The sequence below is a fragment of the Pipistrellus hanaki genome (genome assembly GCF_964339955.1).
Source record: "Pipistrellus hanaki genome assembly, chromosome: 3".
Classification (NCBI taxonomy): domain Eukaryota; kingdom Metazoa; phylum Chordata; class Mammalia; order Chiroptera; family Vespertilionidae; genus Pipistrellus; species Pipistrellus hanaki.
Genome location: NC_140505.1, coordinates 65,039,157 through 65,111,245, shown reverse-complemented (window position 1 = coordinate 65,111,245; position 72,089 = coordinate 65,039,157). Strand labels below are relative to the sequence as shown.

At 39.7% G+C, this 72,089-nt stretch overlaps 1 protein-coding gene across 1 annotated transcript; it reads right to left on the bottom strand.

Annotated features, from left to right (window-relative positions):
• Positions 1 to 36,352: 36,352 nt before the first annotated feature.
• Positions 36,353 to 66,561, bottom strand: LOC311619648 (maestro heat-like repeat-containing protein family member 7; the record flags this gene model as incomplete). Its single annotated transcript, XM_084878229.1, has 15 exons — positions 36,353 to 36,615; positions 40,101 to 40,166; positions 42,650 to 42,755; positions 43,648 to 43,770; positions 44,128 to 44,286; positions 54,830 to 55,003; positions 55,318 to 55,602; positions 57,983 to 58,115; positions 58,370 to 58,524; positions 59,536 to 59,685; positions 60,238 to 60,335; positions 60,771 to 60,906; positions 61,655 to 61,759; positions 64,869 to 64,958; positions 66,427 to 66,561. The coding sequence occupies 15 exons, from the start codon at positions 66,559 to 66,561 to the stop codon at positions 36,353 to 36,355; spliced, it is 2,178 nt and encodes a 725-aa protein (XP_084734355.1).
• Between the last annotated feature and the right edge of the window lie 5,528 nt (positions 66,562 to 72,089).

Genomic DNA, 72,089 nt, shown 5'->3' with positions numbered 1-72,089 from the left:
TCTATCTTCCATTCTCACAACCAAACATGCATTTTTTGTTATTCTTACTTCCCAATTTCAAAGATATCTTTGGTCAAATCTAATCAAGAGTGATTAAACTTATTTGTCCTATGACAGTTCTTAAACTTCTTTCATCTTCTTTGTCTAAAAACAATCTGCCCTTAATAATGATAAACTCTACCTGAATCCTGTGCCCCCAGTGAACCATGGTGGTTAACTACCCACCCCCCTCCAACACATACATGTTTTGTGTGAAATATCCTAACTTTCTGTGTTCTGGGAAATGGCTTACTGCAAAGAAACATCTTTCCCCATATGACCTAGATGAGATCATGGATTACCACCTGTTTACTTATGAAAAGACTAAACAAAGATCCTACAAATCCCCATTCTTTGTCTCATAAATGATTAGCTGAACTGCTTGTTTCCCCTTGCCCAAACTAGCTAGACACTGAGTGAATGCATGAAACAGGCAATGGCCAGACCACTTATAAAATGGATCTCTGACCAACAACCTGCAGCAATGAGCCCAGGAAACCAATCTGCTACCCGCACTAACTAGCCAGGAAGCCAACCCACTGGCTACAAGCCAAACAACAGCCCCTGTAACAATCGTTCACTCATAGCCTAATTTCTGCTCCTACTTCCAGCTTAGGACCAACCAGTGAAGGCCAAGTGTGCACCTTGCCAATCCCATGGGAGGCCTCACTTCTAGGCAGCCTGCTCCCAGCATTCCCAGGACAACAGCCTCCACCAGGACCCACTGAAGCCTTCTCCTGCATCCACAGCAGAGCTTTAGCATTACTGTATCTACCTTTGTCAACCTGCCAAATGCAAGTCAGAGCGGCCAAATGGGAAGGGCAAGACTTTTAATTGCTCTTATTTGGGTATCTTCCTTAATTTCTATAACATAAATATTTTCTGACTCAAATCCTCCATTTATAAAAATAATCAATTATAAAATCCATATGTTACTACTTCTTATAAAAAGTCTAAAGCAAGCCACCAGATACACTGACCTTATCGACACCTGAGCATCTGGGTATGTTCCCTATTGTCACAGCCCAAATAATTTTCCACTTTCTCATCAATCACAAAACCTTTGTACAACCTAAATACTACATACATATATGCAAAATTATTTAGAAAAGACCTCTGTCTTTAAAAATAAATCATGCCAACTTTATGTAAATATATGAAAACACAAAGGGGATGAAAGCATAAGGGCATGGAAAAGGAATGTGGGGGAGGGAAAAATTTGGAGACATAGCAGGAAAATTAGGTTTAATTTTTTAAAACAAAGATTTCTTCTGTTTAAATAAAAAATACAAAAGAAGATTAGATTTATAAATATTAATGATATACTCTGTGGGGATTCTGTCTTCCTCTGAATCAAATTTTCTCTATCATTTAAAGAATGTATAGTCAATAGCTTCTATTTTCATTTTATCTTTGTACCACTAATGAAAGTTGAATGTCTCCTTCAATAAACTATAAATTTAGGTTAATAAATGAATTCAGAATAGTTAGGTAGTTAACTGTCTGCTTTTTGTGTCTGGGTATTGCTCATTTCTCAAGTGTAAAGGAGAAAATTGAGGCTATCAATGTCCACATTTACCGCTGATATATTCAACTTACCCAATAAAACTTTTTTACGCAACCACTATGCTTCAGGCACTGTGGTTAGAGCTAGAAAATCAAAGATGAGTAAGATTTAGTTGTGCCCCCAAAGAACTCAAACTTCAATTCCAGAGACAATCTTGGGGAAAGGTAAATAAAAATTTCATGTATATATCATTGTTTCTCATTTTAGAGTATTTTACCCAATTTTGATGTTAATTTAATTTTATTACTGATGACTATTTTTATCATTTATATAAATTTAAAATCAGAACATATTTCTATATGTATAACCCTACACTCACATTTCATAAAGATCACCAAAAGAGAAACATTTTATACTAAAGAGAAAACTAAGATTTTACAAAAAAATTTTGAAAGAATAAAATTCAAAAATTTATAAACTCATCATGTTTTTCATCCAGAAACAACACTGTCTTTTCAAAATTGTTAACATTCTTGGGACAATACTGGTACATAATCCTCAAATACATGGATATTTCCAATGTTTGAAAAACTACTCTACTAGTAGTCATGACCTTCAAAAATTCAGCTTAGGTTTGATAAACTTACTATAAATAAAAATGAACCTTTGTGCACTGCTGGTGGGAATGCAGACTGGTGCATCCACTGTGGAGAACAGTATGGAGTTTCCTCAAAAAACTTAAAAATGGAACTCCCATTTGACCCAGTGTTCCCACATCCAGGAATATATCCCAAGAAACTATAAACACCAATCAGTAAGGATATGTGCACCCCTATGTTCATAGCAGCACAATTTAGCATACTCAGGATTTGGATTAGCTTAAGTGCTCATCAGCAGATGAGTGGATGGAAAATGGTGGTGCATCTACATAATGGAATACTACGCTGCAGTAAAAAGGAAGGAACTCTTACCATTTGCAATAGCCTGGATGGACCTGAAGAGCATTATGCTAAGCAAAATATGGCAGTCAGAGAAAGATAAGTATTACATGATCTCACTCATTTGTAGAATATAATGTACAACATAAACTGATGAATAAAAACATATCCAGAGACAGAGAAGAATCCATCAGACTGTCAAACCTCAGAGGGAAGAGATCAACCAAAGGACTAGTATGCGTGCATATAAGCCTAACCAATGGCCACAAACACCAGGGGGCGGACGGTGAGTGCATGAGTGTGGGGGGTGGGGATCAAGGGGCAATGGGGGAATAAGGACACATATGTAATACCTTAATCAATAAAGAGGAAAAAAAATAAAAAGAAGAGATGCTGCCCTTTCCTTCTGTGGGTTCATATTAAATTCTCAACTATATCTCTTTCAAGGCTATAACATCACCCTTAGTTGATTCTTTCACAGCTGTATGATTATAATTAGCAGATGACTGAAACTGTTGTTTGCTCTTGAACGATTAATTTCTTAAGCAAGAATGCATCATTTGAGGCAAGTTTTATAAATGAATGATGGGCTAGTTATCAATAACAATGAAATTCTTAAGTAGCATGCCTGATAAATAGAGTCTTGATTATGAGAAACATAATATCCTAATTTTTTACAGCCTACTGAGAAAATGATTATTAGATGTGGCGAAAATCCCTACCAAGTACACAGCCAGAGCCATGAAAATCTATATTCCAGCAGTGAATATGTTCCATTTAATATTTCCCTCCCCTCCATTTCCCTTAATCAAAAGGAGAAACACTTTTAAAAGCCGTCCACAATCTGTGTGAAGCTTCCCGAGGAAAGTTTATTGAGTTGTTTTCTGTTCAGCTGCTCTCAGACAACCATGGGCACCTACTACTCCCAGTTGGAGTAACATCATAATGACATCCCCTGCCCTTCTTGATGCCTTGGTTTGTACGTCTCCAACCTTCTTGTGAAAAAAAGAAAAAGAAAAAGAAAAAGAAAACTCTAATAATTGGCAAATGGCAAAAGGGAGACTCAATTAACTCAGATTATTAGCAGAGACATGCTACATCTGGTCCTGGCTGAGCCTGTTTGTCTGGAAATATCTATCAAATAAAGGATTAAAATCAAGACCCGGCAGATGTGCATCTCTGCACACATGACCCTGTTTCTCTAATGTATAAAAACACATTTAGTTTCATCCGAGAATCGTTCCCATTAATTATACAACTTAAAGTCAAATTTTGGAAAAGAGAAAATAACCTGTAAAAAGACAGCTTGTACATGTTTATTTAAGTTTCCCCTCCTGAATCTTGCCTCTGTGGCATTAGAATGAAATAGAATGAGAAACAATCAGTATTCTTGCCTTTTGCTCATGGCCCTGAAGGAAAGCCTGCTGGGATTGGCTGCAGATGGTTTCATTGCGAGAGAAGAATGCTCCTGCTCTTGGCTGCCTGCTCTGTATGCATGATCAAGCCCCAGTCAATGCTTCATGTGCCTCATTAACTGTGGGACAGGAAGAAGTATGATGCTCCCAAAATACATGCCCTTTTTCTCGCTAAGGCCGCAATTATGAAAAGCAAACACTTAAAAATTAGAAGTGCTGTTAAAAAAAAATCTTTTACTACCAAACTCACTTCCTTTTATAAACTTTACAGTGAATAGCTGACAAACTGTAATTAAAGAGGCACAGTCGCTCACGACTGACTTGTTTACTTCAGAGTGGATAATACTGGAAGGAAAAGTGAATCATAATTTCGTAGGATCCTGAGCATGAAATACATAAGATACTGGTAGTGCATGATGATAAGTCAGAAAGAACAATTATAAGAGGGAACCAGGGAGTTCAATTTTCTTAAAGCTTCTATTTGCCCATGGCGTTGGAAGGTTTACTAAGTATGATTTCTGCCACTGTCAGAGTCAGACACAATTTTGCATCTGCTTAGAGTTTCTCAATGCAATTAAAACCTTTCTAAATGATTTCCATGAAAATAATTAACATTAAACTCAGTACAACTAGGTACTTTACATTTATATATAATTTTGTATTTCTAACAATAGTGCAAAGTAGTTGTAATCATCTCATTTGATAGGCAAAGCTAAAGGATGTTAAGTGCCTTGCTTAAGATTCTTTGAAAAAAGAAAATGGGGTTGGGTAAGCCAAGGCCAATGAAAACCATGAACCTCCCCTGCTTAGCACAGGCTGCCTGAGGATGGTGATGAAAGCAAACAAGAGCAATCATAGGATTCCTAAACAATGCACTCCCACTTTGTAGTAACATGCAGGGGTCTTCAAACTACGGCCCGCGGGCCACATGCAGCCCCCAGGGGAGTCTGATCCTGCCCGCCAGGTTTTTTGGGCAGTGAGTGCAGCCAAGGTGTTACAGTAGGGATTAGTAGTTCATATAGTCCGGCCCTCCAGCTCTCTGAGGGACCGTGATCTGGCCCCCACTTTAAAAAGTTTGAGGACCCCTGAGTATTTAGAATAACAATTTGCCCAAGTAGTAAGCCATCATTAGGGATTAGATGCTATGTTGTTTGATGAAGTAATGTGCATGTGTTTTTATTATTTTTATTGCTTTTTTATTTTTAAAAAATATATTTTATTGATTATTTTACAGAGAGGAAGAGAGAGGGATAGAGAGTCAGAAACATCAATGAGAGAGAAACATCAACCAGCTGCCTCTTGCAAACCCCCTACCCGGGATGTGCCCACAACCAATGTACATGCCCTTGACCGGAATCGAACCTGGGACCTTTCAATCCGCAGACCGACGCTCTACTGCTGAGCCAAAACCGGCTTCAACTTTATTGCTTTTAAAAAATATATATATTTTATTGATTATTTTACAGAGAGGAAATGAGAGGGATAGAGAGTTAGAAACAGCGATGAGGGAGAAACATTGATCAGCTGCCTCTTGCACAACCCCCCACTGGGGATGTGCCTGCAACCAAGGTACATGCCCTTGACCAGAATTGAACCTGGGACCCTTCTGTCCACAGGCCGACACTCTATCCACTGAGCCAAACCAGTTAAGGCATATTTTTATTGATTTTTTAATCAAAAGAATGTGATGATGATAATACAAAATAAAAGAGATGAGCTAAATGGAATGCAGTAGTCTACAACCCAGCCCAATCCCCCGAGGCAACTACCCATAACTCATTCTCATGCTGTAGTTCCCTTCAGCTATTTAATTATGTTTGTTAATGTTATCTACTGATTTATTACTTGAGATAATCTCTATAGTCTTCTTACTAAAAGCCATGATACTTTATATAACATAAATCTCTCTTCTGCTTCCTACCAAATGTCAATAGCTATATTATAATCTGTTCTGCCGTAACCTATGTTTCTACAACATTAATTGTTTCATCAGTTATTGGTGCATAGATGAATAATGTTAGTATTAATATAGAACTTGATCACACTTTCCCCCTAGGAAAAGGGAAGCAGAATAGCAGGACTAGAAATATAACTTCAGAGACAAAAACAACAACAACAAAAAAACCCACTTTGTTTTCCACTATATAAGGAATAAACCCTTTGAGTTCTATTTTACAAAAAAAAAAAAAATAATAATAATAATAATTTTGAGCACCTGCAGGTAGAACTCTGCCAGCTTCCTCAAATCTTGGCAGGTTGTTCTTGTCTTGTCTAAAATTCCACCTCCATCTTCAAGTGTCTTCACCATGAACTAGGTATTACCTAAATCTATTGTTTTTGCTTATTTTTAATAGCCCTTGAGGAAGCCTGGGTTATCTCCCAAGGTATGAAAATTGTTTTTGGTCAGTATTCAGTTTAGACATTTTCATGACTTTGATTTCCCTTTTACTATCTCCTCTCCCCCTCCCTTCCATCCGGTACACCTTGTCATTTTTAAAGAGTGACATCTTGCAGAACAAAAGTTTTTCTTCCATTTTTTTTAGGAACACATATGGTTAGGCATAAGTGCGGCCTCTTTTTAGTTATGTTTTGTTTGGCTTTGTAAACCTGATATTATATACAAGTCTCTTTTTTATTCCAACAAGTACTCCCAATGTTATCTAATACCTTCTTCCTTTGGTCATTTGAGTATATAGCTCCCTTTCCCATACTTTTTTAAACTTTTCTACTTCTTTTATTTTATTTTGCTTAAGTCTTACCTTTCTCTCTATATAACTTAATTGTATTTACTTCTCCATTTCTGCCTATAAGGAGGTCCTAACTTTTGAAAACATTAATAGATTTGCATTATTATAGAACCAACTTTTGCCTCAACCTATGTTTAGGCTGTGATTATATGTCCTTCTTTCTGTTCCAAAATCATGACTGCTTTAACACCAAAATGAGAATGTTTTCTGGTGTAAAGGTCAAATGTATTCTCCTTTTTATATTCTACACACTCCTCAAGTCATGACTGTTTATGGACTTTCTCATATTTTCAACATGGATATTTTTTAGTTTTAGTTTTGTTTTCCTTATGTTTTTTTGAAAGTATACATTTCCTCTAATATCCAAACATTTTTAACCTTTAAGGAGGGTTATTATAATATTTTATTAGCCATTTTTGGAATCCTTTTTGTTGTTATTGAAGACATTCATCTGGCATCCCATTTGCTACCTCTCCTCATTTGGGCTGATTTCTTGACTTATGAAATATCTCTCTCTCTCTCTCTCTCTCTCTCTCTCTCTCTCTCTCTCTCTCTCTCTCTCTCTCTCTCTCTCTTTTTTTTTCTCTCTTTGTCATGCTCTATTATCAACCATAGAATCGTGTTTATTATACATATTGCTTTTGTTATACAGCATTTTCTGTGAGAATCCAATCTTGTGAGTTTTATATGTTTTTCCATTGCTTTTATATATTTTTTAAAATTTTACTTGATATATTGTTCTCTCATTTTACAAGTATTTGCTCTTAAAATTGTGATACATTTTTCCACCAATACAGCTTTCCCCTTATACAACTCTGCGGATATGTTTCAGTCCTCAAATTCTTGTCTTCCTATCAGAATCTGACACTGATTTAAAAACTTTCCTTATTGAAACACTACCTTCTGTCACTGTCCAAGAGTGACATTTTCCTAGATTTCCTCATAGCCATCTGCCAATTTCATCTATATCTGCTTTGTGACTCTGGTACTTGGTTACCTGCTATAAATCAAAGTCTGCTCCACTGATGACTAGCCCACATTTTGGTCCTTCCTAATGGCCAGATAATCTCTCCATACCCATAGATATAATTATCATCTGTCTATATAATAATTACAGTCAAATTTTTAGCTTCAACACAGATCTGAGCTCCAGGCTCACATTTCTTTGCTTAAGCTATATCTCCTCTTGGACATATCAAAATAATCTCATCCTCTACATGCCTAAAACTTGAAATACATTTGTACACACACACACACACACACACACACACACACACACACACGCACAGAGGCACTCACTGTATCACCCACAGTCTCCCATATTCTGGATATTTTGTCTTAGAGAATGATACTAATAAACACAGAATTTCTCAGTCCAGAAACTTAGAAAACATTCTTGACTCCTGCTTCCTCACCTTTAATAGCTAAAAAGATCCTGTTAATTTTACTTTAAAAATATCACTCAAGTAATCCACATTTTTTCTCACTTATACCACTCTGGTTTAAGCTATTATTGTTTTCCTTGTACCATTATAATAGCCGCTGACCAATTTTCCTCTCTCTACTTTTTTCTTCAGCTGATACCCAGAATTTATTTTTGAAACATAATAAATATAATCATGTCAAATGATCAACTTACTATCTATCAATGGCTTCCTACATTGTTAGGGGAAAAAAGCTACTTAATAACGTTCCTACCATTGTTAGGAATAAAACAACTCCACTGTCTGTTCTGGTCCTCCGGACATTCCCAGCCCATACCTCAATTTCCCTAATTTATCTAGTTTACAATATCTTGGCTTTCTTTCTGTTCCCTGTTTATACCAAATTTCTTCCTAATAAGAAACCTTTTATTCTTGCTTATCCATTTGTAAGCAATAAACTTTCCTCACATTTTATATTTTATGAGAGTTCATGGTTCATTTCCTAGAGAGAAATTATCTTTTCTATTCCTACTTCCCAGGCAAGGTTAGATTATTATTTAATATAAACTAATAAAATAGTTTATATTTTTAGGTCAGTTAAATTATTTTTAATTATGAATGATTTCATTTTTAATTGTGAATATGCTGTTGTGAATATACTAATTATCTGTCTTCTGTAGTAGAATCTATGATCTGTAAGAACAGGAATTCATCTATTTTTGCTCATTGCATACATTTATCACATAATCTGAAAAACAAGAAACACCTAAAGTCTGTAAAGTTAGTCAATAAATGAATAAATAGTGAACTAGAGACTGAATCCAGGAATTCTGAAAGATGAGATTTTTAAGCCATTTTTACATTGATGTAAAGTTCAAAAACTATTTTTATATACAGTATCTGAGTAGTATTTTTTGTTCTTAAATAAACAAACCTTGTTTTCTTTATTTTTCTGTATTATTACTGAAACCCTGAAGAACAAAACTGTCCAATTTCTCCTTTGTTATTTTTTTTCTTAAAAGATTTTCCTATAGTGGACATCTATTATCTTCAACTTTCTCTTGCAACATTCCTCCAAATTGTTGTCAGACAATTTCCCTTTCAAACATTATTGAAGTCACTACCAACTATCTATAAAATATAGTTCAGCCATTTTTTTTTTTTTTTTTTTTTTTTTTTACTATTTGGACAAAAAATAAAATATATAGCTTTTTTTTGCCTACAATAATATTTCCCATGTGAGACTGGTATACCCAAGGGAGTTAGATGGTGATTCATTGGGTTCAAGAAATAAATTGTTAGAGTTTTTATTTACATCAATTATAAATCTGACATACAAAATAAGCTGTAATAGCGCACGCTTACACACATACACACACACACACACACACACACACACACACACACATATATATATATAATTTAATAAATTGATTGGGATGACATTGGTCAACATGAACATCTTGGTTTCATATGTGGGTTTTTATGTTACAAGATCTATATATTGTACTATGTGCTCACCACCCAAAGTTAAATCTCCTGTCACTTTATATTAAACCCTTTTCTTCTCCCACCCCCTTCCCTCTGGCAACTCCCATGAGTTTGTATTCATGAGTTTCAGTTTTATATCCTACATATAAGTGAAATCATATGGTTCTTAGTTTTTTTCTAACTGATTTATTTCACTTGGCTAATGTTTTCAAGTTCCATCTATGTTGTTGCAAATGGCACCATTTCATCCTTTCTTATGGCTGGGTAGTATTCCATTGTGTATCACTGGATCTTCTTATCCAGTCCTCTATCATTGGACACTTTGGTTGTTTCCATGCCTTGGCCACTGTGAATAATGCTGCAATGAATATAGGGGTGCATATTTCTTTGTGAAAACAAGATTTTGAGTTTTTCAGGTATATATTATACCCAGGAGTGGAATTGCAGGGTCATATATAACTCTATTCTTACATTTTTTGAGGAATCATCAGTGATTGTATCAGTCTATATTCCCACCAGCAGTGAATGAGGGTTCCATTTTTTCCATTATGTCTCTACCAATTGTCATTGCTTGTGTTGTTGATAATGGCCATTCTAACAGGTGTAAGGTGGAATCTCATTGTAATTTTGATTTGCATTTTACTAATTGCCTGTGAGGTTGAACATCATTTCATATATCTATTAGCTGTTGATATGTATTCTTGGGAAAGGTATATTTTCAAGTCCTCTGCTCACTTTTTATTGGATTGTTAGTTCTGTGTTGAGTTTTACAAGTTCATTTTATATTTTAGAAATTAGACCTGTGTTGGAGCTACTGTTACAAATGTAATATCCTATCTGGTTGGCTGCCTCTTCGTTGTGTTCTCAGTTTATTTTGCTGTGCAGAAGCATTTTAGTTTGATATAGTCCCATTTTTTTGTCTTTACCTCCCTTGCCTTTGTGGTCAAGTTCATAAAATGTTCTCTACCACCCCAGTCCATAAGTTTGGTATCTATATTTCTTCTATGTAACTTATTCTTTTTGGTCTTATATTTAGGTCTTTGATCCATTTTGAATTAATTTTTGTACATGGGGACAAACTAATCCATTTTCATTCTTTTGCATGTGGCTTTATAGTTTTCCCAGCACCATTTATTGAAAAGTCTATCTTTACTCCAATGTGTATTCCTTTGTTAAAAATTATCTGTCCATATACACATGGCTTTATGGCTAGCTCTCTATTCTGTTCCATTGATCAGTGTGTCTATTTCTCTGCAAATCCATGCTATTTTGATTATTGCAGATCTGTAGTATAATTTGAAGTCAGGTAGTGTGATATCTCCAGATTCTTTCTTTTTTACTGACTTTAGAGAAAGAGGAAGGGAGAGGGAAAGAAAGAGATATCTGTGTGAGTGAGTAACATTAATCAGTTGCCTCCTGCACATGCCAACATAGATTGAACTGGTAACCTGGGTATGTCCCCTGACTAGGAATCAATCCCCCAATCCTTTGGGATGATGCTCCAACAAACTTAGCCACATCAGCCTGGAATTATGGGCATCCAAGGTTAATTTTCTAATGCCTATCATAAATACATCTTTTTGTCAAATAGAGTCATTATATGAGTAAAATTACTTGTCTCTCTCTAAGGTATCATAAACATTTCATCATAACATTCAATATTTTTGAAAGCTATAATTCATACTATTACATGAATAGTCTATTTATACTTATGAAACTACATGTAAATATTTAACTGCACCATATTTTATAATCGGCTCATTTTAAAAATACTTATTATTAAAGACTACTGCTAGCTATTAAATATTACACAAGTGTAATCACTGCCATTTTAGAGATAAGGTAGTTAAGATACACAATTTAAATGACTCAATAAGTACCCTATTGTTTTCAGAACTTATACCCTTGTTTTAATACTTAAATAATGATATTTTCTTATTACAATCCTCCTCATGCTATTAATAAATGTTAGAAAATTTATAAACATATTTTAATATATATAAAAATGTGATCCTTTTTTATCTCTTTGCATCAAATTATTGTAAGATTTTAGTATTTTCTTTGTGCATTATATATTTGTATTAATGATTTCCTTAGGATATATTAATAGAGATAGAATGAGTGGTATAAATAATATGAGCTTTTTCTAACTTTCTAAATGTTTTCATATTACCATTTTTGACTTTGAATCATCTTTAACTTATATCTACAATGTAGGAAAATATTGCCTTTACAAAGAGCTGATATAACACTGCCATTTTAAAATTTAGATTGTTTAGAACTAACAAATAGTAACACTTAATAGATAAAAATAATATGTTATTAATTTTTAATCTTCATTTTCTTTATTACTAACTAATGAAGTTGGGCCATTGTTCCTGATAATTAGTAATTTTTGCCTCTCTGATGAAGACTGTCTTTAGCCCATTCCCTGGCAGGTTTGTTTTTGTGAACATTGTGAATGAGCTTTTCATACCTCTGTCAAAATTAATACAGTTTCTCCGGTTTTCAAAACGTTTGTTTTGTTTTAATAATTAAACACTAATTGACATTTTCAACAAATACCATGAAATACATATAATAAATAGGTTTTTATAATGATGTTTATCTCCCCTGTTCTTCACTTTTATAATACATCTTATAGTTTTTGTTTTTATTCATCCTTGGTGATAAGTTGTATAACCCATTGTTTTCTTATAAAGTATATAGAGGTTGTCCTTGAAACTGTCTTTTTTCCATTTGCATGGTGGTCTCACCTCCCCCCCCCTTTTTTTTTAATAATCAGAGTAGGATGAGAAGTTATGAGTAAAGGCCCTTCTCTCTTCCCAAATGTCATCATTAGACACATGGAAGTACTGTATCAACTTAACAAAATTCAAGTTCCCATGATTGGCCCACTAGTGTTCATTTTTTACAGAGCAGTAAGCAGGAACTATAATCTTACCTCTGCTTTGCTAGGAATTTAGAATGCAGTCACACTTTTACAGGGCCCTGTACAAACTTTCCCATGCCACCTCTCTGACTTCATTTCTACCTTTAAACTCAACTTAATTATCCATGCTCTTGATAAACTGTGCCAAGAGAAATATGTCAGTGATTAAAAAAAAAAAAAAAAGATGATGATTTTACTTATATGTGGAATCTAAAACACAAACCAGTAACAATCTTATAAATATAGAAAATAAATTTATGGTTGCCTGGTAGAAGGCAACCAATTTTAAAAGGAGGTTTAGCTTGAAATTGTCAAGATAATAGAAGCAGCATCTATCAACTAAGAGTGGACAAGTTCCCAGACACCATTAAGAAAATCATTCAGAAGGAAGGTGGTGAGGGAATGGGTGAGAAAAGGTTTAAATAGGTTAGGAAGTACAAAATCTAGCTATGAAATAAGTTATGGGGATATAATGAACAGCATATGGAATATAGTCAATGATCCTTTATAATAAAAGGCTAATATGCAAATCGACCAAACAGAACCACTGGTTGCTATGACACACACTGACCACCAGGGGGCAAACACTCAATGCAGGAGCTGCCCCTTGGTGGTTAGTGCACTCCCACAGGGGGAGCACCACCAGAAGCTAGGCTCATGGCTGGCAAGCACAGTTGTGGTGGAGAGTGCCTTTCCTGCCTCCACAGCAGGGCTAAGGATGTCCAACTGCCGGCTTAGGCCTGCTCCCTGTTCAGACATTCCTTGAAGGCTCCCAGGCTGTGAGAGGGCACAGGCCAGGCTGAGGGACCCCCTTCCAAAGCATAAATTTCATGCACCGGGCCTCTAGTACTGTGATAACACTGCATAATGACAGATTGTATGAGACTTAGCATAGTGATCACTTATAAAGAATATAAATGTCTAATGAGTCATTGTTCTCTATTGTACACCTGAAACTAATACATAATATTATATATATATATATATATATATATATATATATATATATATATATATATAATATTATGCATATATAACTATACTTCAAAAATAAAACTAAATAAATAAAAGACAGGTTAGCCAGGTTCTGGGTGTTTGTGTGTATGTGTGTTCCATTTTTATTAATTTGGGACCATAATAGTGTTTAGGAAGAAAAATTCATTTATTCCAATTAAACAGAGTGCTTAGTTTTGCTCCAGTTAGACTAGCACAAATTATCAAATAGTTTAATAAGATTTGTATTACTTGAATTTTTTTCTGAGATTATGGCTACTTATTATAACCATATATTATAGGAGTAGAGAGACTCTGAATATTTTAATGCTTTTATGTTTTTATATGTAGGTCAATGAGAGGTTAGGAGACTAAAAATCATGGTTGTTTGCTATCAGAGCATCTCTTAAATAAAGCAAACCTAGTCTTTTCTTCATGCTTCATATTTCAAATACTTAATCTTTCTTCATATTGCCATCATAAGTGATATCATTGTTGAAGATAAATGTATATTATAGTATTCATAAATGTATAAGACTCTAAGTCTGATGGGTATTCTTGCCCATTGCAACCAACTACCAACTAAGAAGTTAAGAATGGAGACATCTGTCCTGGCCAGTGTGCTCATTTGTTTGGGTGTTGTCCCTTGCAGTGAGAGGTTGCTGGTTCAATTCCAGGTCAGGACACATGCCCTGGTTGTGGGCTTGATCACCGATAGGGGACATGCAAGAGGCAGCTGATCAATGTTTTTCTGTCACATTGATGTTTCTCTCTCAATATCTCCCTCTTATTTCTCTAAAAACTAGAGGCTCAGTGCACAAAATTTGTGTTGTCCCTCAGGCCAGCCTGCACCCTCTCCAATCTGGGACCCATTGAGGGATGTCTGACTGCCCGTTGAGGCCTGACTCTAATGGGATCGGACCTCAACAGGCAGTCTGACATCCCTCTCACAATCGAGGACTCCTGACTCCCAACTGCTCACCTACTTGACTTCCTGATTGTCCCTGACCACTTGTGACTGCCAACATTATTACCCCCTAACCACTCCCATGCCTGCCTGATTTATGCCTAACTGCTCCCCTGCCAGCCCGTTTGCCCCCAATTTCCCTCCTCTGCCAGCCTGGTAACCCCTAACTGCCCTCCCTTGCAGGGTTGATCACCTGAAACTGCCCTCCCTTGTAGGCCTGGTGCTTTCCAGCTGCCCTCCCCTGCTGGCCATCTTGTCGTGGACATCTTGTGTCCACATGGGGGCAGGATCTTTGACCACATGGGGGCAGCTATCTTGTGTGTTGGAGTGATGGTCAATCTGCATATTGCTCTTTTATTAGATCGGATAGAGGCCTGCTGCATGGGTGGGCTAAGCTGGTTTGCCCTGAAGGGTGTCCCAGATTAGGGTGGGGGTTCCCTTTGGGCATGGGGTGGCCTGGGCGAGGGGCTGTGGTGGTTTACAGGACAGCCTCACCCCCTGGTGACCCAAGCAGAGGCCCAGGTATCTGGAATTTATTTACCTTCTACAATTGAAACTTTTTAACTTGGAGCAGAGCCAAGCCTTCTGCTAGTTATTTTAGTTTGGATTTGTTTATCTTCTATAATTGAAATGAAACTTTGTAGCCTTGAGTGGAGGCCTAGGCCGGCAAGGACAGGTGGAAAGCTTGGCTTCCTCCATTGCCTGGGAAACCCAAGCCTCCCTCCTGCTCTCTGTGGCCGTAGCCATCTTGGTTGGGTTTATTTGCATACTCGCTCTGATTGGCTGGTTCGTGTGGCTGGTGGAAATAGTAGAGTGATGGTTAATTTGGATATTTTATTAGGTAGGATGAATTAAAATATTTAAAAACAAATGTGCTGGGGGTTGAGAGTAGTTGGGGAGAGTCAATGGAGGAAAAATGAGACATGTAATACTATATGTAATTCTTTAAACAATAAAGAATTTTTTTAAAAAGAGCATTTACAAACATTTTTGTAGTAAGCCATAAAAGACACTTCAATAAATTCCTAAGAAGTAACACATGAAGGAATGTGTTCTCTGACTAAAATGCAATGTAATCAATAACAATATAAAATTATTATAAATTACTAGATATTAACATGAATTATTCTACATTATTATACAGTAATGTGCTTGGAAACTATTAACACTATATATTAAATGACTTTTTAAAGAAGTAAAGAAAAACTTGGTACTACATAACCAAGCCCTAAGTTCAAAAATTTTGAGATACAACTAAAGCAGTGTTTTGTAGTAAAAAACCATTGAGCTAGGTATTCTATTCAAGACCACAAAGGCATAACAGAACATTCAAAGAATAACATAAAAACACAAAGCTGGCACTTTGAAAAATCTGAGAAGCTAGACACACCATAGGAGAAAGTCTTTATGGGGAAAAAAATTAGGTCACATATAAAACCTCCAAATGAAGAAATGTTAGAAATATTAGATTAAAAACAATAAAAGAAAAATGTGAGCAACTTTCTCTTCCAGTCCTATCCACTGATCTAGAATAAGGAAAAATCCTCAGGCAAAAGCTTATTTAATTAAGATCATGAGAAGAAATCTCATTGAGATAGCTAAATTCATCATAAAGCAATGAAATATTCAAAGAGCTAAGACAATAATAGGGGAAACAAGAGACATTTGAAAGACTTTTTCAATGATTTACATAAGAATTAAGCATAACGATGAGGCTCCCTTGCCCTAGCTCAGCTGGTAAGAGCATCATCCCCATACACCAAGTTTGTGGGTTCAATTCTCCATAAGAGCATATATAAGAGTCAACCAATGAATGCATAAATAAGTGGAATAACAAACTCATGTCTCTCTCTCTCTCTCTCTCTCTCTCTCTCTCTCTCTCTCTCTCTCTCTCCTTTCCACTCTATAAAATAAATTGAAAATTTAAAAGAATGGAGACATGCTAATAATAAACTGAAAACCACTCATATTATTTAAATATATAGAACCTCAAAAAAAGCAATGCAAGCCAACATAAACCCTTATTCAAGAGTCTAATTTTATTATCCTAAGTTTCCATTATATCAGGGATAAGTTCATAACTAGTGTTCTATCACCCAAACTTTAAAGTTAATTGTCTTGGCAGAGAGCCATAGTAAAAAAAAAAAAATTGTTACAACTGAATATGCACAAGACATGCACTTCAATGGAATGAATAACATAAAAGAAGATTTTGTTCAATACACACTCTCAACAGGCAAGGCTATTAGAAGACAAAGAAGAAAGTCACTCAAATGATCGTATCCTTACAGGCAAAGAATGTAGATATTGCTCCTGAAAGGAGTGTTTGTTCGCACTTTATTTTTTATTTTCTATAGACATTGATGAAAGAAGGCTCACAGATGTGAGAAATCTTCTTCAGAAAAGTGTGTTCTATATATATTTGAGACACATAACTGCAAACATCCAATAGCACAACCACAATGAACTAAACAAATATATCTTGGAAAGGAAAAAGACATTAAATATATTCAATAAAGAATTAGTAATGAACTTCCTCTGCTTCATTCACATGCTATCAGGAGTAAATGTAACAAATTGGAAAGACATCAGGATGGGCAACAATAATAGTTGTATAAATCATAGCCAACATCAGCTGCTAATTGTGTGAGAGCGGTTGTCTCTCCAGCAAATTGCACATCACACCCAAAGGTTATCTCTTGCAGTTTCCTCGTGTGCAGTGTAATGCTGCAGACATTGAATAACACCATGTAACCCATGCACAGTGCCACTCGTGACCCCGAGGTGCTCCCAAGAAGCAGAGAAAAGCTGTGACATTACAAGAAAAAGCTGAATTGCTTGATACATACCATAGATTGAGGTAGGCAGCTGCAGTCGCCCGCCGTGGGGAGATAAATGAACCCAGCATAATAACTATGGTACAAAAAGGAAAGGGAATCCGTGAAGCTTCCCTTGCAGCTTCATCAGCAGGCATGAAAACCTTGTGCTTTTTGAGAAGTACCTTTCTATCTCATATTGAAAATGAACCTTTTTATGTGGGTGTTAGATTGCTATGAGAAAGACATACCCATGGATTCTAATATAGGCTGTCATTATATAAGAACTCAAAGCAAAAGGAAGGTGGAAGTTCTCAAATGCAGATTTCAATGCCAACAAAAGATGGTTTGATAATTTCAGAAGGAGGTTTGGCTTGAAAATGTCAACACAATGAAAACAATCTCTATCAGCTAAGAGAAGATGACAAGTTTCCAGACATCGTTAAGAGAATCAGAGAAAGGAGATCTGCAGACAAAAGTGTGCCCATTTCTAGAAAAACAAAAAACAAACAAACAACATCAATGCCACAAAGGACATTTATTAGTAGGGAAGAGAAGCACAGGGATTTAAGGCAGGGAAGGATAAGTTAACTCTGCTATGTGTAAATATAGTTGGGCTCATGATCAGGACTGTCCTTATCTATATAGGTGCTAACCCTTGGGTCTTAAAGAGAAAATATAAACACCAACTGTTAGTCTTGTGCTCATCCAACAAGAAAGCTTACATGAGAACCTTTTTTTTTATTTTTCTGGATTAGTTCAATTAATACTTTGTCCCTGATGTAGGAAGTACATTGCCAATAAGAGGCTGAATAGCCATACATAGGCTTAAGATGAGCAATATTTAATTTAAAATTAATGTGTTAGTTTTCTTACTGTTTTATTACTAAATGAATAGCTTAAAGATAAAGTGAAAAACATTAAATTGCATCAATTCAAAATTATAATAACAAAACCACAAATTCAAAGAATTACATTACCATAGAGTATGCCTTTCTCATAACTAGAGAAATTGCATATCTCACTGGTTAGTGGGTTATTTTTAGAGTGTAAGGCACATGTGTCAAACACAAGGCCCGTGGGCCAAATCCAGCCCGCCAGGCCTTGAAATGTGGCCCGCACCGCGCTGTCATCACTGCACTCCGCTGTCAGTTTATGACATTGTCAGTTTATGACTGTTCAGTAAACCATTCGGCCCGCAATTTAGGCTGGATTTTAGATTTTGGCCCCTTCTCTGATTGAGTTCGACACCCCTAGAAGGGGTAAAGGGGGTCAAATACTTGGTGACAAAGGATTATTTGACTTTGGTTGATGGACACACAATGCAATTTGCAGATCATATATCATAGAAATATATTCTTGAAACATATTATCCAATGTCAGCAAATAAATTTAATTTAAAAGTAACAATGTTTCTGATTCTTTATTATTTATTTATTTCTAAAATATATTTTATTGATTTTTTTTTTTACCGAGAGGAAAGGAGAGAGATAGAGAGCTAGAAACATGGATGAGAAACATTGATCAGCTGCCTCCTGCACAACCCCTACTGGCCCGCAACCAAGGTACATGCCCTTGACTGGAATTGAACCCGGGACCCTTCAGTCTGCAGGCCAATGCTCCATCTATTGAACCAAACCAGTCACAGATGATACTTTATTATTAATATGATTGTAATGTTGTACACATAAAGATGTTATAATGATTCATTGATTATAGTTTAGTCTAGGCTACTGTGAAGCGTTTGTATTGATTACACTACAGTACCATAAAACAATCATATCGCTGCTTCCTCATTGTCAAGACATGAATCACTGACCTGTAAATAAATATACATTTATGTCTTACATTATATCTTTTATATCTAGTGTTTGTATGAAATAAGACAATGTTAATGAAGGTACTGACAATGTATCTCAGAAACCAAAGATAAACTTTATGATATTAATAAACACAGTGCAGTATTATAAATATCTTTTCTCTTCCTTAATCTTTCCCTAATAACTTTTTTTCCCCTCCAGCTTACTTCATTAAAAAAAACACACACACAATATAAAAAACAGCATGTAATACAGGAAACATAGAGAGCATATGCTGATTGTTTAAGTTATCTGTAAGTCAACAATAGGCTATTAGTAGTTCAGCTTTTGGGGAGAAAAAGAAGGTGTGTGTAGAGGGATTTTCAACTGTGTGTTGAGGGATCAGCACCCCTAACCTACACATTGTTGAAGGGTCAACTGTAGTCACTAACATACCGAGTTATTAATAATTTAAGTCAAAGCAATTCTGTTACTATCTCTGAATTGAATGCTGTCTCCCTTTTGTAACTCACCCACAAAAAAAAATCCATTTATCATTTATATTTCAGGTTTATGTGACAATATCCTGAACATTCTTTCTAATAATCACAATTTCTTTTTTTCTTTCTTCTGATATGTATGTCACTTATTATTGGTGGCATTCAACATAGCATCTAACATTTGATGCTTTGTTCATTAACTTTTATACACCATCATTAGATTATAAACTCATGGAGGAAAACAGCACATTTTGTTTTGTGTGTAGTACCTTCTGAAGTGCTACAGACTTGATACATAATTGTTGAGCAAATTATAACAGTTGCTTTTAATCAGCTTTCTAAGATGCCAGAAAAGGAGCCCATTGTGATACTGAATTAGAAACATACACAAAAGATACAGAGCGGCTTCTACAGATCAGAGTCTCTAGTTGAAGCCCCCATAGGGACCAGGTTCTTTGAAGGCAGAAAAAGCCCATTATCAGGAAAACAGGGCAGGATCCAAAGTGTACTAATATGCACTTAGCTATGAGACAATTTTATAGTGTTGCAATTTGAGAATTCATCATTAAAATTTTGAATTGATGCTCTTTTACACTTTACTTTGAAGCTATTTATTTAGTTCATACTAATTTAAGGCTCAGAGTTCATTAGAAAATATAAATATGAAATATTGATCTTTTCCCTTAATGATTTAAAAATTTACAAAATGTAGACACAGTAGAAAAGCAACATAAACAGTTAAAAAAATATACCCATTTGGTGCATATTAATTAGCACCCCCCCCCAAAAAAAATGGCCTCTAGAGGTAAAACCCCACCATAGAAAATATATGATGTACATAAAATAATTGTTGTAGACCACTAGTACTTAAATTCTCAGGACAATAGATAACTTCTTACCGAAAACCTTCAAATAAAGTTTCCTTTTGAGTAATACACTAAATAATTGGAAGAGAGGATGAATGCAACTTTTTGCCAAGTGCAATTCACAGTTTTGCAGTGTTTACAATAATAATTTGTAAAAGAAAATTACTTCCTGGGAAGAAGCTAGAATTATTTGTTTGATGGGGATTTTCATTTTAAGAAACATCAACAGACTGATGCATGATACAGTTATTTATATGAGCTTTTCTCATTGATCAGAAACTGCATTATGTTCTTTTTCATTGTTAAACATGCTGTCAAGGCAGTCTCATGTAAAGGTTTCATGTTTTAGTGTCAGCATTTTTGTAAATTTCACCAGGCTCCTTTTCTAATGTGGTTAGATGGTTGTAAATAAAATGCACTGAAGCGGACACAATCAGATAATACCAATGCGGAGCAACTGGAAAGATTCTATACTAATAGCAGTATGATTCTTCGGAAGGGGGGATAGACATGCATTGCATTTGAATTATCAATACCAGAGCAGCACCGAAACCATCTCCAAAATGTCATAATGAACAGCCTGTGTGTAGAGACTCATTTCCGATTTTCATGAATCGGCTTCCATTTACTCCTCCAAACAAGCAGACTGTACTTTGGAAAAGCCATGCAATACTTAATCCATTTCGACAGAATCTTTATTAGCGCATTCTGGTCATTCTGGTGACATGCGTATTCAAATGGCTGTGGTGCCCAATGAAACAGAGCCTAATTATCATATTAAAGAGCCTAGGAAGCTGTGTTTATTTACCAGTGTGAGGTGTGAAAGAGGGAAAAAAGGAAAGTTATTTGGAGGAAGGTTATGAAATGTGCAGTTTAAAATCACTACAAAAACAAAATGTGTGTGGGAGTCTGGTTTAGAAATAAATGTGTTGCCCATTTTTACCTTTAAAAATGTAACGGGAGTTACACTGCATTTTAACCTTCTATTTTTTTTTATTTATTTATTTATTTATTTATTTATTTATTTTTACATTTTAATGTGTTTTTTTTCTGTGCATGTAAAAAATTAATCACTTTAATTTCTACTTAAATGTTATTTTAAATTATATTTTCAGCAAACTTTATGAAGACATTTTTCAATGTGATAATGTGGTTCATCATCAACAAAATACCTTACTGAAATAAAAATCATACTAACACATATTTTCTATGGCTAGCATCTTTTGTAGCTTTATCCTTTATATACTATAAAAAAGGTAATGGATATAAAGAAGAAAAAAAAAATATATATATATATATATATATAGTCACCACTAAACATCATTGAAAAAGACATATGGAAACATAATATTGTTCACCACCTTTCAGTGCAGCTGAATGTTATTTTATTTATATAAATATGGGCTTCTAAGCTGATTTCAGAAGATAAAATATTTAATTTGATTATTAATAAAATGATAATTTAATATCTAAATTAGTTTTATGTTCACAAAATTGTGTCAATCAAATTTCATTTCAGTCTTTATGAAGTTACTAGAGGCCCAGTGCACAAGATGTTGTCAGCCTGAGGCCCAGTGCACAAGATGTTGTCAGCCTGTTGTCTCCCAGACTGGGACCCCTTAGGGAATGCCCACCTGTGGGCCTAAGCCAGCAGTTAGACATCCCTCTTAGAGTCCTGGGCTCTTGCAGTCTGATCCTCTCTAACTCCTTATGGACTGCCAGCAGAAGAGGCAGGAGAGGTTCCCACCACCACTGCTGCACTTGCCAGCCACGAGCCTGGCTTCTGGCTGAGTGGTACTCCCCATGTGGGAGCACACTGACCACCACGGGGCAGCTCCTGTGTTGAACGTCTCCCCCCTGGTGCTCAGTGCACATCATAGCAACCAGTCATTCTGCAGGTCAGTAGATTTGCATATTACACTTTTATTATATAAGACTAGAGGCCTGGTGCACAGAATTCATGAATGTGGGGGTGGGGGGGTTCCTTAACCCAGGCTGCACCTCTCCAATTTGGGGTCCCTCAGGGAATGTCTAACTGCTGGTTCAGGCTGATCCCTCTCATCTCCTCTACCATCCTGCTGTGGCCAATGCCCACCATGATCCGTACATGCCACCTGGTTGTCAGAACCATCATAGGGACCAGTTGTTTAGCTGGTTGTTCAGTTGTTCCACCATTCGGTCTATTTGCATATTAGCCTTTTATTATATAGGGTATTTTAAGAGCTAACAAATAGAATACTTTATATGTCAGATATTATTCTAAGCACTTTACATGGAAGATCTTTTTATTTTTTCAATCCTTGCCTGATTAAATATTTTTCCATTGAATTTAGAGAGAGTAGAAGAAAGGAGAGACTGAGAGAAACATCAAAGTGATAGAAACACATTGAATGGTTGCCTCCTGCATGCTCTGACCAGGACCTGGGCCGGGAAGGAGCCTGCAACTGAGGTACATGCCCTTGACTGGAATCGAAACCAGGATCCACTGAGCCAAAGGGACTAGGGCTGGAAGACCTTTTTGAATCACCACAATCGGAAATAAGTGCTTTTTAGAATCACTCAATATTTTATAAAATATAAGATGCAATATGTCCTTGAAATTCTGTATCTCTTAATTGTTCATGTGTGCACACACATACACAAACCCAATTGCTCTGACCTCAGGCAAGAGAAAGTAATCACAAAGGTTAAAGAAATCATTGGTTTGTGACAATTATCAACAATGCCAATTGTGCATTTATCTGAGGACTAGTAAGAAATAAAGAGAATATTCTATAAATCCCAGAATTATTACTCTAATTAACTTTACTTAAATGCCTAGTGCCTGATAAGTAAAAAATGATCTAAGTTCAGTGTTATGCACCATTTGGCAATTAATACACATTTGTCCAGTTAATTGACCAAATTTAGTCAAACAGAATGAAGTTGACAATTCTCTGGGCACTAGTTGAATTTTTCACTCTAAAATTTAGGCTCTAATGAAAAGATGATGAAAACTTAATTCCTAACCTAGCCTAGAGTATAATCTATATTAAAAGGTTTGTTCATTTTTATTTACAGCATGACACAGCAACCTAATATGCTAATCTGAATATTTAACATTATTCAAATATATGTGGAGGTTTCAGTGAAGTATGAAGAAATACAAACTTGTGTAATCATGTCAAGATTTAGATACTAGAGTTTTATAATATTAATTCAAAACGTTGATCATTAAATATTCTTTAGTTCAGAATTTTTACTTTGGCAGGGTTCTAAATTCACATATGGTTTATAATAAAATATGTATTTCAAAAGATCTAGTAGAAAACTGTTCACAGTAGTCTATTTCAAGCAGTTTTGTTTGGCAGTGTCATGCAGGAAAACACTTCTTGACAAAAAATCTTTTTTGAGGTTCTTATGGGGGAAGACAGTGCACTCACAACATGCAAATTTCAGTATTGATAATAAACTCATTATATATGTACATGTAGAGTGTGTGATTTTTGTGGGCATTCTAATACGTAATTTCCAGAATTTGCCCAACAAGTTTGAGCAAGTCGTAAAATATTTAGTCTAAAGTAACAAATAATTCTTTGTGTGTGAACATTTATTAAGGCAATGTGAAATTAAGCATTGACTGGCAGTAAATGGAAGAAAGAAAATATTCATAGGAGGGAAAGTATTAATAAAAGTAGCAGCCAAGACAAATCAGAAATAGGACAGAGACTGACAACTTTGTGGGAATGTTGACATTTATTGAGAAGCTGCATCTCAAATGATTCAGACACATGGGACAATGCATGAAAATAGAATCTCCTGAAGGATTTTTCATTATCATTGTGTAAAGAAACTCTCAGAGTCCAAGTCAGAATAAGGCGCAGGCATTTCTGAGAGGATTAACTTAAGAAACTATTGAAAAAAATAGGACAAAAACAAATATAGTGGAGATAACTAGGCAAGAAAGAAAAAGAGGAAAGCCAATTTTCTGACTCAGTGCAAAAATGAATGTGATAATTTTATTATGGAGATAAATGTAAACTCTAACCTAGAAAAATACATTTTACAATGAATGGCCAGCATGGCTTTAATCTATAGGATTGAAGGATTATACAGTGTGTACTGGGGATCTGATTTCTTGATTTACCTCCCACCACTTATTCTTCTGAAAAAATTTAAAAGCTAAAACATAAAGTAAGACTAATTAATTTTATATTATCCCCTAAACATATCTAATAAACAAAGATTTAGAAAACACACCATGAAGCATTTCATATATTTATTAATGCAGTAGTCACACTTAATAGCATCAATTTAAAATTTAAACAAATGAATAATCTCAATAGGAAGATTTCAAATCATAAAGAAATGGATCTGAGTAATACTTATGGGTTTATGTCTCCATTTATAACTACTAAGCTATTTCTATAACATTGAATAACAAGTCAATACTTTCAGGTTGTGGTAAAACTATGTTAAGTATATCAAAATTTATAAAAAAAAATTTGTATTCATATACATTCTTTTTAATAGAAAATATATAATTAGAGAATCTAACAAAAGGGAAAATAAAAGCTGGTCAGCCTTTAGGGCCAGAACAACAGTCTACTGCCTGTTCTGAGATATGAATGGAATTTAAAGTACCACATCCCACCTAAATATCCCTATCCCATCATGTTCTATCCTCATTTAAATAATGCTATATGAATCACGCAAAATGTCTAGCATATAAAGTCACTGAAGGTATACTTCTTCATAATCTCAAGATCACCTTTCTATAAAGCAACCCTACAATCACATAGCTTTCAGATGAATCTTTTTACACATTCAAACCAAATTTCTGTCACTAAATTACTTCTGCCAGACCTTAAACATTTCTCACACTGTAGCATACCCAGAAAACAATAATCTTGAAATGAGCACCCATACCTTGGTTGAGTCCTACTGAACTGCCCAAAATGGAGGATTTCTCACTTTCCATATATCACCTAGCAAAGGCACACTAGTAAACTTGGAATTCTGGTTCACAGATACTATAAAGCCAATACAGTTTGTATAACCCAAGAAGCTGCCAACTTTCATTATCACCTCACATTAATTCCTGCTTTAACAGTTTCATATATTTACATAAACTCATACCTTTGTTTAATTACAAAAATACAACAAAACTACCTGCACTTATTAAGATACTATATTTTAGGCACTATGATCAACATTTGAATTATTTTATAATTATGATCTTCACAATTACTCTATGTGGGATGAGTTAGGATACTAGTTCTTAGCTGAGGATACTACAGCACAGGCATGGCCTCAGGGTATGCAGAAAGTAAGAATCAGCTCTAGAAATCAAACTCAGGTCTTCCTGATGCAAAAAAAAATCTTTTTTTTTTTTCCTGTGTGAAGAAAAGCCAAAATCTCCTACTCTCCCTTCATCTGTATCAGCACTCAGTGTAAGTTTTTATACATAGTAGAAATACAAATAATACCTTTTATATAAATAAAAGACCACGAGAAGAGTTTGTTTATGCTATACTGGTATGTCAGAGAATAATAAATATAGCAGAACAGACCTAGGTAGTTCAATTCTCAAAATGAGTTGACTGTGCCATTATATTTATGAATATATGGTCTGGCTTTTAGAATTTTGTTTTAATTTTTGTTAAACTTCTTCACTCAATAGTTCAGTGGTACAGTTTTATAAGACCTCAAAGAACTAGCTAATTATGTTTAACTCTCTAAGAGTAATGACTATAGCCATAAAAAGCCCTAAGTAGAAACTGATCATAAACCATTAGACCTGAACTTTTTAATCACTATTATAATTATTCTTATTATATAGAATGAGTTTAAGACCATCATTTTTTATATTATAATATCTTTAATCTACCTGCTTTTGAAATGGTCACTGCCAGTTTTAGTCCCAGACAATATGTGCTAATTTTGTCGCTAGAACTACTCTTGCTTTGATCTCTGTTCCAGTGCACATAATGACCAACTTAGGGAATCTTTAGCTCAAACTTAACTAGTTGCTTCATGACAAATTTAGCATCCAACTAGCAACATCAGAAAAAATATTGTTATAGTGTTGAATTTCTAGCATGAAACAAATTCACTATCTAAAAAGATTTTAGTAATATTATATTTAATTTTTACAAATATTTTTATTGATTTCAGAGAGGGAGAGAAACTTCCTATATAATGAAAGCCTAATATGCTAAGTGTCCAGTTGTCCAGTCAGCTGTTCAAACAATCAAACAATCATATGCTAATGATATGCTGAGGCTGCTCAACTGCTTGCTATGACATGCACTGACCACCAGGTGGCAGACAGTCAACCAGCATGGGGCAGATGCTCCGATTTGCAGATTAGCTTGCTGCTGGGGTTCTGCTGATCAGGACTGAGTGAGATGGGCCAGACATGCCCTGGAGCCCTCCCACAGTCCCTCCCTGGATGGCCAACCTTCCGTAATACTTCCTGGCCCTGACACCTAGGCCTGGCCTGTGCCCTCTCACAATCTGGGACCCCTTGGGGGATATCAGAGAGTCCGCTTCAGCCTGATCCTGCAGGCTAAGTCAAGGGACCACATTAGTGAACAAATTCATGCCTCTTTTATGAGAGAGAATTATTGATTATTCATGCCTCCTGTACATCCCACATTGAGTTTCTAGCCTACAGCCACAATCTGGGCATGTGCCCAAATTATGACCTCCTGATTTATAGGTCAACACTCAACCAATGAGGCACACTTGCTGGGCAATATTATGCTTAGTCTTAAAAATGTATAGTAGTTACATAATCAGGCTTCAATATATATTACATTTGTTGCTATTTTAATTTAATATTAAATAATTGTTGTATTATTTGCAATTTTTTCCCTAGTTATCATTTTTAGGATTGACATAAGATTTCATCATGTGAAACAGTAATTTTTAAAAACCATATCATATCCTTAAGCATTCAGGGATGGGGAACATATGGTGTTTGGGCTTTATAAAGCCTTGGAAATCATTGGTCTGGCCCTCCTAAGGCATTAGGGATGAGTTAATTAAGTGTTTGACCATATACAGAGGCTAATTTTTAGGTTGATAATGTTTCAATGGCCTCCAAATCATGTTATAAATATCCAAACGGCCTTGGCAGAAAAAAAAAAAAAAGTTCCTCACTCCTGAGATATCCTACCTAATAAGAGAGTAATAGGCAAATTAACCATCACTCCACCACACCCACCAGACACACCCACCAGACACACCCACCAGCCAATCAGAGTGATTATGCAAATAAACCCAAACAAGATGGCTACAGCCACAGACAGCAGGAGAGAGGCTTGGGTTTCCCTGGCAACAGGGAAGCCAAGCTTTCCATCTGCCCTAGCCAGCCTAGGCCTCCACTCAAGGCTACAATGTTTCAATTATAGAAGGTAAACAAATCCAAACAGAAATGGTGGCAGCCACAGAGTTGGAAAGAGTGGGAGGCTAGGGTTGTCCCTAGCAATGGAAGAAGCAAAGCTTTTCACACACCCTGGCCGGCTCAGGCCTCTACTCCAGGCTACAAAGTTTCAATTATAGAAGTTACACAAACCCCAAAAGAAATAGCTGATGGCCACAGAGCAAGCAGGAGGCTTGGCTCCACTCCAGGCTACAAAGTTTCAATTTTAGAAGGTAAATAAATTCCAGATACCAGGGCCTCCACTTGGGTCACCAGGGGGCGTGGCCAGCCTGTAAACCACCACAGGCCCCTTACTCAGTCCCCCCAATGCCCCAAGGGAACCCCCATCCTGATCCAGGATACCCTTCAGGGCAAACCAGCTGGCCCCTACCCGTGTCCCAGGCCTCTGTCCTATCTAATAAAAGAGTTATATGCAGATTGACCCTCACTCCAACACATAATAGCTGCCCCTATGTGGTCAAAGATCCTGCCACCATGTGGACACAAGATGGCCACCACACGATGGACAACATGGGAGGGTAGTTGGGAGGCACCAGGCCTGCAAGAGAATGCAATTGAGAGGGGCCAGGCCTGAAAGGGAGGGCAGTTGGAGGCGATCACCCCTGCAGGGGAGGGCAGTTAGGGGTAATCAGGCATAGGAGGGAAGTTGGGGGCAAACAGGCTGGCATGGGAGTGGTTAGGGGGTGATCAGGATGGCAGGCAGAAGCGGTTAGGGACAATCAGGCAGGCAGGCAGTTGGGAGCCAGCAGTCCTGGATTATGAGAGCAATGTCTGACTGTGCGTTTAGGCAGACATGCCTCAAGGTAGGGGTGTCGAACTCAATCAGAGAAGGGGCCAAAATCTAAAATCCAGCCTAAATCGAGGGCCGAATGGTTTACTGAACAGTCATAAACTGACAATGCCAGAAACTGACAGTGGAGTGCAGTGATGACAGCGCGGTGCGGGCCACATTGCAAGGCCTGGCGGGCTGGATTTGGCCCGCGGGCCTTGTGTTTGACACATGTGCCTCAAGGGGTCCCAGATTGGAGAGGGTGCAGGCTGCACTGAGGACCTTCTCCTTCTCCTCCCCCTTCCTCCCCCCCCCCGCCCCCCCACTTCCGTGAACAAATTTCATGCACAAGGCCTCTAATAGTTTAATAATATAGTATTGTGATAATTGGTATTTTATTTTTCAGTTATTTATTCTGTTACAGTTGTAAGAAATAAAATTATCAAGTAAAAAAGTTTGATTATTGGTAAGCCTGTTGTTACTTGCAAGGAAGAAATTTACATTTGTCATTCATTCACCTACTCATTTACTGTTGAGTGCTTACTATTCGATGGTGCTTTCCTTGGTGTTGATAAAATAAAATAGTACATGATCTCTGACTTCATGGAGTTCCTTCTAGCGAGGGTAAGCAAACTCATGAGCAAGTATGTCCTAATTTTTTTTTCATTGCAATTTAAGACTAATATTTCCATAAGGATAAACATAAACTAGGGAGAATACATTCATTCTGGACTGTGGCTGTTGAATTTCCACACAGCTTTAAAGCAAAATTAACACCTGATGTAGAATGTTTCATTTTATTGTCACCTTCCATTAAATTATTAGATATATCTTGTGCCTCAGTAGACATGGTGCCTTAGCTTAGTGACATATTATAGCAGGCTCCATAGAACTGAATGGCAAATATTATTTATTTTATTTGCCCATCCACATGATATTTGCAAACTTAATTTTGTAAGCATGTTCAAGTTATTTTTTTATTTTTCTGTTTTCCACCAAAATATTTCAAAATCCTTGTTCATAAATTATTTAGCAAAACAGTACAGAATTTTTAAAGGCCTTTAAAAATATATTTTAATTACATGTTCTATTTTGAAGTACCAACACTAACACTCCTACTTATTAAAAATTGGAAGTCAGTTTGACACTATATGATATTAAATTCTGATTTCAATGCATGTTAAACTATTATCACCAAGTTCAATAACAGCTGTTTCACGCTTTACTGCTGATTTTCTTTAATAGCAAAAGTGGATTGACATTTGCCAATAGTTTACATGAAGTTTATAAACAGTAAAATAGGGTGAGCATTTACCTTGTGAAACATTTTGGTTTTTCAGGACAAAGCTAAATTATAAAGTAGGGAAAATTTTTATAGAAATTAGTTCATAGTTTTGAATGTGTGTGTAATAATTGAAAACATGTTGAGGAGACTTGCATTATTTCAAATTCTGTCTATAAGGTGAGATTTCCTTCATATCAGCATATTTTCACACATGCACAATTAGAAAATTACTTGGAATGTAACTGCATATGCCACCAGCTATTAGCTTACTCAGAGTAATACCAGAATTATAGCAAATAAAAAAGGATCAGAATTCAAGCTGATCAGTAAATAAAGGTGTACAAAAGGAGGTAAATTTTACATAAACTTTAAATAGAGACTGAGGAATACTATATAATAAAGAGGTAATATGCAAATGGACCTTACACCTACATAAGATGGCTGCCTACAACCAGGTAGGCAGGGGGATTAGTGAGGGACAACCAAGTAACTGAACAGCAGGCTGCATGGGGCGACCAGGCCAGCAAGGGGGGCAGTTGGGAGTTACCAGGCCAGGAGGGGAGGCAGTTGTGGGCAACCAGGCCAGCAGAGGGGTAGTAAGGGGTGACCAAGCTGGTGGGAAGGGGGCAGTAAGGAGAACTAGGCTGGCAGTGGGGGGCAGTTACGGGTGACCAAGCAGGCAGGCAGGTGAGCTATTAGGAGCCAGCAGTCCAGGATTGTGAGAGGGATGTCCGACTGCTGGTTTAGGCCTGATCCCTGGGATCAGACATTCCCCAATGGGTCCCAGATTAGAGAGGCTGCAGGCTGGGCTGAGGGGACCCCCTCATGCACAAATTTCATACACCAAGCCTCTTGTTGATTAATGAAAGAGAATGATGAGCAGGTATAAGGGTAAACAATTACTTAGTATAGTAAAATTATATTTTTATAAGCTTTACTTATGATAAAAATTAAAGTCACACCTTTGTGGAGATGCAAGATATGAATATTTTAATAAAACTTTTGGACATTTTAAGTGGTAGTACAGCAAGCTTTTCTCCGAAGTTGGCACAGTGTTAGATACCAGGGAAAATGTGACTGTGTTTTTAAGTAGAATTCTATTGTTGACTGCCTTGTGGCATTGAATGTCCATGTTTCCTTTCAATACAAAAGAAGGTTTGTGCATTTTCAAAAACTGACAATCATCACAAAGCCAAAGAATAGTTATTCTGTAAACCTTGGAAGTGACTTTTCTATGGCATGCAGCAAAATAGGGTGAGCATTTACCTTGTGGAACATTTCAGTTTTTCAGGACAAAGCTATATTATAAAGTAGCAAAAATTTTATAGAAATTTAGGAAAGTTAAAATCCTTATGCGCTCTTGGTAGAGACATTTTATTACAACAAGAAAAATGTGTTGATCTCAAGTGGAGAGATTAGGTAATTTATCAAATAGTGTTACTGTTTCTGATACACAGTTAACACATACTTTTCAAATCTCAATAGAAGGAAGCTTGCTCAAATGGAACTTACTCACCTGAATTGGTGAGATTGATTGTTATGAGTAAAGGTTAAAACATTCTATGAAAATTTTAAACTATTCCATTTATGAAAGAAAAAGTGTAAAATTACAATAGGCTTGTAGGGATATGAACTTCCCTCTCAAAACTGCTTTTGCTGTGTCCCATAGATTTTGGATTGCTGTGTTTCCATTGTCATTTGCTTCCAGGATGTTTTTAATTTCTCCCTTGATTTCTCTGGTAACCCAGTCCTTGTTTAATAGCATGCTGTTTAGTCTCCATGTGTTTGATTTCTTTGGATTATTTTTATTGTAGTTAATTTCCAGTTTTATGCCACTATGATCTGAGAAGATGCTTGATATGATTTCTATCTTCTTGAATTTGAAGAGACCTTGCCTATGTCCCAACATGTGGTCTATCTTTGAAAATGACTCATGTGCACTTGAGAAGAATGTATATTCTGTGGCTTTGGGGTGGAATGTTCTGAAGATGTCGATTAATTCCATCTGGTCTAGTGAGTCATTTAGGATTGATATTTCTTTGTTGATTTTTTGTTTAGATGATTTGTCCAGAGGTGACAGTGATGTGTTAAAATCTCCTACTATGATTGTATTGCTATTAATTTCTCCCTTAATGTCCTCCAGCAGGTTTTTTTTGTTTTGTTTTGTTTTTGTTTTGTTTTTTTTGTGTGTTTTTTTTGTTTTTGTTTTTTTATGTATTTGGGTGCTCCCGTATTGGGTGCATATATATTTACCAGGGTTATTTCTTCTTGTTGGATTGCTCCCTTTAGTATTATGAAGTGGTGTTCATTATCTCTTGTTATGTCCTTCACTCTGAGATCTAATTTGTCAGATATAAGTATTGCTACCCCAGCTTTTTTTTTTCATTTCCATTCGTCTGGAAAACCTTTTTCCATCCCTTCACCCTCAGTCTGTGTGATCTTTTTTTCTGAAGTGGGTTTCTTGTAGACAACAGAAATATGCGTCTTGTTTTCTTATCCAATCTGTTACCCTATGTCTTTTGATTGGAGCATTTAATCCATTTACATTTAAAGTTATTATTGATAGGTAATTATTTAACGCCATTTTTATTCTATATCCCTGTGTTCCTTCTTCGCTTTCTATTTATTTATTTTTACAGTATACCCTTTAGCATTTCTTGTATTGCTGGTTTGGTGGTGATAAATTTCCTTAGTCTGTTTTTGTCTATGAAGCTCCTGATTTCACCTTCAATTTTGATTGATAGCCTCGCTGGGTACAGTATTCTTAGATTCAGACCCTTCCTTTGCATGATTTTGTATATTTCATCCCATTCCCTTCTGGCCTGATGAGTTTCTGTGGAGAAATCAGTTGCTAGTCTTATGGGGGTTCTTTTATATGTAACTTTTTGTCTCTGGCTGCTTTTAAGATTCTTATTTTGTCATTGGTGTTTGCCAGTTTAATTATAATGTGCCTTGACGTCGGTCTTCTGAGGTTCATTTTGCTTGGGACTCTGCGAGCATCTTGGATTTGTGTGGGTTTTTTCTTCTCTATCTCAGGAAAGTTTTCTGTCATTATTTCTTGAAATACATTTTCCATGTCTTTTTCAGTTTCCTTTCCTTCTGGAACCCCTATTATTCGAATATTGTTTTGCTTTGTATTGTCCCAAAGTTCCCTTAGGCTCTCCTCCTGCTTTTTTTTTTTTTTTTTTTTTTTCCCCCAGAAGCTGCTCTAATTGGGTATTTTTTCCCATCTTGTCTTCTAGCTCACTGATGCAGCCCTCTGCTTCTTCTAGTCTACTCTTGATGCATTCTATTGAGTTCTTTACAGTAGTGTTGTTATTTTTCATTTCTTCTTGGTTCTTCTTCATTTCCTCTTGGTTCTTACTCATATTGTCAAATTTGTCTTCCATTATTTTTAGCCATCTTATGATCTTTACTCTGAATCCTTGCTCTGGTAGGTTTCTTGCCTCTAACTCATTACATTCTTTTCTGATGAGGTCTGCTTTTCTTTCATATGCAGGCTGTTTCTTTCTCTCCCCATGACCTCTCTTTTGAGGATGTCTGGTTGTGTAGTTCTCTCTCTCCTGCTTTGATTTAAAGTCACAAAATATAACATAACCAGGTACAACACACAAGGCACTGAATAGAAATGTGTTTGCGATATTAATAACCTCCAATAAAGGTGACTAGAACCCAGCTAATAAAAACATACAAACAAACAAAAAGAATAGGCAAATCAATCTTACAAAAAAAGCATAAAACTTCAATAAAGTTAACATTCAACATACAACTACAAAGGGATAGAGAAAAAGACTTTTTTTTTTTGCAAGTGACCTGGGAGGTGTGAATGGGCTTGGAGCAGGAGGTTGGAAGTTATATATACACAAGTAGGGTGAAATTTTAGGAGGGAGTAAACAGAAAGAATAGGGAAAATCTAGAGCAGGAAAGAGTTAAGATAAACAGGGCAACAAAGGCAAAGGTTAGGAAGAGAGTGATGGCATAAAGATAGGGTTGAGATAGAATAAAGCGTTGGAGAAGGAAAGATAAATAGACTGTAGAACAGTAATCCCGAAATAAAAATAAAATAAAAAATAATAATAAAAATTAACAAAAGAAAATAAGATAAAAAAGGTAAAATAGTAGTAGTAATAATGTTGATTATGTATACAATGTAATAATTAAAAAGGTAAAATCAAGTGAGGAAAAAGAAAAAATATAGTTTCTTGAGTAAACGTTGCAAATAATGAAAAAAAAAAAAATTAAAAAATTAAAAAAAATTTAAAAACTTTAAATGAAATTTGCAGTAATGAAAAAGTCATTCGCTTCCTCTATTGTTCTGTTTGGCATGCCTGTTTCCCAGTCCGGACAGTATTGCAGTTCCCTGCGTCTCACTTCTCCTCACTGTTGTAATCCAGTCTTGATTTTTAAGCAGGTCTTGCTTTGATTTTATTATACTTGGGTCAATTTGTGATTTAGCCTCTGGGTGGCAGTGTTTCTAGGTTGAGTTCCCAGGCTTTAAATCCTCTCTAGCTCCCCCCCCCCTTTTTTTTTTCTTCTGCAGCACTGATCTATGGGGGTGGGGGGGATGGAGAGGAGGGAAGGGGCAAGTCTGAGCGAACTATAATCTCCTGTAATTCTCAGATATCCCTTCGAGTCAGATCCAAATGTGTTGCTCTTTAGATGTCTCCCCTATTAGGAGCCCCGACCACTTTCATGGGTGACACCAGCCCAACAGCCAGGGACTTCTACTTGTAATCACCGCCCCATCCTCCAGTTTCTGCGCGCCCATAGTGTGCAGGCTTTTGTCTTCACCGTAAGCACTCACTCACCCTCTTCCCTCGAAGTCTGACCTTTTCGCCCTGTGGTCAGGCACTCCTTTGAGTCCAAGTGTTCGCATCGCCTGGGATCAATGTTCTGGGGGTCACAGCTGCTTGGTGGTCGCTGCGGCTGTGGATATTCAGGCCTCTGACACCATCCAATTTCCCTTCAAGATGGTGAGATTTCCCCGATCAAGCCCGTAGGTAGCTCCGGGAAGGGACCTAGCCCCGCCGTGGGTGCTTCCCTGTCAGGGGCACCCTGGTCAGCGGCCCCCCAGTTTCTTCTGGTGTTCGGCTGTCTCTTGACTTGCTAATAAACACTCACAGCATGACCCTCAGTTGCTCTCTCTTTCTGCTTCGGGATAAAGCTCAGAATCTGCCTATCTATTCTTCCGCCATTTTGTCTCTCTCCTTATCACAGATCGGCATGATCTCTTTTAATCCTCACAGCAATGTTAAAAATTAAGTAAACTCATCAGGATTGGGTTTGGTGGTGACAGAAAATTCAAGATTGTTTAAAATAGATAAAATTTTATCTCTACCACATCCCCCAAATAAACACAGTCTTCAGGGTAAGCTACCCAAATTGGAAAAGAGTTCTATTCTCATAACTGATCTAGGTTCTGCCTATCTTTTGGCTCTCCAATATATCACTTCCTCCTGATGGTCCAAGGCAGATGCTTAATTCCAACCATGTCTACAGTCTAGTCACCAGGAAGACAGGTGGTACAACAATGGATGTGCCCTTGCCCTTTAAGAACACTTCTTGGAATTGCATATGCCACTTCCCTTACACCCACTTGGTCAGAACTTAGTTATATGGCCACACCTAGCTTCAAGGGAGCATGGGATACATCTTCTTTGTTTTGGGCAAACAAATGCGCAGTTAAAGAAAAAAAAAAAAAAAAAAAAAAGCAGGGAAGAGGGGAGAATGGATATTGGAGGACAATACCCAGGAGGCATTATAATACCATTTGGTAGATGAAAAGTCAGGCACAAGGAGTACTGAAACAGTATAGAGAACTAGTCAGTAACAATTGGTATGTGGCAGAGGGAGTAAGCATTGAAATCTAAGTTCTAGAATAATTTAAAAAATAAATTAGAATGGATTCAAAGTCATCTCAACAATAATGTGCTTTCGTGACAATCTGATGTGCTTTTTGAGTGAGAGTTATTGTTGCTCCACTGTATGTAACCCGAAGCCTGCCTTTTGCCTCTAACCTGAAATCTGAATACACCCATGGGAATGTGTCAAGCATGTGAATTTCATGCAACCTGTGTAGGGGGGCGGGGAGATTGAAAACTAGGTACCGTGTGATTCCACTACCCTACTCCTCCCTTTTGTCATTTGAAACTTTATCTGAATGTAGAAGGAACTGCTTCCAGAGATTTTGCTGTCAGTCAGGTTTACCCCTAACCCCCAAAATTAGGATGGAAGCCATTTTGTTTTAGGACGGGAAAATAACGTTTATTTTCAAATGTATCGACTAATAGCTAACAATATCCTAGGGGAGACCAAGATCAAGGAATATACTATATCGTCTAAGATCAAAATTACCCATTTGGGGTTGACTTTCAGACTTTGCTGCTTGTGACTTTGTTGAATTTTCTAAGTTGCCTCTTATAAGGGGAGTATTTTTTACCCTCTCTTGCACCAGGCACACAGAAAATTTAGAGGGCCTAGGAGCCAATTCCTCTGCCGACCAGTATCATTGTCTCCTTCCTGTTTGATAGACTTAAACAGTGGCCTCCTTCTTCTCCTGGTAGATAATCTGAAGAAGCGAATACTTCTAATGGAAGTAGAGCTGTCCTTAGGATTAGCATATTCATCAATATTTTGCAGAAGAGTATTCACCAAAATTTGGTTAGATTCCACAGGATCATTCTTCATACATTCAAGAGCTGAAATCAGAAAGGAAGTCAACTCAGATTCTCAATCTCCAAAGACTATTTACACAAACAACATTGTTTTCTACCCTCCATGTCACATTATAATATAACTTCATTTAGAATACTTTTTTGTCACTGTAAAAGTAATATTGTTTTATTGTAAAAAATGTTAAAATATAAATTGTTTATTAAAAGGGAAAGGAAGTGAAAGCATTCAAACCCAGGGAAAAAATGATATTTTCACACCTGTCCTTGCAGTATTTCTTAATTATCTAACATAGACACTTCAAATAAAAATAGGATTAGCATTTTTCTTCCCATAAAATATTACCCCATATAACACAATATCCAATCACATGATTCTACCATAATTTCTTTAATGAACACCTTATTATTGAACAATAAAGGTGTTCGCAATTTTTCACTGTTTTAAACAATAATCAACAACTATTAATTTAGATTTACTATCATCAAGCACTGTACTATGTGCTGCAGAAACAGTGGTGAATAAGAAAGACAGATTCCCCACAGTCAAAACTTAACATTCTCGCCTAGCCCATGTAGCTCAGTAGTTGAGCATCAATTTGTGAACCTGGAGGTCACGGTCTGATTCTTGTTCAGGGCACCTGCCTGGGTTGCAGGCTCCATCCCCAGTGTGGGATGTGCATGAGATAGCTGATCAATGATTCTCACCATTGATGTTCCTATCTCTTTTTCTCTCTTCCCCTTCCTCTCTGAAATCAATAAAAAGTTTATTTTTTAAAATAGAATTTAATATTCTAGTGGAGGAAAAAACAAGTAAATATAAATCAAGTGCAAAGAAGGAAATTTAACAGAATGATTAGAACAACTAACTGGGAAGGACCCTTTTAAATAGACTCATCAGGGAATGCCTCTCTGAGAAGGTGACACTTGAGCTGAGATGCAAAGAATGAGCCAGCCTCCAAGGCAGCCCCATGAAGATCAAGGGCAGAAACTCCAGCAGTGGGAGGCAGGGATCAAGTCATAGTACAGAAAATGGCCAGTGTGGCTGCCCCTTCTAGTGAGGGGGACATGATGTAGGCTAAGGTTGGAGAGAAGTCAGAAGCCAGAATTTTCAGGGCATGTGACCTAGGGTAAGGGACCAGACTTTGACCCAGAGAGTAGTGGAAAGCCACTGAAGGGGTTTAAGCCATGACATGATATGATCCAGTGTACATGTTTCAAGGAGAACCTGGCTGATGCATAGAGAGTAGTGTAGAGAGAGTAACAGGATGTCAGGAGCTGTCAAAGTGATGCAGTTAAGGAATGGGGTGCATAGTTAGAGTTGAGAAGGAGAGAGGAAATTACTTAGTGCAAAGGATAAAGGGGGCAGGAAGAGTGTTGGCTCAACAAATCTAAAAGCCAAGCAGGCCCATCAAAGTCTACAGCTTGATGTTGATCTCATATCATCAAGAACAGAAAAAAAGAGTCGGGCTTACATGATACAGAAAAATACATAATCCTTTAAAGAACCACTGGTTCTCAGCCACTGGTTTATGCAGCATTAGATATAGGTGAAAGTGTAATTAGAATGATTTTCCTTGGGAAATATTTCCTTCTATCTAGGTATTTCTAGGAGGCTGGGTGGGAAGAGGAAGGCAAGGTGAGTTCTTTGATAGATGGAGAAGTCTAGGATTTCCATTCTGGGTATACTTTCCCTGAAATTGCCCTATGGTAGCTGGAATAGGTGACTACTATACAGTAGAGATCTCAACTGTAAAACCTAAGAGAAGGCAGCTGACAAACAAAATGTCACAGTCAGAACTAAAGCCAGGGTTCAAGGCCTCAGAGGGAAGATGCTACTAACTCATCGTTAATGTGGTAGCAATAGCATGGCTACTCTCTGGGAAGCAACAAACAAACTGATATTTCCTTGGCCTAGCGACAAGTAGACTCCCTACCTGCCCTCCCAATACCACCCCCTTCCCTGGCCCAGGAGCCTGAGTCGGTTCAGCACAGGTCTTTTGTGGGACATCTATGTGGCTAGCAAAGCTTAGTGCTTCTCATATTTTGTGTTCAATCTTCAAAACAATGTTTAAGATCAAAACCATTATCCTCGTGATGCAAGTGGAGAAACTGAGGCACAGAGACAAAGTAACTGGCCCAAGCTCACATGGCTCATTAGCAAGAGATCTAGTATTTGAAACTGGTCTGAGTAATGCTGATTGTGAGGAAGAAAGTACCCCTAGAAGTCATTAACCATTTTACTCTCTGGACGAAGAGCAGTAAAGACAACAAGAACTTGTCTGTCTCCAGACAGGATTCCACCATTTCTTCAAAAACAGCGTTCCCAAAGTATTAGCTCACACCAGGCACCAGGAAACTCTAATTGGGCTCAAACTAGAGGCCAAACCCCCTGAAGATTGGCATCTGCAACACCAGAACAGCAGACCTGTGGCATTCACGTTAAGACTTTCAGACAAACACATAACGCTCTGAACTACAAAAGGGCTGAGGCATAGGAACAGGTCGTATAGAAGCATACATTCTCTTCATCTTGTCTCTACATCAAGGAAGGAAAATGTGGTAGGAAAAATAGTGAAGAATAAATAATTCAAAAATCATTTCCATTTGGTACTGGAATGAATTATACCACCCACCATTGATCACAAGCAATCTAAACTCTTCCCAGCACCCATTGGCAGAGTTAAGAACTGTGTTCAATGCTGTGCCCCCACACTCAAGTAAAACCCTAAATCTTTTCCATGGCCAAAGGCTGAATGAATCTTCAGAGTACTTATCTAACACCTGTGTATTTGTGGAGGATGTATTCCTCCCTTCCCCACTAGAATGCAAACTGCGTGAAGGCAAGGTTATCAGTTTTGTTTACGGCAATATCCCATGCTTAGAATAGCACATAGTATACAGTAGGTTTTCAATAATTAACAAATGAAATTCCTGGAGAGCAATGGCAGGGAGTCAGCAGTAGTACATCCTATATAAAACATAGGTGTGGCTATTCAGGAACTGAAGGAAACTAAGGATATTGAAAGTGAGGTAAAACTTTCTCTTCTGATAGACATTGGGAATAGCAGCTCCTCTTTCTCTACACCACCAACTCCCATTCTCTACCTCATGTCTAGGACTTTGATAAGATTAAGAATAATGGAGCCCTGGCCAGCATGGCTCAGTAGTTGAGCATTGACTCATGAACAAGGGTGTCACTGTTCTATTCCTGGTCAGGGCACATGACTGCTTGTGAGCTCAATTCCCAATAGGGTTTGTGCAGGAGGCAGCCAATTGATAATTCTCATCATTGATGTTTCTATCTCCCTATCTAACTGGCATGATGATAAATAATGTTGCCTTTCTCTTACTTCTCTTGACTTAAACTTTTATATGTAACATTCATACTGGTAAGAGTAAATAATACTTAAAATAATGTGACATTTCCTTAAGGAATCCCCCTTTCCTCCTTTCTATCTTGCCTCATTCCCTTATGTAACCCAGAACCCAGGTGCAAGGCCCAGACTCACCATTTTGTAATAGCTGCACATCTTCCTCATGTAAGTAATGCAGGTTTATCTTCTCAGCTATTAATGCTAAAGACAGAACAGATGTAAAGTCATTCCAGAATTCCTGGGCCTTTGGGCCATTCCTTTCCCAAAGCTCAGTAGTGCACAAGGATTTGTAAACCAATTTTAGCAAGGAATGCATGTGAGAGATGCTTTGCTGGCTACATGTCGGGGTCCTAGTAAAAGAACAACCCTCAGAGCAGCTGTGACCCAGGTGATAAGTGAAGCTTGCGCCAAGGATATTAGACTTCATGGGGCTCCTACACCAATAGAAAGATGGACAGAGGGTACAAGGCAATAATTTACAAAAATAAAACATGGATTGCCAATAACCAGGAAAGAATGCAAAACCTAGCTGCTGATTAAAAAAAAAATTATCCAAAACTACAAGCTTCTTTTTTTTTTCACCTATCAAATTAGTAATGATTTATAAAACACATTACCTAGAGTTGTCAAATGTTTGGCGAAATAGATACTTATATACATACTGGTAACAAGAGAAAATGAATCTAACTTTTTAGAGGGCAGTTCCAACATCCTTAAAATTTGGCATACCCTTTGGGCCCAGCAATTCTACTTATAAGAAATCATGATGACATGCAGAGATGTAACTACTGTGTCCCTGCCTATAAAAACATAAGATGACACAGTCTCAATATTAAAAAATAAGGACTGGTTTCATAAATCCATCTATACAATAGAATTAATATTATGTAGTCATTAAAAACAATGTTGACGAGTATGTAATGCATGTATTTGTGATACAGCTGTGGACCAAAGTTTATTTTTTAAAAGTTTGCCCTAACTGGTTTGGCTCAGTGGATAGTGTGTCAGCCTGTGGACTGAAGGGACCCAGTTTCAATTCTGGTCAAGGGAATGTACCTTGTTTGTGGGCACATCCCAAGTCGGGGGTGTGTAGGAGGCAGCTGATCAATGTTGTTTCTAACTCTCTATCCCTCTCCCATCCTCTCTGTAAAAAATCAATAAAATATATTTAAATAAATAAATAAATAAAAGTTCTATAGCTTCACTGGATTGAGCGACCCGTGATTGAGTGTCGACCCAGTAGGGGGCATGCAGGAAATAGCCAATCAATGATTCTCTTTCTCACTTCTTCTCTAAAATAAACTTAAAATATATATATATATATATATATATATATATATATATATATATATATATATATTTTTTTTTTTTTTTTTAAGTGCTATATATATGTGTGTGCACACACGTGTGTGTGTGTGTGTGTGTGTGTAGCATATTTTTAAGAAAAAAATTGTAGGGTGTTAGTAGTGGTTAAATCCAAATGATGTAAGTTCTGGCATTACTTATTGTCTTCTTATAGCCAGTGTGAATATTTTATGCTTTCTAACATTAACACATACTGTTATCTATATACTGTATATAAAAGCCTAAGCAACCATCACGACTGAACAGAAGACCAAATAGGCCGGCAGGGGGGTTAGTGAGGGGTGACCAGAAGACTGAGCAGCAGGCATCATGGGGTGACCAGGCCAGCAGGTGGGTTAGTGAGGGGGTGACCAAATGACCTAGCAGCAGGCTGTGTAGGGCAACCAGGCCCACAAGGCGGGGGGGGGGCTTTTGGGGGCAACCAGGCCATCAGGGTGGGCAGTGAGGGGCAACCATGCTGGCAGAAGAAGACAGTGAGGGGTGACCAAGCCAGTGTGTGGGGGGGAAGTTGGGAGTGACCAGGCTGGCATGGAGGCAGTAAGGGGAGACCAGGCCACTGGTGGGGCAGTTAGGGGCGACCATATTGGCAGAGAGGGTAGTAAGGGGCAACCAGGATGGCAGGGGGAGAGTTATGGGCAACTAGGCCAGTGGGAGTTAGTTGGGGGGTGACCAGGATGGCAGGGGGAGCAGTAAGGGGTGACCAGGCTGGTGGGAGGGGGTGTAGTTTGGAGCAGCTGGGGGTGACCAGGCCAGCATCAGGGCAGTTAAGGGCAATCAGGCAGGCAGGGGGGTGAGCAGTTAGGAGCCAATGGTCCTGGATTGTGAGAGAGATGTCCCACTGCCTGTTTAGGATCGGGCCTAAACGAGTAGTTGGATATCCCCCCGAGGGGTCCCAGTTTGGAGAGGGTGCAGGCTGGGCTGAGGGGGACAACTCCGCACCCCGTGCATGAATTTCATGCACCCAGGCTGTAGTTATAGTTTTAAACAAAAAATATTTTGGGAAATCCATGGGGTTCCAGTTGAAGCAAGTGTTTTCCTTCCAAATGCATACATTTCTCTTCCTCACAGAGCAGCATGCTGACAAGGTGGGTAGGTGCACACAGAGCCAGGACAAAGCTAGATAGCTTCCTCTTCCTCCCCAGGCCTTTCTAACACAAAATTTGGGGTCTGACAGCTCAACATCTCTAATCAGGTCAGAGCTAGGAAAGAATGTGACCAACTTCATCATACCATGCTTCTGGCTTAACCCTTTAGCAAAAGGTCAAGGAGAGCTTTCCTGCTGGAGAGAAGGGAGGAATCAGCAGGAGGGACCACCTTACCTATGAAATGGACTGCAGCTGCCCGTAGGAAGGACTGCGAGCTCTTCAGGAAGCCGAAGGTCTGAAACAGTAACTCCCCCACTAATTGTCTTTTGCATTTGCTCACCTGTGAAGTCAAGAGGAGTAATGCTGACAAGGAGAGGGGGGCTGCTGGGAACTCTACTGGAGACCTCCTTGCAGCCATGGCCCTCACACCTTGCTCACAAGCAGCAGCATTTCCTGTCTTCAGTCAGCTTAAACTATTTGAACCTGTACTCTCAGAAAGTCCCACCCCACAAAAAGTGCAGTCTCAAAATTCATAAAGAGAATTTTGCTTCTTGGTACCAAGATGATAAAGGAGAAAACTAAAATAGAGCCAGGAGAAAACTGATGTAGAGCCAGGAGACCCAGGTTTGAATACTGGCCCTGACGTTGCCTCAGTTTTTTTCATCTCAAATGTTGAAATAAAACCTACCTAACCTACCAATGGCTCCAATGGGATAACGGATGTAAAAGTGTACACTGAAAAGTGCTCTTTCTATGTAAGGCATTCCAATTCACAATACTAGCATTACTCATTTAGTTCCTAACCTACTTGTGTAGCCCTTAAATGTTTACTTTTTAACAAGGACTCCTGTCTATGGCTTGTTCTTGACTTTGCTGAAGTCACTGAAACCACAGACCTTTGTCACCATGACTGCTGATCTCAAGCCCTGAGGGCTCTTGTCTATATCTCTCCCTCTAACCAGAAGGATTCTATCCCATTGGCATTTATTAACCTTGCATGACATCCCTAGCCACTGAAGGCAGAGTTTGGGATGCTAAGAGGATCAGATATGGAGAACCAGGGATTGGCATCCCAAATGTGGGTTCTCAGAGTTTGCTGATGAGAAAGAATGAGAATCAAGGAAAAGAAAGAATACATCTTCTGTCAGCCCTCTCCTCTTTACCCACCTAGCCTGCCAGTGAGTCCATAGCATGCATATTGTAGCCCAGCTTCCTCAGAGACTCTCACTCACCAGGTGCTTGCATGTTTCTTCCAACACATGGATGTGATCATTGAGGGTGGTATGCTGAAACATCTGTGTGAAGGATGTCCAGCCAATCACAGTAGTCCACTCAGTCAGGGCCGCTCCACAAGCCTATGGGATGGAGACAAGGACATCCTAAGTCTCACTCCTACAACTCTGCAGAGCCAGGCCAGACCATGAAACTAGCCCACAAGGGGTTTGGTTGAGATTAGTAGCTGGGATCAGGGGCCTTGATCATGTCAAAGTACATAAATAGCTTCAGGGAGCAAAATCATATCAGCCTAAGACTGATGGCATCCAATAGGGGGGAAAAGTGCTCAGATTCAACCCAGAAGATGTTAGCAAAGAGGTATAGAGTGAACGCAGACCCCAGACCAGGCTCATGAAAGAGGACTAAAGGGAAGGGGCTGTGCTCTAGCAGAAAGGGTTGAATCAGGCTGAGGTTGGCAAGAGAGAGGTCACCAGTACCTTGACCACCTCGGTGTTGTTGTCCTGAAAGCTAAGCAGCAGAGGCACTAAGAATTTGTACAGATGTTTCTGGATGGCGTATCCAGGCTTGAATTGGTTGACTTTACATAACATGTGCCCCAGGGCAGATATGGCTGTGATCCTCACCTGGTCCCTCTCCTGCCATGAAGAGCAAAATGGAGGTGAGGAGGCTATGCTTTCCCTCTGGCCCTGCCTGGCTTGGCTTTCATACGCCCACATTTTGTTTTTCATGTCCAAAGGACACTGTTTTTACATACTGTAAAGGCAACATGATTTGGGTAGCTGAGTAATTCTCTTTAGCCCCCTAGAGCTAATAAGCCCTCTGGAGTTATGGCACTGTGCTCGGGAAACTAAGATTATAATTTCAGTTCTGCCATGGATTATATCTACAACATATCACTTTATTCTTTTCTGAGGATTTAGCTCAAGTATGACAAATCTTAAAAACATTAATTGTCCTAGTTATGCTGTAATTGTTTAAATCTGTATTAGCTTGTTTTAATTAGCAATGATCACATCTAGCTAAACTTTATACACTTTCAAGAGTATAGTATATATTAATTGAACAAATATTTATTGAGCACCTATCATGAGGTAGGCACAGTGCTAATTAGCAGAGATGATGGGACAAGACAGTTCCTGAATTTGTAGGATATAAAAAAGAGGTATTTTAACAAGTGGAATTATTTTTTGCACAAAACACACATGGCCAAAAGAGAGATGATTCAATGTTAGCTCTTTAATTAAAAAAAACAGGATCCAGAGAGAATCCAAGATGGAGGTATAGGTAACACCTAACTGCAGCCTCACACAACAATTTCAATCAAATAGAACTAAAATATAAAATGGACATTACCCAGAACTACAGGAAAGTCGACTGACTGGAAATTCTACAATGAGAAGGAAAGAGAAAACAAAAGGAAAATCAGAAAAGCTGTAAAAGCCTAAGGTATGGAGACACACTGCGCACACTGAGAGGATGGAGCCGGAGAGGAGGAGGTGGCTGAGTGCCTGGCTGGTGTTCCCTAGCAGGAAGAAGATAAAAGCTCCAGACTGTGCTGAGTTCCAGTTCCAACAGCACTGAACCCCAGTTCTGAGCGAGACCCTGGGGACCCAGGCTCATAGAGAGGGAGCCTGGGCTGTTAGGCAGACTCTTATGGGAGCGGCAAAAGCAGTGCCCCTGGAGGCGCGCACATTACGTGCAGAGGACGGGCGGTTGACTATACAACTGGATTGCCCTGGCAGGAAGGAGACAGGGGCTCCAGACGGCTCTGAACTCCATTTCCAACTCCAGTGCCAACTGAACTGAACCCCAGTTCCAGGCTCATTGAGGGAGAGCCTAGACTGTTTGGTAGCAGACAAAACTTGAGGGCACCTTTCTCTCAGAGGTGCTTGCAATGAGTACTGAAGGACCCTGAGGAATACTGAGACTCAGGAGCTTCATAGGGCATGGCTGACGGAAACCAAGGCTCCACCCTGAAACTCTGCCCCATCCAAGCTGAACACAGAGACTTTTAAGGCTACCAACTCAGGGGAGCTGCGAAAATGCTGAGACCAGGAAACAGGTCAGAAACAAAAGAAATGAAGGACAAAAAGCGACTGGATATAGAGTTCAAAACCACGCTTTATAAGGTTTTTCAAGAATTTCCTAGAAAAGGTTGATAAGAACTATAAGGATATGAAAAGGGATCAACTAGAAATAATAAGGGATCAACAAGAAATAATAAGAGATCAACAAGAAATAATAAGGGATCAACAAGAAATAAAGAATACATTGTCTGAAATAAAAAATATTATACAGAGTCCTAAAAACAGAATGGAAGATCGCAAGAATCAAGCCAAAGATTTGGAACATAAAGAGCCAGAAGATACTCCTCCGCAGAAGCAAGAAGACAAGAGAATCCAGAAAGTTGAAGATAATATAAGAAACCTCTGGGACAACTTCAAGCGAACCAACATCAGAATTATGGGGGTCCCAGAAGAAGAGAGAGAGCAAGATACCAAAAACATACTGAAAGAAATAGTGACAGAAAACTTCCCTCACCTGGTAAAAGAATTAGACCTACAAGTCCAGGAAGCACACAGAACCCCAAACAAAAAGAATCCAAAGAGGACCACACCAAGACACGTCATAATTAAAATTCCTAGAGCAAAAGACAAAGAGAGAATATTAAAAGCAGCAAGAGAAACAGGTAGTTACCTCTAAAGGAGCACCCATACGATTGTTAGCTGATTTCTCAACAGAAACCATTCAAGCCAGACGGGAATGGCAAGAAATATTCAAGGTGATGAATAGCAAGAACCTACAGCCAAAAATACTCTACCCAGCAAAGCTATCACTCAGATTCGAAGGCCAGATAAAGAGCTTCACTAATAAAAAAAAGCTAAAGGAGTTCATCACTGCCAAACCAGAATTATATGAATTGCTGAAGGTGGTTCTTTTGGAAGAGAAAGAAAATAAAGATAAAAATTATGAACAACAAATACATAACTATCAACAAGTGAATCTAAAAACCAATGGAATTAAAAAACCTGATGAACAATATTAACTGTTGAATATAATAGAATCAGAGGTATGGAACGGTAGTGCACTGACGATTCTCGGGGGAAAAGGGAAGTGGGGGGTGTGGGAAGAGACTGAACATAAATGTGCACCTATGGATGAGGACAATGCGGGGTGGGGAAAGGGCAGAGGGTGGGTTAGGAACCTGGAGGAGGGGGAAAAATGAGGAACTTTTGTAATAATATGAACAATAAAGGTTTATTAAAAAAACAAAAAAACAAACAAACAAACAAAACAGGATCCAATACAGTGGTGGAGTAGGTGGAAGTTACACTCACCTCATCATTTGTACAGGATCAAAGCAGAACTACAACTAAATTTTAGAACAATCCACCTAAATAACCAGCTGAAGTCCAGCTGAACAGAAGTCTTATGACCAAGGATTTACAGAAGAAGCCACATAGACACTGGTAGGAAGGACTAAAGCACAAAAAGAGCCGGTCCCACATGTGCAGCAGTTGAGAATCTGGAAAGATATTTCACGTACAAAGGTCCACTTTCAGGAGCAAAGGGCTCAACCCCACACAGTCTCCTCAGCCTGGAGCACCAGAACAGGAAGAGAAACCCACCTAAGATCTGGCTGTGAAATTCAGCGGAGATTCCATCTACTAGGGAGAGAAGGGAGTCTGCCAGAAACCCAGGAGTCCTCTTTAAAAAATCAGTGCAGAAAATGTCATTTGCAGCCACTCACCTTGGGCTCCAGTGGAGGGAAGATAGCTCAGAGCAGACTGGAGTCACACAGGGAGAGACTGGGTTTTATGGCTTCAGGGAGAGAACTAAAGCGACAGCCACCAAGGTCCTAGTGTTGAATACCTCTCCCACCACAGTCCACAGATGCCATATTTCTTGGGTTGAGCATTCCCCTGCACAGGGCATCAGCCTGTGGAATGCATTAGTACTGCCCTCCCAAATACCTGTATCTCTGCCCTGACAAACTTGCACCAGCCAGCCTGAGTTGGCAGTGCAGGCTTTCTTGGAAAGATCTTTAGAATGTTTAGGCAGATAAACAGGATGGGATGTCAGAGACTGAGTTCTATGGCTCTATGGTGAGGGTCTTTTTCCTCTCACATGCATGACTGGAGCCACCATTCCTGTGCAAAGCTGTCCATCCACATGAGCAAATATTGGTCTATTTTAGCCTGATAAATTCTGCTAGCCTTACCCAAATGATACCCTCAGATCCCACCCCATCACAAATGTCTGCAGGCCCCATGCAGGTTAAAGCTTGCAGCTGGCAGCTGATCTTGGAGTACCATGAGACATTTGCCGAGTGGCCTCAGAGGCAGCACTGGCTCCAAGTTTGTATATGTATCAACTTGGTGAATACCACTTGCCCTACCTGGTGACTCACTGAGAACCTACTTCAAATTGCATATTGCCAGAGGCAGTTTCAGTGATTGGGCCCAACAGGTAGCCAGCAGGCATTTTGGCTCCTCCCACATTCACCCTTTTCCTGCAGAGGCTGTCACAAAAGGTGGATTGTTTGTAGCTCCTAACAGGTAGCCCAGGGTCAGTTATAGGCAGCATCTGATATTCACCAGCACCAGAGTCTCTCCCAAGAGGCCTCAGAACCTAGTGGCAAGCTTCAGACCACATCAGAGCACAAACCAATTAGCTCCACAAGTGGCACATTTTGGCAGATACCAAACCTTGCTGGGGTGAATTCTACTACATGGGGTTAGACCCTACCCTGCAGCTAGTTCATACACTGAAGTCAGGGTCAATCCTCATAGTCAGCCAGCCTAAAGGTTAACCCCACCTATGGATGGGCCATCAACAATGAAGACTCAAGACAACCTTGGCTAGTGTGCTTCAGTAGGATGGGTGTCATCCCGTGCGCTGAAAGATTGCCAGCTCATTTCTTGGTTGAATCACATGCCCAGTTTGTGGGCTCAGTCCCTAATAGGGGATTGTGCAGGAGGCAGCTGATCAATGCTGCTCTCGTACTGATGTTTCTCCCTCTCTTTCTCCCTTCTTCTCTCTCTAAAAAGAAATAAAAAAAATATCATAAACATGCAACTAACATCAAACTCAACAGGGAAAAACTAAAAGATCAGAAGCAGGACAGAGATGTCCACTTCCACACTCTTACGCAACATAGTAGTGGAAGTCATAGCCAGAGCAATCAGATAAGAAGAAGAAATAAAAGCATCCAAACTGGAAAGGAATAAAGCTGTCATTATTTGCTGATGACATGATACTCTATATTGAGAATGCTAAAGATTCCAATAAAAAAAAAACAACCCTAGAATTTATAAATTAATTCAATAAAGTATCAGAATACAAAATAAGTATTAGTTAGAAATTGATTCTTTTTTTCTTTTTTTCTTTTTTTTCTTTTTGGTTGCACCAATAATAAACTATTAGAAAGGAAACCTTAGAGAACAATCCCATTTACAACTGCATGAAAATAAAATAAAATAAAATGCATAGGAATAAATCTAAAGAGATAAAAACCATACTCAGAAAACTATGGAAAACATTAAAGAATGACACTGAAGAAGGTACAAATAAATGGAAACATATACTGTGTTCATGGAAAGAAAAAATTAATATAGTTAAAATGTCCATATTACCTAAAACAATCTATAAATTTAATACAATTCCTATCATAATATCAATAGTTTATTTCACAGAACTAGAAAAAATAATTCAAAAATTTATATAGACCCAAAAAGACACCAAATAGCCAAAAACAATCTTGAGAAAGAAGAACAAAGTTGAAGGCATAATGCCACCTGATATCAAACATACTACAAGGCCACAGTAATCAAAACATCATGGTACTGGCAAAGAAAACCACAACAAAACAAAACAAGATTAACAAACAAACAAGCAAACAAAAAGCATACAAATCAATGGAACAAAATGGAGAGCCCAGAAATAAATTCTTGCTTATATGGTCAAAGGAGGCAAGAACATACAATGGCGTAAAGACAGTCAATTCAATAAATGATGTTGAAAAAATTGGACAGACACATGAAAATAAAAATGAAACTAGATCCTTATTACACCATGCATTAGAATAAATGAAAAGTGGATTAAAGACTTAAACCCATAAAAATTCTAGAAGAAAATAATAGTAAAATCTCTGACACTTCTCTTAGCAATATTTTTTTTTTTTTCTGATATATCTCTTTGGGCAAAGGAAACAAGAATAAATAAATAAATGAGACTACATCAATCTAAATGGTTTTTGTACAGCAAAGAAAACCATAAACAAAGTAAAAAGTCATCCCCGCTGGCATGGCTCAGTGGTTGAGCATCAGCCTCTGAACCAGGAGGTCAGGGTTCGATTCCTATTCAGGGCACATGTGTGGGGTGCAGGCATATGGACATGCAGGAGGCAGCCTAGCCTAACAAGGATTCTCTCATCATTGATGTTTTTATTTCTCTCTCCTTCTCCCTTCCTCTCTTTAGTCAATAAAAAAATATATTTTTTAACAAGATAACCTACTGAAAAGAGAGGAAGAAAAGATGGTGACTGGCAGGACAGAGGTGAGGGAGAGGAAGTGAGCGAGTGAGGGTGTGAAAGGAGAATGTGTGGATGTATGTGGTGTGTGTGTGAGAGTGAGAAAGGGACAGTTAAATCTCACAGGAACAGCAGGGGCTGGTGGACCAAGCTCTCTTGGACAAGGAGAGACTACTACTGTTGTGGGCACTCCCTGAACTGCAAGACTAAGGCATGGAGCCCATGCCATCTTGAAGGGGACAGCGGCCTTTTCTAGGAACTCATCAGCACCACCACCAGACAAGACTTTGACACTGACTGTGACCCAGCAGCCACTCCAGCCAAAATTCTGCTATACCAGCTGCAGACCCGCAGATCCTGGGCACTCCACCTTAAGTGCATCTTCCCCTTCCCCAGCAGCAAAACTCTGTATACAACTTTTGTGTGTTTCCAGCTGAGTTCAAGCATCCAGGGCACACCACTTCTTAGGCAGTGCCTGGGAGCCACTGGGAGCCCCTCCTAGGTGTGATTCTGTACAGACAAGGGCATGCTGCCTCGCAGTAGAAATTCTAAACTTCCTCCTCCTGAATAATTGCCCACATACACCCCAGCTGCTTAACTTCAGCACCACGGCCCCTCAAAGTGTGTCAGACCTCTGTGCCAAAAGCACTGCCAGCTCTCACATATTTCCTAAGGGCAGGCACCCTGCACCCATCTATCCACAGGGCACTTGTGGGAGCTGCTGTGAGTCCTTGCTGGGTGTGATCTCGGACAAACAGGGACGCACTCCCTCTGGCAGTAGAAATTCTGAAATTTCTCATCCTGGATACCTGCACACAGATACCTCAATTATGCGGCTTCAGTTCCAGGGCCTTTCAGAGTACTTCAGCGCCCCTTGCTGGCAAACGCACTGAGAGTGCCCCTGTGAACCTCCACTAGGAGCGTGTGCATATCTACCATAGGTGCAGCAGCAAAAGGTGAGTCTGCCTACTCCACAACTACATAAGTTTGGACAGCACAGTAATGCCTTTCCAGAAGGTAGGCCTCCTGAGACCCATCACCCCAACAGATGGTTCCTGGGTGCCACTGTGAGTCCCCACTGGACATGCACGATTTCAATCAAGGGCGCAAGACAGCAAAAATTGGGACACCCCCCTCTACAGGTACTGATTTCTAGACACTACAGTTGTACCTTTCCAGCTCACAGGCCTACATCAAGAGAATCCAAATAGCTCAAGTAGGGAGCTACACTATTTTACCAAGCCCACGAGACCTGAGAGATCACACCAGTAGCACCATCTCAAAAAGAACCTGGGTATCACACCAATCAGACCTACAATTAAAACGTTACAGCAAAACACGGGAAGACAAAAAAAAAACAAAAACAAAAAACAAAAAAGAAACAAACAAACAAACAATTCCCCAAAGAAAGAAAAAGAGGAATCACTGGAAAGGGAGTTAAATGAAATTGAGGCTAGTAGCATATCATAGAAAGAATTCAGAGTAATAGTTATAAGGATTTTTAAACAGCTGGATGACAAATACACACAACTCAATGAGAACAATAAGGAGCTGAATGAGAATGTCACCAATATGAAAAGGAACCAAGAGGAAGTGAAGAATGACATAGCTGCAATAAAGAACACAATGGAAGGCTTAAACAGTAGACTAGAAGAGGCTGAGGACTGCATCAGTGAATTAGAAGACAAGATAGGAAAAAACACACAAACACAACAGCAACTGGAAAGAAGACTTAAAAAGCAAGAGGAGAGCCTAAGGGAGCTTTGGGACAACACAAAACAACATTCGCAAAATAGGGGTACCAGAAGGAGAGGAAGAGAAGGAAGGAATAGAAAACCTGTTTGAAGAAATAATGACAGAAAATTTCCCTGATATTGGCAAGAAAAAAACTATGAAAGTCCAAGAAGTAGAGTCCCAAAGAAGTTGAACTCCAAAAAACTGACACCTAGACACATCATAATTAAATTGGCGAACACCAATGACAAAGAATCTTTAAGGATGCCAGAGAGACAGAAAGTTTAATATAAGGGATCTCCTATTAGACTATAAACTGATTTCTCAGCAGAAACACACCAGGCCAGAAGGGAATGGAATGAAATATACAAAGTCATGCAAAGCAAGGGACTGAATCCAAGAATACTATACCCAGTAAGACTATTGTTCAAAATTGAAGGTGGAATCAGGAGCTTCACAGACAAAAAAGGACTAAGGGAGTTTATTACCACCAAACCAGCAATGCAAAAAATGCTAAAGGGTTTGCTGAAAAAAATAAAAAGGCAAAGAAATAGGAAGCAAAGAAGGAACACATGGGTAAAGAATAAAAGGCAACAAACAAGTACCTATCAAGAATAACTTTAAATGTAAATGGATTAAATGCCCCAATCAAAAGATTTGCAGGGTAACTAAAGCTTCACCTTTCTAGCCAAACAACCAGAAAAAGGGAGCCCCAGGGAACTCTAAATTCAGGGAGGTCACAGTGAGAGAGGACCTTGGGAAAGTGAACATTCAAAAGGGCAATTGCTCGATATTCAGACTGACATTGAAATTACACTATGCACACAGAAGGCTAGTAGGAACTTGCAGCCTGAAATTAAATAGGCCAGTTGCCTTCTAAGCAAAACTGTGAGCATTCTCCATAGGATTTCAATGAGACTCAGAGTCACATAACTTAATGTTTATAAAGATACAATCAAAAATCACTCTGTCCAGTTTTTCTCAATTATTAGAGCATCTGCCTGTGGACCGAAGGGTCTCAGGTTGAATTCCTGGTCAAGGGCATGTACCTCCATTGCAGGTTCGGTCCTCTGCATGAGCAGGAGGCAACCAATCAATGTGTCTTTCTCACATCCATGTTTTTCTCTCTTTTTTTCTCTTTCTCCCCTGTCCCCCTTCCACTCTCTTTAAAAAATAATAAATAGAAAAAATATCCTAAAGTGAGGATTAAAAAAAAAAATCACTCTATATGTGAAGATCCAGGAAAATCTTAACTCACATGGGAAAAAACAACTGATATACCAGGTAAGATGAAACAGATATTGGAATTATCCAATATACCTCTTAAAGGAGTTATGATACAAAATACTCCAATAACAACACTGAATACCCTTGTAATAAATACAGAAATAAAAGCCTTACCTAAGAAATAGACAAGATAAAGAAAAATGGGAAATTTTAAAACTGATAAATACAAATTAGCAACACAGAGATGTCAGATGAAAGACACAAAGAACTTGAAGACAGATCAATAAAAATTATTCAATCTGAACAACAAGGAGGAAAATTATTGAAAATGAACTGAATCTTGGGACCCATGGGAGAAGAGCAAAAGGTCCAATATTTCTGTCATCAAATTTCTAAAAGGAGAGGAAAAAGAATGTGCTGAAAATATTTTGAAGAAATAATGGCTATAAACTTTTAACGTATGGCAAAAGACATGTAGAGATTTCAAGAAATTTAGGCTAAAACTAAAGAAATTCATGCCAACACATCCTAAACTGCTAAAAACTAAAGACAAATGTGATAAGGTATGTACATATATAATACCTTAATTTAAAAAAATGAGGAAAAAAAAAATTGTAAAAAGTCCTAAAATAAAATAAAGACAAATGTGAGACAAAAATAAAGATATTTTCAGACAAAGACTGAAAATTTTTGCTATTAATGGATCCTCACCAAAGAAGCCACAAAGAAAAAAAGAAGAAAATGAATCTAGAAGCGAGGAGAGAACTATAATAAGGAAAGGTAACTGAAGAAATGTGTAAACAACATATGGGTAAATCCCAATAAGTATTGACTGTATAAAATAACAACAATTGTTGTGATTATGTGAAACACCAAATTTGGGGATTTAAAAAAATGAAACTAAAATACCAGACAATACTAATTAATAAAATGGGGCAGTGTAATCAAACTTTAAGGTTCTTATATTGTTTGGATGAAGGGTAAAGATTATTTTTTTGCTTTGTCAAGTCAAATATACATGTTGGACTTTAAAAGTAACAAAAAAAATAGATGAATCATGAAGTGAGTCTCCAGACTCTTAGAGATTATGAGACTGATACAAAAATAATTCAAATACAAGGTTCAAATATTAAAAATGGGTAGATGCCAGAACAGGAACACTGTAAGTAAACATACATCTCTGATGTGAAGTCCCTTCAATTCAAAATGTCTCTGCTCTGTAAAGAGGATGAGAGATGGAGTGGGTTGTTTGGGCCTGGGAAATTCAGATTTCTGAGCCTTTGGGTTCTTGTAACAAGGCTCCTAGCATTCTAGGGTTCCTGAGTTGTTTGGAAGGAGGGTACAAATTATGAAAGAAGTTATGATCTTCAAGTCTGCAGAAGAAGATCATTGGAGTCAAAACCAATTTTATATCAGTATGTCACATTTTCCCCTTCAGTGGCTCTGTAGTAAGAGAATAAGTGGATAAGTGCTACATCTGTATGTATTAGGGAGTGAATTTTGGACCTGTCTAATGTACTGCTTCAAGTAGCCAAGTCTCCTTTTATCTGCCCCTCAGTGATTTTACCCTTCCACCAAGTCCCCTAGCCCTGCCCCAGTACCCTTAATTCAGATTCCAGGGTTCACCTTTAGCCCCAGCCCATGCTATACTGTTCCCAACTAATCCTAGAAACTTAGGCCCATACATCAGTGATGAGTGGATGCAGATGCTTCGAAATGCTGCAGAACACCTCCTTGACCTCCTCTCCTTGCCCATGGTGGATGATGTTCTGGAGGGCCTTCACTGCCTGAACTGTCACTCGAGCCTCGCTCTTCAATAAGTCATGCAAGAATGGAACCAGGCTCCTCATAGACTGTGACTATTTGGAAGAAGGCAGAGATTACTTACCACCTGGGGACCATGTGACACTTTAGGGATAGGGTCTTGAGAACACAGATGGCACCTAAAAAATAACAGACCTAGGGAATCTAGGGGCTAGATGTATAGAGGTAGTGGAAGGCTGGTGCTCAGGGTGTTTGGAAGGCCAGATGGCCAGGCTATGTAAGTTTATAAACTGGATGTTGTACTGCCCTGGGATGTGGGGTTAAGAAATATACTGAGCTATGGGTAATTAAGAGGCCCTGAGTGGTTCAGAGACTAACATTTGATTCCCATTGGGACCCCCACTTTTACTTGAGTTGGGTGCAGTGCCATGTTACTGATTCCACGGAGTCCAATTTCTTTCATGATGAGGTTGGGCTCCTCAGTCCACTTGATTAGATCTTCCACAAATTCTTGACCCAGAGTCTGAGCCACTGATGGATGCCAGAGGAGCTGTGGAAGCAAGGATACTACAACGATGGGTAGAGAAATGGTCATGGGAACATGCTGCTTCTCTAGCTCCCCCAAGGCCGCACACTCAAGTAAGAAGTGTGACCAGTTGAGAGCAGTGGTAGATATGTCCACATGGGGTAGAGTCTAAGGCAATGGAGGATAACACTGATAATGTTAGCATTTTGGGCCAGATCCTGGGATCCTAAAATCATTCTGGGAGGACTAAAGTTGCTATTCCCCTCTCAGGCCTTTTTTTTTTTTTAACCAGGCTCTGAGTTGGCAGGGAAGCAATCCACACTCAATTCTATTCTTTCTACTTCCTGGGGCAAATTATTTAACATTTCTGTTAAATGTTCCTCAGCTACAGGAAATGTATGGCTAGGGCTGCGGTCCTCTCCCCAAGCTTTCACCTGTGCATAGACGGTCCTGGCCAAGATCTTCTGACGATTATCTACGCTGTTGAGATTATTCTTTGCAAGGTTCAGAATTCGGTGCAGCAGGACTGGCTCACAGTTCTTCACAATGCCACTGGGATGGGGCAGAGGAAGCCAAGAGTTGCTGGGTGGGGAGTGGGCAGTGGTGGAGGGGAGGTGGCAAGAGAACAGTATGCACAGAACAGGAAAAATGTGAAGGCTGAGGTCTGGGAGATGAGGAAGGGAGGGTTAAAGGCTGCTGTAGGTGAGTGCTGTGCCCTGGAAAATTGGCACTGGGGGCTAGAGTGGTATTAGGCATGCTGGGGAAATGGTCCCACCTTGTCAGTTCCGTGATCCCTATGTAGTAAAATTTAGGGCAGGTCAGAAGATCCCAGCACTTGTGCTCATCTGCATAGACCAACACTCCATCATGTTCAGCTGCAAACAACACCAGCTTCACCACCTCTAGGGCACAACTGAAGACCAATCATCACCAGGTTTGTGAAAAGAAGAAACAGAAGGATGGACAAGATGTTATGCTATAGTTTTGCATCCTTATCCTGGCAAGCCAGGAGACTGTTCTCTAATATGGTAACTAGCTGGATCATTCTTTCCAGCTGATGATAAACCATGGCAATATGAAACCCGTATCCAATTGTTTGTCTGCTCACTGCTTCAACCTTGGTGCTCATCCAACCACAGAGTCTTGTACAGAGACTATAGAGATATGCTAGTGCCACAGCTTTCAAATTCTGCTCTCCAGGTATAGAAGTGTTAGGATGTCTCTTCACCTCCACACCACGGAATTTCTGTGGTTACTGGTTTTCTTTATTTTCTTACTGTAAGCTTTCAGTTGAGTAGAATACCCTGACGTTTTTTTTAAAAAAAGTCTGACAACTACTTATTTAGTAGTTCAACACCCATTTTACTGCAGAAAACAGAGTAGTGACTTGCATGAGATGGCACAGCTAGTGACAAAGCTAAGCCAGAGATTATCCAGATTCAAATGGCCACAGCTGCATGGAGAGAATTCAATCTTTCATGTGTCAAGTCATGAAAAGAGACATGAACTGCTGAGTGAAGCAGAGAGTGCATGCAGGGAAAAGAGTACCCAGAAACTTGAAAATATGTGCGTACATTCCAGCACATGATGCTGCAGTACCCACACCAACATTCTAGCTCTATGCTGCCGTCAGTATCTTCATCAGCATCCCTAGGGAAGGCATTTAGTTGTCCAGGGCCCACTGGAGTTCACTGGTCTCATTTTCCATCACACCAGGGTTAGGCTTACCTAGTAGGGTCAAAGGTTTTGCCTAAGGTGCCCTCCTTCCTGTAGACTACCATCTTCTGGGAGGGATTTTGCTCAATCACCCAGTAGAGATGACATAGCACAGCCAGCAATAGCTGGGGGTAGAGTTCCTGGGTGGCCTGCAGGCACAGGGACCCTGATAGCATCTCACACAAAGCACATGTCGCCTGGGGAGGACACAAGGAAAGGAGGAAGCGGAATTGACTTGGTCTGGTAAAGACATAAATGGTCCCACAAACCCACACACTGAGTCCAGCCCTCCCTTCACCCTCCTCTCATCACTGCCCAAAGGTCACAGTTCACTCTGACTGAGGTTTCTAAGCAGCATCCAAAGATTGAAAGCCCACAGCTCATCCCTGGAGAAATGAGGGGCCACACACATGTAATCTTGCCTCTCTCTATTTCCAAACATTAAAAGAAGGGAACCAATTCTAAATTTTCAGCAGAAAATATATTGGGCCACCCAATTTCATCCTCTGCCCTCACTACTCCATACCTCTGTCCAGGCCCCAGAAAAATGGGTGCCAGACCCAAACACAGGAGATAGAAAAAGCTGATTAACTCTAAACATCAGTTTCTTTGTCCATGAAATGGGATTGATTCTTGCACTTTCTACACATGCAGTTCTTGATGTACAAAGTTGAAGTGCTAACCATATGTGCAGTATTAGTGAGTCCAGTGTTAACTGTCTTCTCTTTACTGCTCCCTAACACCTGCTCACACCCACCAGGTGCCCTTTAATCTTCAGCTCTGCATGCAAGTCCCAGACATAAGTCCCCAGCCCCGCCCCTCCCATGCTGACCTCCACGGGCTGCAGGGCTATGTCCCTCGTTTCCTCGGTGGTGGGCTTTTCCAGGATGCCTATCAGCAGCTGCAGGATGTTGATTGTGGTCTCTCGCTCGGTGCTGAACAACTTCCACAGGTCCAGAATTGTTCTGCAGGACCCAGGGACAGCTATTTCATGGGCCCTGGTAACCATATTCTAATACCCATCTGGTCTTGAGCCCATGAAGTGCCTGTTCTCAGGTTCTAGAGAGAGTGAGGCCCAAGAGGACTTGGCCAAAGAACATGAAGTTTGATTGGCATCAAGAAGAAAGCATCCTTGTGCAGTGATTTTTAACATGGGCTTGGGGTGGGGCAAGGGAGGGTTTACTGGGATGGAGTGTGCTCCTGGGTGTGGGAGAGGTACCTATCCCAAGGGAGGGGCCTGTTCAGCAGCAGGGGCACAACACTGTCAGTGCTGTTGCCTGCCAGCAAGCACAGGGCCCGAAGGATCTCCTCCTTTGTGTTGGGATCCAGTTGCAATTTGAGCCGTTCCAGGATGCCCACCACAATTTCCTCAACCTGCAGGGGAGAGCCAGAAAAAAAAAATCCAGTCATTTCTTCTTTACTTCCTTCCTTCCTCCTCCCTCTTTACTAAGTCCTCAAACTCAAGGGGCCTAGTTGTAATCCTGTCAGTGACTCTCTTCTCAAGGCAGAGTTCTGGGGTGGGAAAGGCTAGACCAGCAATGCCCACCAAAGGAAGCTTGTGCCAAGGCCCACTAGAGCAAATGCCTGCCCCCAGCCCCAACATACAGAGAGAAGGTCTGAGGTTTCCCAGGAGACACAAGGTGCTCCAAGTTGCACCCCTGAAACTGCAGGGACAGTGGCATTGGATGTGGAAAGACCATAGGGCTCTCATCTGGTGCTCAGTGCTCTAAACTATGGACTTTTAGAAAGCCCACTTCATTGCAATATCTCAAGGACACCATCAAGGTGCCCTTCCATTTCTGGTACCTAGGCCAGGCCAGTCACATAAATGAGTGGAGGCAGTGGGTGTCAGGGGATTCAGTGAGAAAAGGGGGTGGCCAGCTCCTGACACATATAAAGAGGATGGTGGTCACTTATAGAGTTGTCCTATGTGACCCCATTTTAAAATTGTTTTATTTTCTTAGTGAAATGAGAACCGGATTTTTAAATGCTAGGTCTTCCCATTTATGAAAGTTCAGTAATTTTGTGAGCTTCCTTGTTTGCAATTCACAGCCTTACCCCCTCACAGAGGTCTAAGCTCCTGACATTCCATGGGGTTGGGTGAGTCCCCCAACAGTGCCTACACCCCTGCACATGGCTGCCATTAACTGAGGAATCAGCCACCCAGATAGGAGGCACTGCAGTGACAAGCTCAGGATTACAAATGTCAGGGCTCATGGGACCACAGAGGAAATCTAGTGCAAGCCCATATTTTAGAAGTGAAGGAATTAAAGCCAGCTGAGGAGAGGGACTTGGCTAAGGCCCTTTGGCTGGTTGGTAACAGCCAGGACAAGAGCCAGGGCTGCTGACATTCCAGGCAGAGCTCCCCACCCAGCACCACACTACCTTTATCAAATCTGAGCCCCGCTTTTTAATGACACCACTCATCAACTGCGCTGCAGCCAGAGACACCTTAGCCCTGCTGCCAGTCAGCTCCTCCATGGCTGTTAGCACCAGGTTGGTGAGCTGGGTCTGGGTGAAGTACTCTGCAAAGGCCTGCAACAGGGTGGGATCAGATGGTGCAATCAGTCTGGATCCAGGGCTCCCCTTGTCTGAGACAGCCTGTGCCATTCCTCCTGATGAGGGAGGGCTTCTCTTGGGTGCGTATGTGCTTCTGTCCTAGGCTTGTGCTGTCTGCCTAACTCCTAGAAAACCCTTTCACTGAGGACAGAGTCCTGGGGATGCAAGGGAGGAAACACTGGTCTCAAGTGCAATGTGGGGCTCAGAGGTCAATGGGTGCAGAGGCAGAACCCAGGGAGAGGAGAACCAGGGCTAAGATCCTCAGTGACATTCCTTTGAGTCTACACATTGCTCACAAAACAGCATTAGCATGAAGCAAATGCTTTTGGGGGGACGGGAGAAAGAAGGATTAGGACCCAGATGGGAACAAATAGTAGCATGCGATGGGAAAACTTCCCCCAAAGGAAAAGTTCACATCTAGTAATGGGAAGGGAGACAGGATAAGAGTACCACCCCAGGAGTCTATAATAGCATGTAAATGAGAGGCCCAGGCTTTCCCCACTTTGCCTATGGTCCTGCTCCTCTCACCTCGGCAATCTCAAAGGTGTTGTTATAGAACAAGTTGGCACTATACACTTCATACAAGTTCTCTTCTTCCCACAAGCCCTGAATTTTCTTCTTCATCTCTGAAACAAAGACACCCCACCCCTCAGACACTCAGAAGGCATGTTAAGTTTCCCCTTTGCCACCGAATCTAGACCAAAACTCCTACTGAATTAAGTCAGCTTGGGGCTATGTATGTCCTGTGGGGCTGAGAGTAGAGGAATGGGCATTAATATAAGAAATGGTGGGAGTGCGGGCAAAAACAAACAATCTTGCCTTCCTCAGAGCAGAGATAGAATTGGGTAAAAATGTGGGGTTCAGCCAGAGGAGCAGAAACTAAGTCAAAAGAAGTATTTCCTATGTAGGTATTTTGTCCCAAGAGATTATCTGTAGATGTTTGGGGGTAGGTTCCTCAATGGAAATGAGGTACTCTAGCAACTTCTTGGGACGAGTGTGTGGGGATGGCCAGGTCTAAGTGGGTGGTTGGAGGCAGAATGGTAAGAGAAGGTTCCTCATACGTTTTTTCTTCAAGAAGATACAGTAGAGGTTGTATACAGCCTGGGATGACAGGAAGCAGATGTTGTCCACTGGGTCCTGGCAGCACACGGCCAGCAGCTTTACCAAGCACCCCAGCCTGGTGAATTCAATTTCTATCTGGAGAAGGAAGCTGGAAGTCACAAGTTATCCCAGCCATTCCCTTAGGCTGAGTTATCACAGGAAGAACTCAGAGGAGGAAATGCATATGCCAGAGACATGAAAGGTGAGACTATATGAGGTTAATGGGAATGGAATTAGATAGATGAATTGTGGCTGTAAAGGACATAAGAGGTCATAGTTTTATAATTACCTTATTCTATCCCTCTTCTTTGCCCCTTGACACCCCACTCATCTGTCAAGTCTAGTTCAATGCCTTCTTCTTTATGAAGCTTTCCCTGCCCCCTCACTTGTAATTGTTTGATCTTTTAGTACGACTATATTCAGTTTATATATTTATTACCACCTTCCACGTAAGTTTGTTCTATGCATGCCTCTCTCCCCAGTGAACTGTAAGATTCATGAAGTCAGAAACAATCTTGGTCATCTGTGTATTCGCTATAGCACCTAACACAGTGCCTGGCACAAGGTGAGTATTTAGTAATTGCTTGTTCAGACAAATAGCATCAAACTCAACCAAGTGGGATGAAATAAAACTGATGGGTGGAGAAAAAGATCAAGTACTAGTAGAAGATGTCAGATGGAGAAAGGAGAGGACAGGATGGGATGTATAAGAGAAAATAGCATGGGCCAGGGAGAAGGATGATGAGAATGAGTGACTGAAGCTCGGTAATATATATGACTAGATAGGCATAAGGGCAACCAGACAGGTATGAGGATTCAGACTCCGGGGCAGGCTACCACTCACTTTGAAGTCCTCCATTTTTGCCGTAAAACCAAGAATCCGTGCGGTACACCACATAGCCCGTTCACGCTCATTGTCCTTCTGGGATTTAAGCCAAGGTTCCAAAAGCTGGAGGAAGAAGATAGTAAAAGGAGAGGCCCATCCATCTGTGTCCCAGAGAACAGAAAGATATTCCAGAATCTGGCTTTTACAAAGCATTAGGGCAAGAGTTCTGACAGCAGGACCTCTTTTGTCAAGAGGCAGGTTATATGTGGGTCTGGCACCAGAGGCTTCATTCTCTCCTCTCTCCTATCAAGTTTACAAGATATTTTATTCTCCAGCCCCAATTTCCCCTTCATTTAGGAGCTAGGAATTACCTCAATTCCTACCTCTTTCTTTCAGGTTAAGCAGTGGCTCTCTAAAATATCGACTCTGATTCACTTCAGTGCTTCAACATTACCCCTGAGTTCCTCTACCTTCTTCTTCCCATTCTTTATTAGAAAAATAATTTGGTGATAGAAAGTAAGAGTCACCATATTCACAGATTCCAGAGTAAAGTGTGTGTAAATCTACTTGAAAAATATAATTATAAATGGTTTCATTTACAATGTAAAAGTGTCTCATCTTTGGTAAATTATGGGTCCCAAATATGGGTCTTGCTGCTTGTCAGTCTGCAGTCATCAATCTGACAATGATGCAACCACATACACAGTGATATATAATTGAAAAAGAAGAAGAGCAGCAGATGAAAAATCCACAGTCAACTCAAAAGAACACTGATGCTTCATTGATCAGAAAAAAACACTTCCTGCCCTAGTCAGTTTGGCTCAGTGGATAGAGCGTTGGCCTGAGGAGGGTCCTGTGTTTGGTTCTGGTCAAGGACACATGCTCAGGTTGCAGGCTCAATCCCCAGAAGGGGGTTTGCAGGAGGCAGCCGATCAATGATTCTCTCCCATCTTTGATGTTTCTATTTCTCTACCCCCTCCCTTCCACTATGAAATCAATTTTAAAATATTGTTGAAAATTGAATCAAGTCTATGTCTTACAATGGTGTGTCAACATCAATTTCTTGTTTTCTGTGTGTTTTAAAAATATGATTGTATTGATTTTAGAGAGAGAAGAATGGAGAGGGAGATAGAAACATTGATCGTCTGCTTCCTGTACATTGTCCCCCCCCCACTGAGCCCATGCGCACGCACCCACCCACACACACACACACACACACACACACACGCACACTGGGAATCAAGTCTGCAACCCAGGCACGTGCCCTGATCAGGAATTGAACCAGTGACCTCTTGGTGCATGGGCCAATGCTTAACCACTGAGCACACCAACCAGGAATTTCCCTGGTTTTAGTAGAGGCACTTTGTACTCTTTATGCAACTCCCAGTGAATCTACAATCCTTTAAAATTTAAAAGTTAAGAAGAAAACCAGTGGCAAAATGATTACAAGCAGTCAAAATGTCCATCCATAGAGGGCTGATTGAATAAACTATATTACATGCACATCATATATAAAATCATAAAAAATAAGGAATATATTGTACCTGTGAACTGTTGTGGATAAATTAAAAAAGCAAGGCAAGAGCACTGAATTGAATGTGGTAACTACTGTGTAAAACAGAAAGGGAAATAAGAATATACCATTAAAAAGATTTGCTTATTTTCACAAAAGAAAAGCAGGAATGACAAACCAGAAGTTAATGAAAATGGTTATCTATAGAGGGTAAGTGAGAATGAGGTTAAGAGGATCAGTTTGGAGCAAAAATTCTTTGAGAAAAACTTTAAATGATTTTACTAGTAAGTTTTTAATTATGTAATCAAGCAGAATGTGGGGTGGGACTCCGGGACTCAGGGCAGTCCCATGCTGGGGCAGAGGGGTACTGGATTTCATGTAATTTGTGTCCTGGGCCCCTAGCATTTTAGTAACAACAGGAACTGCAAAGACATTTTGAACTTCCTGTGGTAATTGGGAAATAGCAATTTCAAGAGAAAGCCAAAGCATCACAATGACATTAGCAGAGAGTAAATCAAGTCAATAAAAAGACAATTTTAAAATGGACAAATCATTTGCACCTGCACCTCACTTTTTTGAGCCAAGCACTTTGTGAACATCTCATTGGATAACCAAATGACTGTATTAACTAGGTACTACATGTCATTTTATTTTCCAGGATAAACTGAGGCAAACAGAAGTTAAATAACTTCCCAAAACTATATAGCAAACAGCAAAGCCATGATATGGAACCATAGTGTATGGAAGTCCAAAGCCTGTGTTTTTAACTTTTAACTACTATGAGGGAGCAGCAGGCAGCTGAGAGAGAAGCTGGCCACAGCTATGGCTGAAGGGGAAGAAGGAGGAAATTCTCCCCTCTAAAGCCAAGACCAATATCAGCTATTAATCTCAGTCCTTATTATCCTTTCCCTAAAACCTTTGCACCCAATTTTCATCAGCAGTTCTACCTCCCAGTTTTTCTTACTGTAAAAAAATAAACAGTTCTTAGTCTGTTTTCCTGGTCTGTTCCCAACTCTACTAGGTTGATAGTGTTCCTCCCACCCCAAATTCATGTCCATTCAGAACCTCAGACTGTGACCTTGTTTGAAAATAAGGTCTTTCTTTGCAGATGATTCAAATTAAGGTGAGTTCATACTGGATTTGTGGGTCCTACCCAAGTGACTGCTGTCCTTATTAAGACCCCTAGCTGGTTGGGCTCAGTGGATAGACTGTGACCTGCGGACTGAAGGGTGCAGGTTCGATTCCAGTCAAGAACACATGCCTGGGTTGTGGAATAAGTCCCCAGTGGGAGTTGTGCAGGAGGCAGTTGATCAATGATTCTCTCTCATCATTGGATGTTTCTATCTCTCTGTCCCTCTCCCTCTATCTGAAATAAATAAAAACATATTTTTTTTTATAAAAGAATACACACACACACACACACACACACGAATGCCCTGTGAAAATAAATGGAGGCACAGATTAGAATGCTATGTCGGCAAGCAAAGCGATACCATGAGTTGCTGGGAATTACCACAAGCTAGGAGAAATGCATAAAACAGATTGTCCTTCAGAGCTTCCAGTAGAAATCAAATCAGCCAACACTTTGATTTAGGACTTCTGTCCTTTATGACTGAGAGAGAATGTATTTCTGTTGTTTGAAGTCACTTCATGTGGTATTTATTTATGGCAGGCCTAGGAAATGAATACACCAACCTTCAGAGGCTTCTTCCCACTGACCTGCAAGCAGTTCTGGATCCGGGTCGGCATTTCAATAATAAGTGTCTCCATTAGTCTTAGGAGGGAATCCATGGTCTCCCTAAAGAGATTCTGAGAGGGAAAGTGGAACTCAAACAAATGCCAACCTGTCATCCCAACCCTCCTTCTAAACTGCTCAGCATTCTGGCTCTTCCAGCCTTACTTGAGAAAGTCTGATCCAAAAACTTCCCCTACATTTCAAGCACTCCTGGCTCTTCATTCATTTGAATAAATCCCTCCGTTGTTTCACCAGAGCACAAATGTCTGCCTGGTTTGTAGTGTGTGCTGGAGTTCCCCTGCAACATAGCTACCCTGCCTTCTCCACCCCCACTCCCTAACTTGAACTCATATGGGACTCTGGTCCCAGGGGATACAGTTTCAGTAAGCAGCCATGACTGACAGGCTGGCTGGCTCCAGGTGGGAGGAGGACTTGCCTTGCTGTTTGCAGAGCAACTGATTCACAAAAGCTAGGAAAGTGGGTTTCTCCCTCTCACCCTTTACTGAACCAAGTGGCCTTGCCCAAAGCCTTATAAAGAGAGTAGGTGCTCTGCCAAGGAGGGCTTCTAAAGGTAGGGCCTGCTGGGAGAACCAGAGCAACATTGTCATAGATCTCAGCCACTAAAACTGAAAAGTAGGGGAAAGAAAAAGAAAAGCAGCTCTCACTGGAATAAAGTACTCAGAAGAAACCTACAAAGGTGTAAAGCTATTCTTCCCGGGCAGCTGGAACTCCCACAGAGAAATCCTGTCAAAATACCCTCCTCATCCGAATCAGATTTACAATGAGAAGGCCAGAGAAAACCCACCTCCACCTTTTCTATATGTACCAGTCTTTCCTACATAAAATAACTATGACCTAAAAAATAAGGATTACCAGAAATCTGATGAAAAGGATGCCCAAGATGAACAAACCAACTGACCTTAAAGAAAATCAAGCTAATTCACTAAATAGTAGAAACTTCTATTTTAAAATTCCTTTTAATATCTTCAAAAAATTCAGGAGACTATGGCATCAATAAAAGAAGAACCACCAGACAAGATAAAGTGTAATCAGAACACATGAAAAAATTCCTAGGAATTAAACATGTGAATATAAATAAAAAATTGAATCCCTCTTTTCTTCCTCAAGGAAGCACTGCAGGCCCTGTAAGAAATACACTCTGATTTCTTGCTCTTGGGATGCCCTGGCTTTATTTACCTATCAAACTTTAGTAAAATAATATTTGAACCTTCTAGAGTGGTTTCAATCACACAGCAGTAACAAAGGGAAGGATCAAGTGTCTGCCTTTGGGCCAGAATGCTAAAGTGGCGGCAGTGGTAATCAATGGGTAGAAGGAAGAAGTTAGGTCTCAGGAGTAGAGTTCAGACTACATGACCCAGGAACCTCTTCTTCACTGGAGGGCTTCCTTTCAATGATTTCTTTTTTTTTTATTAAGAAAGGCAGAAGACTCTTACATAAAACTGCCAAACCTTTCCTTCCCATCTTCTTAGAAAATTAAAAAAATAAAACCAAAAAAAGGACAAACATTGAAGAATTACTTACCACATTGGCTTGACCCTCATCTGGACTAGACGCCTCCTTTTGCAAAACTTCTGGGGGTGGCAGGCAGAAAACACTCTTGAAGCATGTCTTAAATAACTCTACTCTTTCTTCTACCTCTAAGAGGGGCCTGAGCATCCTAAGATCCAGGGAGAAGAAGTGTAACCAGTGTTGTCAGGAATAACAACTGAGAAGGTTATAGAAAGGGAAGGTGGAAACAGAGGAATAAGTGGGAGCAAGAAAGAGAGAGATATCAGAAGAAAGGGTATTAAAAGAAAAAAGGGAGGAAAAAGTAAGAAAGGGTGAAAAGAAACAGGAAGATGGAAAGAAAAGAACGAAGGGAAAGAGAAGAGGTATAACTATTTCAGGAAAGGGTACTGGTATTTTGGGAGAATGGGACATCTGTGATGGAGCTGGAGGTCAGGGACAGCACTGAAAGCAAAGGACGCATGGGGCAGAATTAACAGCAAGTGCCTATAGAGATAGGAGAGGCCATCTCTACCAGGTGCTTTAAAAAACCCATTAAGAAAAATCTTGGCAAAAAGAGCCGAAACTGGTTTGGCTCAGAGGATAGAGCATAGGCCTCTGGAGTAAAGGGTCCCGGGTTCGATTCCAGTCAAGGGCATGTACCTTGGTTGCAGGCACATCCCCAGTAGGGGGTGTGCAAGAGGCAGCTGGTCGATCTCTCTCATCAATGTTTCTAACTCTCTATCCCTCTCTCTTCCTCTCAGTAAAAAATCAATAAAATATATTTAAAAAACCTTGGCAAAAAGAAGTGGCAGATATTGTCTAGTAAATTTCTACTATTCCTTTATGCTAGAAGATGAAGCAGAAAAGAAGAGGTGGGGATCAACTAGGGACTAAAAAGCGGCAATAGAACCAGTTCAATGAAGACAGAGTGGATGGTATGTTGTTACCTGAAGTAACTGATGATGTTCATTGCCTTCTGTCTAATAGGGCTGGAAATGGAGTTCAATGGCTCCTCCTTGATTAGGTCCTAACACACACACACACACACACACACACACACACACACACACACAAGAGGATTGTGAAAATATTTTTTTTGTCTGCCTCTCCTCCCACTCCAGGCTGTGTTCATGAGAAGGTGGAATTTAGAATTTTTAGTGACTTCCAAAGATATGAGTACAGCACCTCTCTCCTACTCCCAACCACATCTTCCCTATAGTACTAACCCCAGCCTTGAAGATGGGAAAGAAAACACAAAGGCAGGAAAAGGACACTAGAAAATCTGGACTTCTACCTTCAGGCCTAGCGTAGGAGTGCTACCAATGGTTTCCATGTGGACCCATTCCCCCTCCTCTCTGCCTTCCCACCTCCATCCTCCTTCAAGATACTTACCACCATGAAGGCTACAATTGCTAGCTTGTGGGGAAAGTTGAATTGAAAGGCCATGTGCTGCTGACTGCCCAGGATTCTTGTCAGTATGATGAGGGAATTCAGATAATCCAGCTTCAGGTCTTTATCCTGAATGAACCAGTATGCTCAGGGATCTCCAAAGTGGGAATGAATCTGGGCCAGGACACACTATCTATACAGTTTGGGGGGTGAGGACCTAAGCCTTCTTAAGCCTTCCTTAGGCTGATGCTTTGCATCTTCCCTCTGATGGTGGATCAGTGCATCCTAGGGTGGAGAGAGCCACCCTTCTCACTTACCCCCTTCTGAAGCCACCCTCGTATAACTCTTAAATTAGCATAGATCAAGCTTCCTGGTCTCCCAAGGTATTGTCTTTCCCTTGAACAAGGTCTATGGAAGGATGTCTGAGTTGGGAATAGAAAGGGATCCTTCTCCAACCCTGGGTACCCATGCTTTAAACAAATAGCAAATACAGGAAAATAGTATGGGACTCCTCTGCCTCTCCTGAATGCTTCTTCCTATGAATACTAGGGAATTGAGGTTTTACTCGTCCCTTCTTCAGAGAGGGCAGTGAAGAGCTCAATGGCACGTTAGGTAGCTATGTCAGCAGGGAAAGAGACACTTTTCAACAGACTTAAAGTTCCTGTGGTCTCCTCCTTGGGCCAATTAGAGTCTCCGAGTAGGAGGATTAATAAGTCACTGTACTAGCCCCTGACTCCCACTTAAGGCCAGGCATCTTTTTCTTGGGTGGTAAGAGAGGAGATGGCAGAAGTGTGATGTTGGAGAAGGAGCGTAAGCAAGAAGTACCTTTTCCAAAATGCAGTTGTGGTAGTGTTGCATGATCAAGGCCAGGATGGCATCTATATGCACAAAAATAGCTCCCTCGCTCCTGAAAATAATCTTGCTATAGGTTAAGTAGATGGTGTTACAGACAAGGACCCATTCCCTTCGCTGCTGTTCCTGTAGGGAAAGGGGAAACGGAGGTTCAGGGTGGGAAAGCTTGCTCGGAGCGTGTGGGGAAGAAGACAGGACTGTGGAATGATGAGCAGCTTGGGGGACAGGGTGGGCATGTATCTGATGATACCAGAGCCTGATGTATGGAACAAGAGAGAGAGTGAGGATGCAACTTTCCCACAGTTGTTTAGAGGGAAAGAGAAGCATTTACTGGTATAGATGAGTCACAGGGCCTCAGAAAAATTGGAGACTGGGGGGATGGGGATGCCTTGGAAGGCTTTATATGGGAGGCTGGTAGAGCCCCCTGGGAATGACATCACCTTTGGCAGTTTGAGGATGAATGATGACTTCTTGTCAGTGAGTATAGCACTATACACTTTCAGTGGCTCTAGGACTGTCGTCAGATGTCTCCTGGACACAATGCTGAACGCCTCAGCAATGCCCTGTAACACAGAGAGCCAGAACCCCATGCCAAAGGTCAGGGTGAGCCAGATACATGCTCTGTTCCCCCACAAGCAAGATATAGAGAGAGGAAGGGGTGGGGAAAGGGGAGGAAAGAAATGGTAGGGAGATTTGGTTTTCCACATTTGAAGTATTTAAAATCCAGGTAGAAAGGAACTATCATGCACTGTTGGTGGGAATGCAGACTGATACAGCCACTGTAGAGAACAGTATGGAATTTCCTCAAAAACAAAAAATGGAACTCCCATTTGACCCAGTGATCCCACTTCTAGGAATATATCCCAAGAAACTAGAAACACCAGTCAGAAAGGATATATGCACCCTTATGTTCATAGCAGCAGATTTCACCATAGCTATGATTTGGAAACAGCCTAAATGCCCATCAGCAGATGAGTGTACTAGAAAACGATGGTACATTTACACAATGGAATACTATGCTGCTATAAAAAAGAAGGAATTCTTATGCTTTGCAGCAGCATAGATGGAACTGGAGAGCATTATGCTAAGTGAAATAAGCCAGGAAATGAAAGAAAAATATCACATGATCTCACTCATTTGTGGAAAATAAAGAACATTTTAATCTGATGAACAAAAAGATATATATAGAGGCAGTGAAGCATCGAACAGATGGTCAAATTACAGCAGGAAGGCTGGGGAGTGTATGGGAGGGGAGGAAGAGATCAACTGAAGGACTTGTATGCATGCATATAAGCGCAACCAATGAACACAAGCCAATGGAATGGGGGATGAGGGCATGCGACAGGTGGTAGAGGAGGCTTGGGGAGGGTCAATGGGGCTGGGGGATGAGGTATATGTACTACTATGTGTAATACTTACATATTTTCCGGTGTATAAGATGACTTTTGAAACAAAAAAAAGTTAGCCGAAAATCGGGGGCAAAAGACCAAAATTGCACAAAAATTACCTGCAGATTTTGACGGCAAAGTAAGTCTTTTCTTTGAAGTGGGGGGTAGTCTTATACAGCGAATATAGGCCTAAACCTATGTTTTAACTGTAAAATTAGGGGATCGTCTTATATGCCAGAAAATATGGTAAGCAATAAAAAATAAAAAGAGTATAAACTTCAAAAAATACCCAAGTGAGAGAACCAATTATCTTTGCAAGAAGTAATTCAAGAAGCAAATTATTAAGAAAAATCACAGTCACAGACTTACAAAATCTTGGTAATATCAAACCTAACTTTGCACAATAGAGAATACTTTTATATGCACTACAAATTCAGAGAATGGTTGTTCTGAGGAGGGAACAGAGGAAAGAACAAAACCCAGGCACCTCACAGACAGGATTGGATAGCTAGTCAGGGAGGAGATGGAAGACAGGGAAGACTTATAGACAGTGCCAATATTTCTAGTTCAGGAGAAGAGGAAACAGCAGTAACTCTGACCAAAACAGGCAGGTGAAAAAAAGACCTGTCTGAGCTGGTGAGAGGGAAAGGAGTGAGTTCCTGGATGCGTTGTATGGAAGGTCATGGCAAAACAACTCAGTGAAAATGTTCTTAGTGCCAGTGGGTCTGAATGTTGATGCTGGAAGCATAGATCTGGGAATCACAACCTAGAGAGAGTCAAAAGCATGGAGACTTGGGATTCTGTGGTTCATGCCAGGAATAGCCTTTAACTTAACCTCCCTGTCCCCTAGCAGGAACTTATGACTTCATTGTCAGCTGAGTTTCTCCCTAAAGCTTACTCAACAAGGATGACTGGGCACAGAGCTAAGGAAACTCAAACAGATATGCAGGTGCCAGGTGTTGGCAAATTGGCTCATTTGTGCTGGAAGGGCCACCATTAAGTCTTTGCAGCAAGAAAAGACAGCCGAAACCAGTTTGGCTCAGTGGATAGAGCATCAGCCTATGGACTGGAAGGTCCCAGGTTTGATTCCGGTCAAGGGCATGTACCTTTGTTGCGGGCACATCCCTGGTAGAGGGTGTGCAAGAGGCAGCTGGTCGATGTTTCTCTCTCATTGATGTTTCTGGCTCTCTATCCATCTCCCTTCCTCTCTATAAAAAACAATAAAATATATTTAAAAGAAAGGAGAAGACAGAGTTGAGGGAGCTTCAGGACAGTGAGAGGTCCAGGACACAGATCCTCCATAGGGATGTCATTTTAGTGGGATTTGTAGACTTTTGGACACCAAATAGATAAAGGGAGAAGTTTACCTCTTTGGAAAAGAGGGACTAGTGGAACATCAGAAGGGAGCTCTATTTGTCCCTCTCCTATGTCCTCCCTTAGCCATGGCTTCCACTCATTCTGGCATCATCATCATCACCGTCATAACTGACATCATCAGAACATTAGTGCTTAATGTTTACCAGCCTTATACATGTTACTTTGTTAATCTTCACCCTAATGCATTGAGGTAAATATTATCATCCCCATTTTACAGACAAGGAAATATGTTTCCCAAATCTAGACACCCAGTCCAGATTTGAGTTCCAGGTCTACATGCTACTGTACATCTCCATCTGACAGTCCTACCCCTCCCAGTCAAAAACTAAGTACAGCCCTGGCCGGTTTGGCTCAGTGGAAAGAGCATTGGCCTGCAGACTGAGGAGTCCCGTGTTCGATTCCAGTAAACGGCATGTACCTTGGTTGCGGGCACATCCCCAGTGGGGGTGTGCAAGAGGCAGCTGAATCGATGTTTCTCTCTCAATGATGTTTCTAACTCTCTATCCCTCTCCTTTCATCTTGGTAAAAAATCATTAAAATATATATTTTTTAAAAAAAACTAAGTATAGTTACTGCCTCCTCCTTTTGTCCTGGGTTCCTGGTCTTAGGGAAGGATACCATTCTCTTCCCACTTGGGCCAGAAACCCAAGAACCATCCCAGATGCCCTTTCCCCTCTTATCTTTATCTTA